General features: G+C 39.2%; 1 protein-coding gene across 4 annotated transcripts; it reads left to right on the top strand.

Annotated features, from left to right (window-relative positions):
- Nucleotides 1-8,182: 8,182 nt before the first annotated feature.
- On the top strand, nt 8,183-44,614 carry LOC133245827 (sterile alpha motif domain-containing protein 9-like). 4 transcript variants are annotated; one of them, XM_061413444.1, is made up of 4 exons: nt 8,183-8,559; nt 13,116-13,248; nt 31,566-31,806; nt 39,635-44,614. In XM_061413444.1, the coding sequence occupies exon 4, from the start codon at nt 39,643-39,645 to the stop codon at nt 44,380-44,382; it is 4,740 nt and encodes a 1,579-aa protein (XP_061269428.1). In that variant the 5' UTR covers nt 8,183-8,559; nt 13,116-13,248; nt 31,566-31,806; nt 39,635-39,642; the 3' UTR covers nt 44,383-44,614. The 4 variants fall into 4 exon arrangements, with proteins under 4 accessions (XP_061269428.1, XP_061269429.1, XP_061269427.1 ...); XM_061413445.1 differs by lacking the exons at nt 8,183-8,559; nt 13,116-13,248 and adding an exon at nt 24,765-25,252 and having other exon boundaries at nt 31,654-31,806; XM_061413443.1 differs by lacking the exons at nt 8,183-8,559; nt 13,116-13,248 and adding an exon at nt 24,765-25,252.
- Nucleotides 44,615-60,948: the final 16,334 nt, after the last annotated feature.

The following is a 60,948-nucleotide window of genomic DNA, read 5'->3' as shown; positions in this document are numbered from 1 at the left end:
TTGCACCATCTCCTACAGAGCTCTTTCTTCCTTTCCAGACCATGAGATCCCTAAAAACTTCATCTGTGTGACAGACCCCTGAATTTGTACCATGTATCTTTGCTGTCTGGTATGTGTTTCTCTTACTAAGGAATCCAGAGTATTTCCTGCACCCTGAGTCCAATTGGCAAGATGTTATCAGCATAGTGGACACGTATAAATAAAGCTGCTGCAAACATTCTTGTACGTGTGTTTTGCTGGACACATGCATTCTCCTTTCTTGGAAGTACCTAGAATGTTCGGGTTGAGTAGACAAAATCCAACAGTTTTCCAAGGTGGATATATACATTTACACTCCCATAATCAGTATATAAGCATTCCAGTTGCTTAATCTTAATTTTTATAATATATATGTAATATATATAGTTTAATTTATCAGTTTTTTCTTTATCATTAGCCCTTTTCATATCCTGCTTAAGAAATTTTTGCCTACTTTCATATTCTCCTGTGTTTTGTCTTCAAACTTTTCTTTTGTTTTTGAATGTTTATAGTTTTCATAGATACTGCTGAATTTCTCTCGATTATTCTCATTTACATTTCTATCTTTAGTATTATGAGCTAGCTTATTTCCCCATATCATCCCCAACACCAGGTATTATTAAATTTTTCATGTTGGCAACGTGATATGAGATGATATTTTGTAGTTTTTAATACTTTTTTTATGAGTGAGGTTGAAAATACTGTATTTATTCATCTTTTATTTTCTTGAAAATCCTCTTCATATCCTTTGCTTATTGTTTTTAATTAGGGTATAATTGCTTTACAATGTGTGTTAGTCTCTGCAGGAATGGAATTGGCTTATTTGTAGAGACATGGATAGACTTTAAAAACTAAAAAAATTGAAGTCTTCATTTTTTCCATACTGATTTGTACAGATTCTTTATAAATTACAACGTTAGCTCTTTAACAGTATTATAAGTGTTAAAATTTTCCTGGTTGATTGGTGCTCTTTTGGCTTACTTTATGAAATATTTTACAAAGTGATTACATATTTATGCAACTCAAATGTATTAACTTTTTCTCTGTATGTTTTTTAGGGCCTTTACTATACCTTTCCCCACTTTAATACTTTTAAAACTTGGTCATGTTTTCTGAGAGTGTATTATTGAATTTATTATGTTTAAATCATTGAGCCATCTGCAATATAATTTAATGTAAGATGATTGAAGTTATCTAATTTTACTTGGTCCTGTATCAGGGAGTATGCTCTGTAATGGACACCGTGTGGACAGGGTACCTTAGCATCATTCTCTTAGTCAGGTTAAGCCCCAAAACATTGATTCCAAGAGAGACCACAAGCCTCCCATCTACCTTGAGATAGGTCCCATGGTTACTGTATTCTGAGTTTATATACATTTCTTTCTTTTTTTAAATTTTTTCCAAAGAATTGGCTCATCTTTTAAGTACCATTTTTTTCACTTGTCTCTTCAGGAACTGTTTTCATTCTCTTCACAGACAAAGAGAGAAAAAGAGGTGAAATCTATACATTATAATTGCTGATCTGAACTGTATGTGAAAAGATAGACTTAATGGAAGCCCTCCGAGTACCACACTTTTTTTCAGCCTGTCATGCTCTCTACTGGTCTTACTTATTTCTTTCCTTTTTCAACTTTTGATTGCTGGAGATATTTCGCTGAAGGAAAATCTGATTTTTCTGCCGTATTTCTGCTCTCTAGTTGGGGTGAGGATGAAGACGTTGAGATGATAGGAAGTGGCTTTTTTGCATCCTTTCTCTTGGTTGCCTACTGACACATTTGGTGGGTTACTCCATAGGCTAATGAAATTGTCCAGATTTTTTTTTTAGTCATTCTTCCCTCATTTTGAATTTTAAAAGTAGATACCACATGTTAATTCTTACATAATTGTCTCTTTCTATTCATTATTAACACTTTAAGTTTATGGAATAAGTGTGTACCCTTTTCTTTGTCTATATGTGATTAGAGGTTTGTCTATGTGTGGTTAGAGCCCCTTACCTTATACCTAGTAGAAGGCAAAACTAGAAAGCATTTACAGAATGACATGAGAAAATATGATCTCAAAGTAGGGAAGATGTTCTAAATAAGACACAAAAAGCATAAACCACAGGAAAAAGCTCATGAATTTAACCACATTGAAATTAAGAGCTTCTGTTTAACACCACGAAGTAAGTGAGAATCGAAACTAAGAGCTCGAATTAAATTTGCAATACACACAGGAAATAAAGGATTAGGACTTAAAACATCCAAAAACAAGCGACAAAAATTATGACCAAACTGATTTTAAAACATGCAAATTAAATAAAAAGGAATTTCACAGCTGAGGAAGCATAAATAGTACTAAACATATGAAAAGATTTTCAATCTACTACTAATGAGGCAAATGGAAATTAAAATTGCAGCAAGATGCAGTTTCACATCCACTTGAATGATAAAAGAAAGTCTCATAATAGCAAGCGTTATCACGGATGTAGAGTTTAAGGGAAACCCCTTAATCTGTTGCTTATAGTAATGTGGGGCTTCCCTAATGGCTCAGTGGTAAAGAATCTGACTCCAAGGTAGGAGCCAGAGTTGGATCCCTGGGTCAGGAAGATCCCTAGAAAGGAGCCTGGTGGGCTATAGTCCATGGAGGTCACAAAAGAGTCGAACATGACTTCGTGATTAAAACAACAACAATAGGAATGTAAACTGCTACAACTTCGGGAAACATTTAAGTATTATTTAAGAATGTTGATCATGTACATCAACCAAGATTCCCCTGCAGGCAACATTTTCTAGAATAGCCCTTGTTCATGTGCATCAGAAGACACACACAAGAATGTCCAAAACTACATTATGCCACTCTAATATTCATCAACAGAAGCATGGATAAGTCAGATATAGCAAAGTAACTCAGTAGGATATTAAATAGCAATGAAAAATAACTCCAGCTACATCAATGTGGATGAATGCCGAGTGCATGTATATGTAACAATCCAGTTCCAGTAGACAAAACCAAGCAGTGTTTCCTGTGAATATTTTTATGGGTGGTAGAATCTCTGGCGAAAATCCAGGAATCCTAAACTTATTTGCGTACGGCTGAGAAAGATGCCATTTAAAGAGGGAAATTTTAATTTGAAGTCCGTGAGAATGAAGGAGAGAATGAACGTCACTTTACTTCTTTCTCTTATTATGGTTAGGAGTGATATTATACAGGTGGTAATTGTATGATTCCTTTTTTATTTTCAGTAATTACTAACCTGTAATCCACCAACCAAAAACTTACAGATTGATAGGAAGTACAAGGACAAAAGTTTTTAATGAGCAGTTTGAGTAAGAAATTGAATCACCCTCCAATACTTGAGTGTGAATTTCAACAAACAAGGAAATTCTAGCCACAGTACAAGGAAACCTAATCACAACACAACCATCCAAATCGGGATGGCTAACTTGGGGTGGACACTGATGTTGATTACTTGGATGTTGATTACCTTTATTTAATCCTCACACTTCATTCAAGTTTCACCAATTATCTCAATAATGTGTTTTATAACAAAAAGACCCAGCATAAGTTGCATTTATTTCCTCCAATCTGAAACATTTCCTTAACCTCTACATATTTATGACCTTGACAATTTTCAAGATGAGAGGCCAGCTATTTTGTAGAACATCCATCAGTTTACATTTGCATGATGTTTCAGGGTTAGTAGATTTAAGTTATGCATCTTGGCAGGAATATCACAGGAGTGGTGCTGTGTACTCGCCGTCCTACTAGGGTCCATCATTCTCATTTGTCCCATATTGATGTCATTCACCTTGAGGACTCGAAGATACCACTGAACAAAACGGCCTGCAGGCTTCTCCACTGAAAAGTTAGTCTTTCTCATTGTCATTAGTATTTGGTGGGAAGGTAAATTGAAACTGTCAGTACACTATTTCTCATCAAATTTTCCACTTATTCATTTACTTATTTATATCTATTTGAACTCATGGTTCTCTATATCATTCAGTGAATTATCTGATTATTCAGTGGATAATCTGTTACTACACTGTTTATTTTGATCCTTCAGTTGTCCTAGATTTGAGTATCAGGAACCTATTCAAGTTGACTAAACTTTTAGTACTTTCTGTATCTTTCTTTGATCTCTTCCTTGCTTTCTGAACCAAAAAAAAAAAAAAAGATTCAAGCTTATCTTATACCTTCCCTGTCCCATCTCTGGAATCTGCTATCTTTCCAAGGGGCCCTGGTTTTTAGAGAGAAAAATGGCAATTAGAAGGCACCATTTGAGTGCTAGTTGTGCTTATTGCTATGGAGGTGTCTCTCCTCACTCTCAGTCAGAGAGATGATAATATATTCACAGCTATATTTATTTCCATATCTAAATATACTTTTAAAACATGAATTCACACAGATATCTCCAACTGTAGTTCCATACTGCAAATTATTCTCTTCTCATGTCTGTAACCCACTTCTCCAATAGTGAAAAATATGGCTTTCACTTCCTTATATATTTTCTTATTTGAATAATCCCTCTGTGTAATCAATCTTCTATCTCAATGCTGCTATCTCCTGCCCAGAAGAAGTGCCCTCCTCTCTCAACTCAGCTCTGGCTCTTAACCAAAATGAACTTTAATGATTTCTAATCTTCCCAGGTGGCTCAGTAGTAAAGAATCCTCCTGCCAATGCAGGAGATGTGAGTTCAATCCCTGGGTCAGGAAGATCCCCTGGAGAAGGATATGGCAACCCACTCCAGTATTCTTACCTGGGAAATCCCATGGACATAGCAGCCTGGTGGGCTACAGTCCACGGGGTCACAAAGAGTCAGATACAACTTAGCAACTGAGCATGCAAGCTTTACTAAACTTGGGACAGGTATCTTCTAGATTATAGGTCCCTGACTAAAGGCCTCCCTTCCCTTAAAGCATTTACTTTAGAAAATTTGTAGTTGCAAATTATTTCTCTGCCCCTTTAAAATGTATGCAAATATTCTCCCAGCCTGGTTCCAGTTTTATAACCCAGGGTTGTCCTTCTCAAGCACCAAGGAACGAGGTATTTGAAATGTAAACATCAAAGGAGATAGCACCCCTGTTTCCCAGTATCTGTGAGAAGGTGGAAACCTGACTTGGATGCATGTCAACCAGCTATCCCAGGGGCCTAATCACAGAGAAAAACATTTGCAAACTAAGCCACACAGTGCGCTTCAGGCACCCCATTGACCAACCTACCACACAGTGGTCCAGCTTTTTTCACTAGTTCATTCCAGGGTTTAAAAACCTTCCCATGTTTTACTTCAGAAGAGCTGAATTCAGTCTCTTTCTCTCCCCTCTGTTACCATAGTGGTGGTTCAGTTGGTATGTCTTGTCTGACTCTTGTGACCCCATGGACTGTAGCCCACCAGGCTCCTCTGTCCATGGGATTTCCCAAGCAAGAACACTGGAATGGGTTGCCACTTCCTTCTCCAAGGGATTTTCCTGATCAGAAATCAAATCCTGGTCTCCTGCATTGCAGGCTAATTCTTTACTGACTAAGCTATGAGTTCTCGAATAAAGCCTTCCTTGCCTGTTTTAACTTTCCTCAGTGCAATTTTTGACACTCTTCATTTTAGCATCTTCTCCCAGAAGAACACTCTCTTTTCTGCTTGGGCTCTAATAGCCCACACCAGATCAATCCTCCATTTAGACACTCTGCTCACTGTGCTAGCTGCCCCTGCCCCCTGAAAGTCCACACCTCCACACCTCCCTCAGGCTCGGATTCCCAGCACCGAGTCACTCCTACAGATGGATACTCCCTTCACACTATGCAGGTTCTGACTCGCCCCACCTCGACCGCACCCCCATCCTGCCAGGTCAGCCGCCTTCCTAGGCCCTGACTTCCCACTCTCCCACCATAGACATCTACTTTTCTCTGCACGTATAATGATTTAAGGACTGAACTGTTTGAAAATGGAAAAGAAATAAAAAGAAGGTCAGGGAAAGAAAGGGGAAGATGAAGACTTCATTTTATTCCAGACATTCTTGCCCTGTCTATATATTAGAACTGCTTAGGCAGCTTTTAAAAATGTACTTGTCCCTAGAGATATATGGTTGCCCAAAAGCAGTCCTGGGCATTTTCTGCTTTTACTGAAAACTCCAGATGATATTATTGTGGAGTCTGGGTTCAGAACTGCACCATTAGGTACAAAGAAGGGGTAGATGGGGCACAGGTGGGTTTAGGGATCTGGAGAATGAAGTGTATGAGAAAGCCCACCTGAAGCCTTCAATTTTGTCCATTAGGTAGAAAGAGATGTCACCAGGTGAGAATGAGGGGGTCAGAATTTTCAGGAGATGGGAAGTGGAGAATCTAGGAAACTATACTTATTCAGAGAGGGAGACAAAGTATAATAAAGAACAAAAGACTGTGGACATAATGCTGAACTTAACAAAAACTGTAGCAAGAGTCCTACTGGGGTGGATTGTTCATCTTTAGAATATTGTGGAACACAGGAACGTGTGCATTCTGAAAGTCCACACTCACTTGGGTTTTAGTATAGCCCGCCAGTTTGGGAAAACACCTGGGAGTATCAGTAGACATTATAGCTCAAACAACTATAAAAATGATCTTCACCTAATGAAAAAATGTTCATGATATCCTTAGAGAATTTTGCTTAACAAGCTTACCAAGGTTGTGGGGGTGTATGTGTTATTGAGATTTTATTGTTTATTAATTATATCATTCCATACAATTTTAAGTAAACAGACTTTGAGAAAATACACTGGGAGATTTAAACAGATGATGGTAATATTGATGAAAACATTCAAATGTGTTACAGAAGATAGCAAGAGGCACCACTTCCACTATCATTCCCCAAATTTGTAGATTTCATGTAAGAATAAATATAGTTCGTGGCATTCTTTATAAGTCTATGAACACCGTGTGTGTGTGTTAGTCGCTGTGTCCAACTCTTTGTGACCTTAGGGACTGTGGCCTGCCAGGCTCCTCTGTCCATGGGATTCTCCAGGCAATAATACTAGAGTGGATTGCCATGCCCGTCTCCAGAGGATCTTCCCAACCCAGGGACTGACCCCGTTCCCCCATACTGCAGGCAGATTCTTTACCATCTGAGCCAGCTGGGAAGCCCTTGAACCATGATATACCTGAACAATCTCAAAACTTCAAAGCAAAACAAAGCACTTCTACCAGCAGATGTAGCAGTTTCAGTTTCTTTAAAAAGCAACAGCAGAAGCTAATGCAACATTGCAAAACAATTTTCCTCCAATTTTAAAATGCAAACAAATGAACAAAAACTATATACACAACCCCCAAAGTTGTCATATTCCAGTGGTTCTGAATTTTTATATTCATATCAGAATAATTCAGGAAATAAAATGTGATTCACTGTTCACTCCCTATTTGAAATTATATGTTTCCATACATGATTATCTGGTAAAATTTCTCAAATATTAAATTTATATTTTTAAAATATATGGATAGAAAAAAGTATAATGGAAAACAAAGATTACATTCGGATATGTTTGAATATGGTTCCTCCCCTTCTTTCTATATTCTGTATTTCTTAAGTTTGAAAATGAACTTCAATTATATTCATAATTTTAAAAACTAATGTTCTAGTTTTTAAAAAATAATGAAATTCATGATGACCCAATGTACATAAGTATTAGTTTACTGGGACTGCCATAACAAATTTCTACAGATAAGATGAGTTAAAAATCAGAAATGTATTTGCTCATAGAGGCTTAAAGTCCAAGATCAGGGATTTGTCAGAGTTGGTTTCTTTTAAGGCCTCTATCTCTGACTTGTAGATGGCTGTCTTCTCCCTATGTCTTCACAGGGTCATGTCGTGTGTGCGTGTGTGTGTGTTTGTATGAGCATGTAACACCAATCTCTTCTTATAAGGACACCAGTCATATCTGGATTAGGATCCACCCTATGACCTCATTTTAGCTTAATTAACTCTTTAAAGACCTTCTCTGCAAATACAGTCACATTCTGAGATAAGGAGGGTTAGGGCTTCAACCTATGAATCTGGGGAAACAATTCAGCCTGTAACAGACACTTGGATTACTCTGAGCTTTCAGTGTTTTCCCAGTATTTTTTTTTTTCTGTAGGTTTTTTTTTTTTTTTTTTTCCAACCTCGATTTCTTAACTCTGGGTGACTTGAAACTCTGTCTGGTGAACAGTTTCTCAGCAATGGTTCAGCTTTGTTGATTTTCTGTAATGTCAAGGGCAGCCGTCCATGGGGTCGCACAGAGTTGGACACAACTGAAGTGACTTAGCAGCAGCAGCAGCAGCAACATATATTTATATACATTTAATATTTTAGAAACCTAAAGAAATATGTTCAGAAGCAAAACTGAAACTGTTTGCATTTCTACTTCCTCGCTCTGCTTCTGCACAGGGTCAGGGCTTCAGGAGACAAGTAAACTTCACAACTTAAAGCCTTATTTTTTAAAAAGGATTCTTACAACCACGTATCTCCTACCCATTAGAAGAAGAATAAGAAAGCAAAAATTTTAAATCAACCATTTAAAGTTTCTGATGTAAGAAGAAGTTTTCAGAAAAATGCTGGTAAGTTTCCCAATCATTACACTTTTATTTTTTTATGCTTATGAGGAAACTGCTATTTTTATAAACTCCAGCTGTAGTTTTTAATTAAAAAAACATGTGTTTGTACCTAAGCCATTACTTGTAAAACTATTGAAAGTAGAAATATGCGTGTTTTAATTCTACATTGGTATATTTAACTAAGACTATCTTTGTAAATGTTCTTCTAAAAAGAAATGGATCATTAAGTGTACTTAAGGTGGTGAGCGGGTTTCTGGTCATGTAGGGCAGTGGGGAAAAATGATACAGAAACAATGCAAAGACCTTTGGAAAGTTTAACATAAAAGACTGTAAAGGAATCTGTGGTCATGTGCAATTCTGCCTTCCAGAACTTAAGATGTTATTAGAAGTCCAACAGAATATTTAATCAAAGATAACATCCCCCAGAGGCTATTTTTTAGGTTAAGTGCTTCCTTCACATCCATCTCATACAGCAATTTGGTTTAAAAATTAAAATGAAAACTTAAACTTATGCTTAGGAAAATAAAACTAAGCTTGGCTTGTGTGTGGTTTCAGTTTGTCAGACCATCAAAAGACAGTGTGAGTAGCCTTCCTGGGCAGCAGCCAGGATTCTGAATGGTCTTTCCCCCAATCAGCTCTCAGTCATGTGAAGCAGAACAACTCCTCAGGGCATGATATCTGGGATGCTACTGAGGACCTTAGTCTTCCCTGGTGGCTCAGTGGTAAAGAATCCACCTGCGATGCAGGAGACTTGGGTTCAATCCCTGGGTCAGAAAGATCCCCTGGAGAAGGGAATGGCACCCACTCCAGTATTCTTGCCTGGAGAATTCCATGTTCAGAGGAGCCTGGCGGGCTACAGTCGATGGGGTCCCAAAGATAGGACACGACTGAGCAACTAACAACAACAGAGAATCCCTTGAGATGAAGGTGGGTGAGCCCCAGTTCTCATCCTGAAGAGCTCTGCTGATTTGGTACCTCTTAATCCTCAAGAGAGGTAACTGGAGGAGTCACTTGAGAATGGCATCCTGTAGCTCCTTTGTCAATGATTACTATTAATAAGATTTGTGTTCATGATTATTTCAAAACAGGAAGATGAGGGCCCCTAGGAAACCAAGAGTGTGTCAAGGCATTCTCAAAATTTGTTCACACCAGTCATTTTGACCTTTATATATTTCCAACTATATATATATACATGCATACATATGGTCTTAAAATTGATGAACTATAAACTACTTTAAAAGCATTACTGAATGTAATAGGTTAGAATCATTATTTTTCCCCACTCCTGTCATGTGGGAGAGAGGAGTTGAGAAACTTTTGAAATTATAATCAGTCCACGGATATTTTTAAAGAGTTTAGCATATTTGATTGAGACCAGGTATTGTTGATGTTTACATTTAACAGAAGAAAAGACTCCATACTTGAGCATTAAATGTCAGTGACCTTATGTGAGAAAAGTATTTCTGTTTCCCTGGTATCTATAGGCTGAATCTGAACAAAAAGATGAAACAGAAAACTGTCGCCTGTTAAATGGCACAAAGTTCCCTTTGCAGCATCCCCGATGTTAGACACCACACCCAGGGAGCCACTGGCGGCTTAGAAGCCAAAGAGAGAACTGTCAAAATAAGGGACGGATTACACAAGGAAATCAAGGAAATTCTTTCTTTTTTTTAATTTATTTTTAATCGGAGGATAATTGCTTTACAATGTTGTGTTGGTTTCTGCCATATAACAACATGAATCAGCCATAAGTGTACACATGTCTCCTCCATCTTGAGCTCCCACCCACCCCACCCATCCAGCCCATCCAGGTTGCCACAGAGCACTGGGCTGAGCTCCAGAGGGAAATTCTTGATGTGCTACTTCATTTCCAGAATGTTGGGCCTTATTGGAATATTGTAGTCACTGGCTAAATCAAAAGAGAAAATTTGGAGTCTGTCCTCTGAGTCCTTAGGATATGCAGAGAGAGGGGAGATGGTTTAAATTACTGAAAGCAGACCTGGGCTAAGAGAAGGTATTGCATCAGACCCTAACAGAGTACGTCTGTGGAAAGAGCCAGGTGCCTCCCCTGGAGATCAGCTTCCCCGAGCAGAGGCAGCAGGGGAAAACAGCAGACGTGCTGAGGTGCCAACCCTGAGGGCCGAGGAGAAAAAGGGACCCATGCGGGGGGAAGTCTGATTTGGGAAATGGCCTCATTTGGGGACTGGGAGTGACACAGCAGAAAAGTTTTATGGGGTATTATGGAACTGGGGTACCTAGAAGGACTGGGGGAGAAAACACACTAACTTTCTTTTCCTTTTGATAAAACTTTTTTTTTTCTTCTTTTGTGACCAGATGATTGAAGCTAGAGTTAGGTCTGGCCTAACAGGCAGCAGAGTAAAGAAAGTTCCCCAGATTTCAGTCTGGGATTCAAGCCAAGTAAAATAAGTGCCCAAGTATAATGAGCAAAAATTCCTTGACCAGACATTGCTAACTCAATGATTTTCAAAAATTCATTATTTTTAACTACTCTTAGAAAATATGTTATTCGTTCAACAAATTTTTGTTAAGAAGCTACCACATGCCAGGCACTGGAAAATAGTGAACAAAACGCACAAAAATTCTTGACACAGAATAATGGAGAGAACAGAAAACAAAAAAGGTAAATAAGTAAAAATACATGGAATGGAATACTGGATTGTGATAAGTCCGATCTAGCTTGTTTTAAAAGCCAGATGAGGGAAAGGAGACATCGGGAGATGGGATCGTATTCAGTAGGCTACCAGAGCAGTGTCTCTGTAAGAAGGTGATGTTTGATAATGACCTGAAGGAAGTGAAGGAGTGAGCCCTACTGGTGTCCAAGGATATTCCAGGGAGCGGAAACAAGTGAAGTGCTGGAAGCAGGAGCAGATGCCACCTGTGAGGAGCAACAGAGAGCTGTACCAGATTTAGAGACAGAAAAACAAAGCTAAGATGTTATATCAGAGGGGGGAGCCTGGTGGGAGGCTGTCTATGGGGTCGCACAGAGTCGGACACCACTGAAGTGAGTAGCAGTAGCAGTAGCAGCAGCAGCAATAGGGTGCCTGGTCATCTGAGGCCTGGGCTTCCCATGCAGCATAGTGGTAAAGAATCTACCTGCCAATGCAGGAAACCCAAGAGACATGGGTTCAATCCCTGAGTCAAGAAGATCCCTTACTCCAATATTCTAGCCTGGGAAATAGCATGGACAGAGGAGGCTGGTGGTCTATAGTCCGTGAGGCCACAAAGACTCAGACACGACTGAGCAACTAACACACACACATAAAGTTCATAATAAGGAGCTCGGCGTTCACTGCAAGTCAAATGGGAAGCCACTGGAGGAACTGAACAGAATATTAGTATGTTATTTACATTTGGAAAGGGTCACTCTAGCCGAGATTTTTAGATGTCCCCAAAGGGATCAATTACAGCAAGAGTGAAACTCGTGAGAGAGCCACTGCTTAATTTAGGAGAGAGATGATGGGACCTGGACCAGGAATGGAATGGGTAGCTGGTAATCAGATGCCTGTTTTGAAGATGCGACCTATAGCATTTGCTCCACACTGAATGTAGAATGTGGGAGAAGAGAAAGAGAAAGTATGCCTGCAACATATTTTGAATGTTTATTTAATTAAAAGTATTTACATATAGAAAGAGATGCCATGCAGAACTGCCATACAACCCAGCAATCCCACTGCTGGGCATACACACCGAGGAAACCAGAATTGAAAGAGACACGTGTACCCCAAAGTTCATCGCAGCACTGTTTACAATAGCCAGGACATGGAAGCAACCTAGATGTCCATCAGCAGATGAATGGATAAGAAAGCTGTGGTACATATACACAATGGAGTATTACTCAGCCATTAAAAAGAATACATTTGAATCAGTTCTAATGAGGTGGATGAAACTGGAGCCTATTATACAGAGTGAAGTAAGCCAGAAAGAAAAACACCAATACAGTATACTAGCACATATATATGGAATTTAAAAGGATGGTAACAATAACCCTGTATACAAGACAGCAAAAGAGACACAGATGTAAAGAACAGACTTTTGGACTCTGTGGGAGAAGGCGAGGGTGGGATGATTTGAGAGAATAGCATTGAAACATGTATATTACCATATGTGAAATAGATCATCAGTCCAGGTTTGATGCCTGAGACAGGGTTCTCAGGGCTGGTGCACTGGGATGACCCCAAGAGATGGGATGGGGAGGGAGGTGGGAGAGGGGTTCAGGATGGGGACACATGTATACCCATGGCTGATTCATGTCAATGTATGGCAAAAACCACCACAATATTGTAAAGTAATTAGCCTTCTTAAAATAAATTAATTAATTTTTTTAAAAAAGCATGTGCTTTTAAATTTTCTACACTTGAAAAATTTTCTAGTAAAAAGTTAAGGGGAAAATCTGTCCCACAAACAGTTTCTAGTAACAGTCCAATCAATTGCATTTTAATTTTGCTGTGATTTTTTAATGTAATAGATTCTCAACAAATATATCCCAGGTAAAGTTGGGCAATGACCAGATCTTTTATGACACCTCTGCTTCCTCATAGATGCCTTCTAGGATGTAACTCCTGTAAATTCACAAGAAAATGCAGCTCATCTAATAGTGGGAGATCAAAGAACCTCTTCAAGACCTATTTCAAGTTGCTGATATGAAAAGGAGGAGTTTTCAGATAAGCCCTGGTAAGTTTCTAAGAATTAGAGATAACTGTTTCATCAACTTTCTTTAAAAGCTATCTTTAAAAACTAATTCTAAAAACTAAAGCATAACTTTGGAAATGAATATACTTTGAAGTGTACATAAGCCATTTCTAACAAAATGATTCAAAAACTATTGAGAAATCTCATTGTTTTCATATACACATCACCAGATGCCACTGTTTTTTTAAAAAAAAAGAAACCTTCCAGCAAGCAAGGTGCAGAATGTTTCTGATGGTGGAAGGCTCTGGAGATGAGGCTGGAAGACCTAAGTAAAATTTAGATCAAAGATCCAAACTGTTTAGAAAATTGTGACTCATGCAGCTATGCAAAATTCTGTCTGATATAACTCAAGATGGTATCAAAAGTTTCTGTTGTTGCTGTTGTTTAGTCGCTAAGTCATGTCCAACTCTTTTGCGACCCCATGGACCGTAACTCCCCAGGCTCCTCTGTCCATGGGATTTCCCAGGCCAAGAATGCTGGAGTGGGTTGCCATTTCCTTCTCCAGAGGATCTTCACAACCCAGGGATCAACCCGAATCTCCTGGATTTTTTACCATTGAGCCAGGGAAGCCCTATCAAAAGTTTACATCTGGTTAAAGATGAAAACCTCCAAAGTTTAATCAACATTTTACTCAAGGCTTTCCTTTACAATTAGCTTATATAAAGACTATGAGAAGAATTACATAATTTTAATGTAGTTAAACACAGTCCTAGGAAATGAAACTAGCTAGCTTTGTAGTTTCAGTCTGAAAGAACATCAAAGCAAAGCATATGCCTGCTGGGCTCAGCCAAGCCTGGGAGCATCCTTTCCTGGAGGCATGAGTACCTTCAGGCTGCTGAGGCCCAGTGTCCTAAAGGTGGGGGTGGGCACTGGTTCTCACCACTGAAGCTGCTAGTTTAATCCTTCCTGCTCACCACTCCCCAAGAGAAAAAATAAAAGACTTTAGGCAATGGATCCTGAGAGTAAGTACTCATAAAGAGAACTCTGGGTTCAAAACTTTCCCAGAACAGAATAAAGAAGGTAAACTGTAATTTCTCTCCGCAGCTCCAGGAGCAGCTCCCCCTTGACCCACTTTAGACAGGGGTGTTTCAAGTGCATTTCTTTTGAAGAAGCAAAGCAAAAGCAAGCAACAAACAAGACAACACTGGTTCTGGTCCGATTGCCCTATACGCACAATGAACGGTGAAACAGATTAGCTGAGAGAAGACATAATTCAATTATGAAATAGTTTTCCTGATCACAACTCCCCCCACCCCCTTTACTTACACTGTGTGGTCTTGCCAAACATAAAGCTCTCTCATGTTTAAAAAATATGCCAACACTCCAGAACGTAAATATGATCGGGTAATGTTCATGAAAAGACTTTGTAAGCCTCAGAACAGTGAACTAGACTAAAGTTCTGTATAAACATTAACAAACCATCGCTGAAAAAAAGGTTGAAGACAGTGATGGGCCAAGGAGTTATATCAAAGCACTGTAAGACCTTTTTGCTCAAATTATTGTCACCTTGAGTTAAGTACAATATATCACTCCAGACCAAATATGGATCAGTGATATAAGTTGCTCATATAATTGACAGAGTGCAAAATTCATGTGAAAGCATTACCAAATATACAGTAGCTTCAAATCAGTATGTATCTTCTCAGCTCCCATCATAAGAGTGGGCAGTTGAGAAATTTGTTGATGTTATAAAGGGTCTTCATTTTTGAATAATGGGGGAAGCTTTGAGATAACTCAAAGAATTAAAAAAAAAAAAAAAAAACTGGCTTGGGAAGAACAGATGTCAGTCACTCTATCCCATCTCCCTGGATAGAATTCCTGGGAGAATTCAAACAATGAAGGAGAAAGCAAGAAAGAGCCTGTCTCCCTGTTAGGTGATGAAAAAAAAAAAAGATCACTCCCACCATCCCCACATTACACACACATATACACATGCCAGTGTGCGCATACACGGTTCTCCGGGCAAGTAATAGCCTGTAAGCAGGAAATCCTTCATGGGCTGTTTCTTGTAGTGTTCTGGGCCAGAGGCAAATGCTATAATCATTGGCTCAAACAGGAGAGAAAACCTAGAACTTTTCTTTACAGTCTTTGGGGGCACCCAGAGGAGCTTACTGTGAGACACTGGCTAAGAGAAGATAGTGCCTCAGGCCTGGGCAGGGCAGGTCTGCGGAGAATGATAGGAGCATCTCCAGAGTAAGGTCTGTCTGGCTGGAACAGCCAGAGCAGTTAAAAGAGCAGAGGACAATGCAGAGACCCCCTGAGTTGAGCTCACCGAGGATCTAAAGTAGAAAACTCTGGAAACAGGGTGAAGCAGGACAGCCAATGGAAAAGGCTTGTCCTTAGAAGACAGGCTTAGCATGCAAGCCCAGCAGTGCCAGTCCTCCACTGAGCGAGTGACCCAGGTGAGTTAGAACTCTGTCTTCTCATTTGTTAAGTGAGAATAAACTTTGTTTGCAAGCATCTGGTAAGGATTAAATTGAATAGTATAAGTTACTGATACATATCTGGCACTTAGTAGGCTCTTATTAGAATGAGATCATTCACATACTATAAAATTCTTTTTAAGTTATACAGGTCAGTGGTTTTTGGTATATCCATAGAGTTGTGCACAGTTTTAGAACATTCTCATCACACCCTTAAAAATCCTGTACCCGTTAGCAGTCAGTCACCATTTCCCCTATCCTCTAGCCCTTGGCAACCACCAATCTATTCTCTGTCTCTACGGATTTGCCCATTTTGGACATTTCATATAACTGGAATCACACAATGTATGTTCATTTGTAAATGGCTCCTTTCGTTTTGCATAATGTTTTCGAGGTTCATCCATGTTACATTATCATGATTTCATTTCTTTATTGTCACATAAATTCCATTGTATGAATATACCACATTTTGTTTATTCAGTCATGAAGGCAATTTATTTTTGTTAAGCACTAAATGGATATTGCTTTGTTGATCTAAGATGGGTGTGTTTTACCAAGTTTGCCAAGACCTTCTTGAATTTAAGTTACTATCTTTATCACTCCATTTCAGTCTTTGTTTAAAGTCCTTTATTCACTAATAGTCTATTTCAATCTCCTTCTCCTAAACATATAACCTTAGTTTTCTCAAACCCTATTGTTTACCCCTTTTCCAATACTCACCTTCACATTTAGATATGTTATAGGTACATCAGTTTATATGATTTCAAGTAGAAACAATATTTTTCCAATAGTTGGAAAACTAATTATCACACTGGAAACAAGGAAGGGAACAACTGGATAGATAGTTGTTTTTTTTTTTAGTTCATTACTCATACCTAAGTTAAATATAAATTGAAAAAAAAATTATACCCCAGAATGTTTCTTCAAACCATTTGAATGTTTTATTTTTTCATTTTTATTTGAAAAAATAAATATCATTCCTGAATACCAAATATGCATGAGCTATCTAAGAGCCAGAATATCTTTAAACATGGTTGGCTTCTACTAATCACTGTGAAACCACATCACAATACCTCTGAAGGATAGGTAAATACAGACTATTTGGATCAGCAAATTCTTTAGCAAACAATCATTCTATTTCCCAGCATTAACAATACTCTCAATATTTCCTCAAAACACTTGACTAAATAAACACAGACTGGATTAGACAAAAACTTAACAGTCAGTTTGATATCACTCTGAAGGAATAACTGGTATATTAGTGTGGAAATAACTATGATAAGAAATGCACACCCAATGTGGGATTTTAAATCATGTGAATAGTATTTTAAGTTACCAAAAAGAGACATGGAACAAAGGGGAAGAAAAAATTTTTTTGGCTGCACCGTGCAGCTTTGGAGATCTTAGCTCCCTGACCAGGGATAGAACCCAGACCCCACCAGTGAAAGTGCAGAGTTCTAACCACCGGACCGCCAGGGAGGTATTTTTTAAGAGACATCAGAGGTCTCTGCTTAAAGCTGAGTGAAGTGAAGTCTCTCAGTCGTGTCCGACTCTTTGCGACCCCATGGACTGTAGCCTACCAGGCTCCTCAGTCCATGGAATTTTCCAGGCAAGAGTACTGGAGTGGGTTGCCATTTCCTTCTCCAGGGGATCTTCCCAACCCAGGGATTGAACCCGAGTCTCCTGCATCACAGGCAGATGCTTTACCATCTGAGCCACCAGGGAAGCCTCTTGAGTAAATAAAGTGTACCTGTGCGCTCTGAGTTTAACCAATCTTTTCTTTTTTTTTTTTTTATTTTAAACAATATGTGGAACAGTCTCTATTCCAACAACTAGGTATGTTGTCCAAACATACCTAGTCTCTGTGGGAAAACGGGGCATTTCCAGTGGACAGTTGGCAATGATTATCTATTGCTCATAGGATATAAGCCAGTTCCTAAATGCGGTCGACTCTTCAAGGAGCCTCATGTGTCCAAAAGACTGAACACATGCATTGGATATAAATAGCCATGGGAAGATTAATTTTGTTCTTACAGTCTTAGAAAGATGGAAAGCGGCATTCAAATGAGTCATGGCACACAAGCACACAATTTATAAGTCCATCCACAAAGAAGAAATTAGTAAGAAATAAAGAGTTAATAGGAAATATCCACATGGTCTCCTATTATTTAAAAGATATTCATGGTGTGCAAAGGAGCAAGAGCTGCCTGGTAGGACATAATATCCATAATGTCATTTTATTTTGTTCTTTCAACTACTTGTATTAACTTTCCATCTGTCCACTCAATATATATAAAGCAGATTGACTTTGCTGGCTCATCTTATAAGTTCTGAAATGATGCTTCTTGTAGCTATTGTAAAAATATAAACATTGAGTGTCACATTTGACCCTTCCTAAGACAGTGAGATGGAGAAGGCGATGGCACCCCACTCCAGTACTCTTGCCTGGAAAACCCCATGGACCTAGGAGCCTGGTAGGCTGCAGTCCATGGGGTCGCAAAGAGTCAGACACAATTGAGCGACTTCACTTTCACACATTGGAGAAGGAAATGGCAACCCACTCCAGTGTTCTTGCCTGGAGAATCCCAGGGATGGCGAGGCTGGTGGGCTGCCATCTATGGGGTCACACAGAGTCGGACACGACTGAAGCGACTTAGCAATAGCAGCAGCAGCAGCAGCAAGACAGTGAGAACATATTAGGCAGTTATATATAGTTGGGTACATATAGTTTGGGTACCAGTTAAACTAAAACACTTTTTACTCACAGATGTGGTAGGGTAAAATTGTGATATTTGGCAGTCTCAGACTCTTGATACAGATATGCTGAGTATCATTATTTCTTTATTCCTAAACTTACCGGGTGAGATTACACCAGTTCCTGATTTCACTTTGACTGAGAGAGGGATCTGATGTGAAGACTCACCATGCCTTGAAGAGTATTGCTTCTGGTACGAGTTTGGATGAAGGCTTGACAGTTTCTTAAAAAGTTAAACACGCAGCTATTGATATTTGATCGAGCAATTCCTTGCCAGGGCTGTTTACCTAAGAGAAGTGAACATACATGTCTGCATAAGACTTGTGCAGAAATAGTCATAGCAGCTTTCTGCGTGACTGCCAAAAATGGAAATAGCTCAAATGTCTATTAAAAGAAAATTGGATAAACAAAATGTGGCATTTTAATAAAACAGAATACTATTCAACAATAAAAAGAAAGAAGCTATGGAGGCAGGCAACATTCAGACCAATCTCAATGACATTATACTGAATAAAGAAGCCAGTCACAGAGGAGTATATTCTATATGATTCTAGTATTTCAATTCTCAGATAAGGTTAAGCTAATCTCTGTGTGTGTGTGTGTGTGTGTGTGTGTGTGAGTGTGCCAAGTCACTTCAGTAGTGTCTGACTCTGTGACCTGTGGACTGTAGCCTGCCAGGCTCCTCTGCCCATGGGACTCTCCAGGCAAGAGAACTAGAGTGGGTTGCCATGCCCTCCTCCAGGGGATCTTCCCGACCCAGGGATCAAACCCATGTCTCTTATATCTTCTGCATTGGCAAGAGGGTTCTTTACCACTAGCGCCACCTAAGACTGGTTTCCTCTGGAGGGGGTTAGTAGTGACTGAGAAGGGACAGGGGGTGACAGAAATGTTCTGTGTCTAGATTGGGGTGGTTTGTTAAAAATTTACATTTAATATATGTGCACTCCAGTTTTATCTCAGGGCAAATGGCAACCCACTCCAGTATTCTTGCCTGGAGAATCCCATGGACGGAGGAGCCTGGTGGGCTACAGTCCACGGGGTCGCAAAGAGTCGGACACGACTGAGCAACTTCACTCACCAAGTATAGCTGAAATAAGAGTAACTGAATGTAAAAAAAGAGAGAGAAAATAGCAGAAAGTCAATCGCTCTGAAGCTGAGTGACGGATACCGTTTTCATTATGCTGTCCTGTTGACTCTGTATTTAAAATTTTCCAAAGAAATTGTGCTGTGAAACTCTAGTTCATGATGTGAGGAAACAGAAGCTATAGTTTGATGAGTGGGAGAACAAAATATTATGACATGCTTCTGTTGGCAAATATTTTGCTGAGAGATTATAAAAGAGTGAGCTTGTATACCCAAAATGTTAATAACTGTGAACAAGGGATAGAAGTCAGGTAGATCTTTTTTTTCCTAGATGTTTCTGATTTTTTAATTGGACACATATTAGTCTTTTAATTAGAAAAATATACTATAAATATTACTGTCTTAAAAATACTAGGACTTCCCTGGTGGTCCAGTGGTTAAGAATCTACCTGCCAATGCAGGGAACACGGGTTTGATCCCTGGTCCAGGGAGACTCCACATGCCGTGGGGTAACTAAGCCCGTGCGCCGCAACTACTGAGCCCACACTCTAGAGCCGGCGAGACACAGCTGCTAGGCCCTCGTGCCCTAGAGACCATGCTCCACAACAAGAGAAGCCACGCAGTGAGAAACCTGCGCACCACGACTAAGAAAGCCCACGCGCCGCAGCAAAGACTCAGCACGGCCAAGAACAAATGAATACATGTTTTTAAAAGTTGTTCAGTTCAGTTCAGTCACTCAGTCGTGTCCGACTCTTTGTGACCCCATGAATCGCAGCACGCCAGGCCTCCCTGTCCATCATCAACTCCCGGAGTTCACCCAAACTCACGTCCATTGAGTTGGTGATGCCATCCAGCCATCTCATCCTCTGTCGTCCCCTTCTCCTCCTGCCCCCAATCCCTCCCAGCATCAGAGTCTTTGCCAATGACTCAACTCTTCGCATGAGGTGGCCAAAGTACTGGAGTTTCAGCTTTAGCATCATTCCTTCCAAAGAACACCCTGGGCTGATCTCCTTCAGGATGGACTGGTTGGATCTCCTTGCAGTCCAAGGGACTCAAGGGTCTTCTCCAACACCACAGTTCAAAAGCATCAATTCTTCGGCGCTTTGCTTTCTTCACAGTCCAACTCTCACATCCATACATGACCACTGAAAAAACCAGAGCCTTGACTAGATGGACCTTTGTTGGCAAAGTAATGTCTCTGCTTTTGAATATGCTATCTAGGTTGGTCATAACTTTCCTTCCAAGGAGTAAGCGTCTTTTAATTTCATGGCTACAGTCACCATCTGCAGTGATTTTGGAGCCCCCCAAAATAAAGTCAGGCACTGTTTCCACTGTTTCCCCATCTATGTCCCATGAAGTGATGGGACCAGATGCCATGATCTTAGTTTTCTGAGTGTTGAGCTTTAAGCCAACTTTTTCACTCTCCTCTTTCACTTTCATCAAGAGGCTTTTTAGTTCCTCTTCACTTTCTTCCATAAGGATGGTGTCATCTGCATATCTGAGGTTATTGATATTTCTCCCAGCAATCTTGATTCCAGCTTGTGCTTCTTCCAGCCCAGCGTTTCTCATGATGTACTCTGCATAGAAGTTAAATCAGCAGTGTGACAACATACAGCCTTGACATACTCCTTTTCCTATTTGGAACCAGTCTGTTGTTTCATGTCCAGTTCTAACTGTTGCTTCCTGACCTGCATATAGGTTTCTCAAGAGGCAGGTCAGGTGGTCTGGTATTCCCATCTCTTTCAGAATTTTCCACAGTTTATTGTGATCCACACAATCAAAGGCTTTGGCATAGTCAATAAAGCAGAAGTAGATGTTTTTCTGGAACTCTCTTGCTTAGTCCATGGAATTCTCCAGGCCAGAATACTAGAGTGAGTAACTGTTCCCCTCTCCAGGGGATCTTCCCAACCCAAGGATTGAACCCAGGTCTCCTGCACTGCAGGCTGCTTCTTTACCAACTGAGCCACAAGGGAAGCCCTAAAAGTTTTTAAACAATAACAAAAAACACTCCCCACCCCCAAATGACTCTCAGTCCTAATTACTCTGAATCAGTGACAACAAGGGTAATGTATTCTGGATGCTTGCAAAAATCCTGTCTCATGAGCTAAGAGGCTTCTTGGTATTGTAATACTTCCTTCATCTGAGAGAAAGAGGAACATGATCAAATGTAAAACTTTTGGAGGTTTTGTTCCTAAGAGAAATTTTATATAAAAACAAGAGCATGGAATTAAAGCATGAGCTATTCTATAGAGCATTTCTAGATCATGATCAATTTTTCTGTGCTTGCTCAATTATAATAATTTTATTAGTGCATAAGCACCCCAAATGAGTTAAAAGAGAAACCCTGATCAGATAGTATCCAGGGAGCTTAACTTTGAACACTCTTAAAGGGATCCTCAGTCTTTGAATTATTGAAATAAAATTTTAAAGATAACAAAATCTCACTCCAACAGAGTTTAAAAGAAGGCCTGGAAGGGAGAAGGAACTTCCCCCAATCTATAGCAAAGAATTCCTCTCAAATATAGATCATGACCACCAGTGAGACAGGTCACATCCCAGAATTATTCAGAGGCTGACTCCCAGCAGGAAAGGGCTGATGGTTGAAGAACCAGACTGAGATCTTAAAGCTCAGAAGAAGAGGAGGAGCTGGAAAACATCAGAATTCACTGGCAGAGTCTACCCCCTCAGGTGGACAGACATAACTGGTTCCGTTTTCTACAGGACTGTTTGAGGAAACAGTTGGCCCAAGAACTTCATATGCAATAGCAGGACTGAACCAACAGGGTGGGTGAAGTAAGGAGGAATCCAGGCAAACAGTACATGCACATCTAGTCATGCATTCTCAACTTACCTCCAAGGAGTAAAAACTGCTTCTTAGAAGCAAAAAAAAAAAGAAATAAATTTTAAAAAAATCAGGCCTTTCTTTAAAATAGACCACATTTTTAGAGCAGTTTTTGGTTCATAGCAAAATTGAGAAGATACAGAGATTTCCCAACTACCCTCTGCCCTCACATATATATTAATACAACCTCCCCCACTATCAACATCCCTCACCGGGGTAGCCCATTTGTTACAATTGATGAACTTACATTAACACATCATCACCCACACTCCGTAGTTCAGCTTATGGTTCAGTCTTGCTGTTGTATCTTCCATGGGTTTTGGCAAATACGTATGTAATGGCATATATCAACCATTATAGTGTCATATAGAATAATTTAGTTGTCATAAAAATCCCCTATGCTCCACCAATTTATTCCTCACTCCTCCCAAACTCCTGGCAAACACTGATCTTTTTGCTGTCTCCAAAGTTTTGCCTTTTCCAGAATATAATATAGTTGGAATCATATAGTATGTAGCCTGTTCAGATTAACTACTTTCACTAAGTAATATGCATTTAAGTTTCCTTCATATCTTTTTATTGCTTGACAGCTCACTTCTTTTCAGCACTGAATGAAGATTCCATTGTCTGGTTGTACCAGTTTATTTATCCATTCACCATACTAAAGGATATCTTGGTTGCTTCCAAGCTTTGGCATTTATACACAAAGCTGCTATAAGCTTTTGTGTACAGGTGTTTTTGTAGACACAAGTTTTCAACTCCTCTGGGCAAATACCAAGGAATGTGATTGCTGGATCATATGGTAAAGGAAGGTTTAGTTTTGTAAGAGACCATTAAGCTGTCTTCCAAAATGGCTGCACCATTTTGCATTCCCACTAGCAATAAACGAGAGTTCCTATTGCTCTAACATCCTCACTAGCCTTTGGTGGTGGTAGCGGATTTCAGCCATTCTAATAGGTGTGTATTTCATTGTTTGAATTTGCAGTTCCCTGATGACCTTTGATGCCCTTGTTTATGTATAGGGCACAGATATACATACATTCATGCAGTATATCTGTAATAGTACAATTTCAAGGGTGAGGACAACTATTTTGAAATCCTCCTCCTTAAGGGGGAAACAGTCTAATAAAGAATTGGAGAAGCACTGTCTGGGTAGTCAGAGAGGCAGCATGAGGAGAGAGACACAGGATAGATGAGAAGGATTGCTGAAGAACTGAAACCTGGCCTCACAGGGAATCTGAGCAATGAGACAAGCCAGGGGAATAAAACTGAGTATGGAGAGCAGAGCATCAGTTAATTTTTGCAACCTCTTTGTGTTAGGCAAGGTTCTCTAGAGAAGCAAAACCAGTAGCACATATTGGAGAGAAAGGAGGAGGGAGGCAAGAGGGGAGAGAGAGATTATGTAACAGTTTGTGCCTCAGTTTCTTCGGCTGTAAAATGGAAATAATAATAGCATCTACCTCAGAGGATTGCGGTGAAGAGGAAATAAGTGGTAGAAAGCACAACAGTGTCCGTACATACATTATGCCCAATAAATGCTTAAAAAACATATGAAGCCAGTCTGTGGAAGCCAAGAGCTAATTGAGTTCACATAATACATGTTAACACTTGCTATTAATTTTTTTTTTTTTTTTTTGCTTTTTAGAATTTTTATTTGTCTTTGGTTACACTGGGTCTTCATTGCTGTGCACCTGTTCTCTAGTCACCATGAGCCGGGGCTACTCTCTCTAGTTGAGGCTCTCCGGCTTCTCATTGTGGTGGCCTCTCTTGTTGCGGAGCGCAGGCTCTGGGGCACGCGGGCTTCAGCGGTTGCAGAATGTGGGCTCAGTAGTTGTAGCTCACGGGCTTAGTTGCTCTGCAGTGTGGGGAATCTTCCCAGACCAGGGGTCAAAACTGTGTCTCCTGCATTGACAGGTGGATTCTTTACCACTGAGCCTCCAAGAAAGCCGTGCCACTTGCTTTTAATTTTTTAAAGGCTAACTATCTTTGCCACTCTCAGGCAGTTCTGTGCCTGTCACTGAGTCAGACGTTAGAAAAGATGAATCCCAGCAGGGGGCCCTGCCTTACCCTGGTCCGCTCTGCAGAACTAACCTGGAGGGCTTTGGCATTCATGTGAACATGAACGTGCTGAGTCGCTTATTCACGTCCAGCTCTTTGGGACCCCATGGACTGTAACTGACCAGGCTCTTCTGTCCATGAGCTTCTCCAGGCAAGAATATTGGAGTGGGCTGCCATTTCCTCCTCCAAGGGATCTTCTCCGCTTAGGGATCTAACCACATCTCTTGTCTCCTGCTTTGTAGGTGGGTTCTTTACCACTAGTACCACCTGGGAAGTCCCTAGGAGCTCCAAAAAGGCCATGGAAGCCACTCCTTTACATTCTCTTTGGGAAAACAGAGACAGGTGGATAGTGCACCCAAGAAAATCAGTGAAATGCCAGCTTAAAGTCCTACTCAAGCTCTGGGCTCTTGGCAGCCCTCAAAAGTCTCAAGCAAAGAGTAGATTTTAACCTTTGAATTCTAACCACACACACCAGAAAGGTGGATGAGTAATGGTTTACTGAAGGACTCCTTTCAGAGAGAGAAAAAAGTCACAGTAACTGCAGATCTCAAGAAACGAAACTGAAATCAAATCTGCAGACTTCCTTCTCCCCACCTTCCAGTTTCGGCACACCCATACTGAGAAATACTGCCATTTCTGAGCCAATTAGAGCTCAGACTGAAGTGGAAGCAGAGGAGAAAAGTGCAAAAAAACCTGACTAGAAAAAAAAAGTATTTTTCTGTAACCTAGCAGTAAGAAGAAAACACAGACATTTGAATGCCTCCTACACCGAAATACATGTTTTTCCTGTCATTTACGTAGAAGAACTTTGCAAGAAAAACCTGGGTGAGTACAATATCTATTGGGCTTATTAACAGTATTATTACTATCTATAGCATCATTTTATTGAGTAGGAAGGAATCTACTTCTCAATTAGAAAATTGAAATATATTCCAAAAAATAATATTTTAAGCCTAAATTTTTTTTAGCCTAGACTGTTCACTGTTGTGACACTGTGTGCTTTATATTAATTGAAAAGGAGTCACAACATTCCATAAAAGATGCAGTTGAAAACTAAAGGCACTTTTCCTTTAGAGGTATTTTTATTGATTAACTCCCCCATGGCATTAGCAGCATCTTCAAAAAGAACCTATAATGAAATTTTAAAAATGTACTTTCTACAAATCTACTCTAAGGAGTTGCCAGAAAATAAAACTCCCTGATAAATCTTCAGATATTAGTGTCAGATGATATGTATTATAAACAGACAGAGACAGAAATAGTGCTCGAGTTGTAGACAGACTACAGGAAGACAAACTACTTGAAATTATAACAGCCTTCCTCTTTCCTGATAGAAATCTTGGGTTCATGTCTGATTTTCTTCAAAATAAGGAACAAGGTAGTACCAGAGGGTGAGGGAAATACAGTTCTGATTAAAACCCTACTCTTCAATTTCCTTTTCCTTTAGAAAAACGAACCAGCCCTAAAGTTAACCCTACAGCTGATAAATATATATGTGTTTGATCAATCAACTAACAATCAATTAACAAGTTCCTTTTTTAAATACTAGTTGCTAAAAAGCTCAGAACCAAATTTTAGGGACAGTTTTAGTAAAGTATATAGAATTGAAAAATTATTTTTGCAAATTTCATCTGCATATGCAACGGGAAAATCATGTATTTCGGTGTAGGAAACATTCAAATGTCTGTGTTTTCTTCTTCCTACTTACTATATTAGAGAAAAATACTTCCGGGTCTTTTATGGTTCCATACAAATTTTAGAACTATTTGTTCTAGCTCTGTGAAAAATGCCTTTGCTATTTTGATAGGGATTGCATTGAGTCTGTCGATTGCCTTGGGTCGTATGGCCATTTTAACAACATAAATTCTTCCAGCACATGGACACGCTCTATCTCTCCATCCGTTTTGTTGGATCAGTGTCACTTGGTTCCCAGAGTACAGGTCTTTTACCTCCTTAGATTTATTCCTACCCATTTATTATTTTTGATGCAAGTATAAATGCGATTGTTTTCTTTATTTCTCTTCTGATAGTCTGTTGTTAATATATAGAAACACAACAGATTTCCGTATATTAATTTTACATCCTGCAATTTTACTGAATTCATTTATTAGTTCTAATAGTTTTTCTGGTGGCATTTTAGCTTCTTCTATACACAGTATTGGAGAAGGCAATGGCACCCCACTCCAGCAGTCTTGCCTGGAAAATCCCATGGACGGAGGAGCCTGGTGGGCTGCAGTCCATGGGGTGGCTAAGAGTCGGACACGACTGAGCGACTTCACTTTCACTTCTCACTTTCCTGCATTGGAGAAGTAAATGGCAACCCACTCCAGTGTTCTTGCCTGGAGAATCCTGGGGACGGCAGAGCCTGGTGGGCTGCCGTCTATGGGGTCGCACAGAGTCGGACACGACTGAGGTGACTTAGCAGCCGCAGCATACATAGTGTTATGTTATCTTCTATACATAGTGTTATGTTATCTTCTATACATAGTGTTATGTTATCTTCTATACATAGTGTTATGTGGGTAGAATTCAAAGGACAGTCTTACTTCTTCATATCCAGTTTGGATGACTTTTGTTTCTTTTTCTTGTTTAATTGCCGTCACTAGTATTTCCAATGCTATGTTAAATAAAAGTAGCAAGAGTAGGCATCCTTGTCTTATTCCTCATCTTAGAGGGAATGCTTTCAGCTTTTCACTACTAGTTTGATGTTGACTGTAGGTTTGTTATATATGGTTCTTATTATGTTGATATATGTTCCCTGGGTCGGGAAGATCCCCTGGAGGAGGGCATGGCAACCCACTCCAGTACTTTTGCCTAGAGATTTCCATGGACAGAGCAGCCTGGTGGGCTACAGTCCATGGGGTCGCAGACAGTCGGACATGACTGAGCGACTAAGCACGGCACACGTTCCATCCACGCCCACTATATTGAGAGTTTTTTTAATCATAAATGGATTGTCAAAAACTTTTATTGAATCTTTTGAGTTGATCAGATCATTTTTATTATTCAACTTGTTAATATGATCTTTCACATTGATTGATTTACAGATTTTGAACCATTCCTGCATTGCTGGGATAAATCCCACTTGATCATATTTATGATCCTTTCCCATCTAGTGTATTGTTTAAGGCCAGTGTTTCTTTATTGATATTCTGTCTGGATAATCTGTCCACTGATATAAGTGGAATGCCAAAGTCCCATAATACTGTTGTATGAGTTTCAATTTCTTGCTTTATGTTTGTTAATATTTGCTGCATGTATTTAGGTGTTCGTTCCTATGTTGGGCTTCCCTAGTGACTCAGGCGTAAAGAATCCACCTACAATGTAGGAGACCCAGGTTCGATCCTTGGGTCAGGAAGATGCCCTGGAAAAGGGAATGGCTACCCACTCCAGTATTCTTGCCTGGAGAATTCCACGGACAGAGGACCCTGGCAGGCTACAGTCCATGGAGTCGCAAAGAGTCAGACATGACTGAGCGACTAACACTTTGTTTTCATGTTGGGTGTATCTATATTTTCAATTGTTACCTCTTCTTGTTGTATTGATTTATCTTTATGCACTGTTCTTTATTTCTTGTCATTTGTTATAGTCTTTCTTTTAAAGTATATTTTATCTGATAAAAGTATTGCTACTCCAGCTTTTCTTGTTTCAATTTGTGCAGAATATGGTTTTCCTTCCCCTCACTTTCAGTTTTTCCATCCCCTTCCCCACTCCAGCACCTGGTAACCTCTGTTGTCTGAGTTCAACTTTGAAGGGGAAGTGGTTGTTTTCTTAGATTCCACATATAAGTGAGCTCATACAGTAATTGTCTTTCTCTTTCTGTCTTATTTCGCTTAGCATAATGTCCTTCAGTTTCATCTATATTGTCACAAATAGAAGGATTTCCTTCTTTCTCATAGCTACTGTAAATATGTTTATTTGCTACAGTGCATGTGGGCATGCAACTGTCCCTTCAAAATACTTATTTCATTTCTTTCTGACATATAGTCAGAAGTGAGATTGCTGGATCACAGAGTAATTCTGTTTTTAATTTTTTGAGGAATCTCCATACTGTTTTCCATAATGGCTGTACCAGTTTACATCGCCACTAGCAATGTACAAGTGTTTTCTTCACATCCTCACCAGCTCTCGCTATCAGTTTTGTTTTGAATAATAGCCATCTAATAAGTGTGACGGGGTTACCTCATTGTGATTTTGATTTCCCTGATGATTAGTGATGTTAAACACTTTTTTCCTATATCTGTTGGCCATTTGCGTGTCTTCGTTTGAGAAATGTCTGTTTGGGTTCTTAGTTTATTTTTCAAATTAGATTGTTTGTTTTCTTGCTATTGAGTGGTTTGAGCTCCTTATGTATTTTGGAGGAGAAGGGGGCGACAGAGAATGAGATGGTTGGATGACATCACCGACTCAATGGACATGAGTTTGAGCAAACTCCAGGAGTTGGTGAAGGACAGGGAAGCCTGAAGTGCTGCAGTCCATGGGATCGCAAAGAGCTGGACGTGACTGAGCGACTGAACTGAACCGAAGAGATAGGGTTTGCCAGTATTTTCTCTCATTCCATAGGGGCCTTATCCTTCTGTGCATTGTTCCTTTTGCTGTGCAGAAGTTTTTAGTTTGCAGTCCATTTGTCTGTGTCCGCTTCTATTGTTTGTGTTTTTGGGGTCATATCCAAAGCTTGTTGCTCAGACTGATGTCAAGAAGATTTTCCTCTATTTTCATCTATAGTTTTTTGGTTTCAGGTCTTAGAGTTAAGTCTTTAAGCAATTTGTGTTTTCTACTCAAGATCACTTTTTTCATGGGTCTTTTGTAGTTCCATATGAATTTTAGGCTTTTTTTTTTGTATTTTTGTGAAAAATTTCATTCGAAATTTTATAACTATTGCATTGAATCTCTAATTGATTTGGGTAGTATAAACATTTTAATAATATTCTTCTAATTCGTAACACAGGATACCTTTCCATTTATTTGTGTCTTCTTCAGTTTCTTTCATCAGTGTTTCACAGTGTTCAGTGTATGGATCTTTCACCTCCTTATTTAAATGTATCCCTGAGTAATTTTTGTGCTACTGTAAGTGAGCTCATTTTAATTTTTTTCAGATAGTTTATAGTTAGTGTTAGTGTATAGAAATGTAGCTTTTTAATACTGATTTTGTATCCTGTACCTTTTCCTAATTTGTTTTTTTTTTTGTTGTTCTAAAGGCTTTCTCTTTTTTTTTTGGTGGTAGTTTCTAAGGTTTTACTTACTCCTTGGAAGGAAAGTTATGACCAACCTAGACAGCATATTGAAAAGCAGAGACATTACTTTGCCAACAAAGGTCTGTGTAGTCAAGGCTATGGTTTTTCCAGTGGTCATGTATGGATGTGAGAGTTGGACTGTGAAGAAAGCTGAGCACCAAAGAATTGATGGTTTTGAACTGTGGTGTTGGAGAAGACTCTTGAGAGTCCCTTGGACTGCAAGGAGATCCAACCAGTCAATTCTGAAGGAGATCAGTCCTGAGTGTTCTTTGGAAGGAATGATGCTAAAGCTGAAACTGCAGTACTTTGGCCACCTCATGCGAAGACTTGACTCATTGGAAAAGACTCTGATGCTGGGAGGGATTGGGGGCAGGAGGAGAAGGGGACAACAGAGGATGAGATGGCTGGACGCCATCACTGACTCCATGGATGTGAGTCTGAGTGAACTCCAGGAGTTGGGGATGGACAGGGAGGCCTGGCGTGCTGCGATTCATGGGGTCGCAAAGAGTGGGACATGACTGACTGACTGAACTGAACTGAAGGTTTTATGGGCTTCCCTGGAGGCTTAGATGGTAAAGAATCCGTCTCCAATGCAGGAGACCTGGGTCCAATCACTGGGTTAGGAAGACCCCCTAGAGGAGAGCATGGCAACCCACTCCATTATTCTTGCTTGGAGAATCCCCACAGACAAAGGAGTCTGGCGGCCTATAGTCCATGGGTCTCAAAGAGTCACAGCTGAGCAACTCAGCACACACACAAGGTTTTCTGTGTATAATATCTTTGCAAACAGAAACAATTTTGCTGCTTCCTTTTCCTGTTTGGAGGCCTTTATTTATTTTTCTGCTAATTGCTCTAGCTAGGACTTTTAGTTTTATATAGAAGGAAAGTGCTGGGAGTGGGAATTCTTGTCTTGATCTTAGAGGAAAAGCATTCAGTTTTTCACTACTGAGTATGATGTTAGCCATGCGCTTGTCATATATGGCCTTTGTTGCATTTAGGTAATAACCCCCAACACTTCTATACCAAATTTGTTGAATTTTTATCATATAGTACAAGTAAAGAATTTCATCAAATACTCTTTCTGGATCTATTGAGATGATCATATGGTTTTTATCCTTCATTCTTTTAATGTGGTATGTTGCATTTATTGATTTGCATATCTTGAACCATTCTTCCATCCCAGAGATAAATCCCATTTGATTATGGTATATGATCTTTATAATGCTTATAATGTTCTGTTGAGTTACATTTGTTTGTATTTTGTTGATGATTCTTAACATGTATGTTCATCAGTGATATTGGTCTATAATTTCTTTTTTCTTGTATTGTCCTTAAGTGGCCTTGGTATCATCATTAGGCTGGCCTCATAAAACATACTTATAACTGTTCCCTCCTTTTCTGTTTTCTGGAAGAATTTAAGAAGAATTAACATTAATTCTTCTTTAAATATTTGGCAGAATTCACTGGTGAAGCCATGAGGTGTGAGATTTTTCCTTTTTGGTGAGGTTTCAATTACCAGTCCAAACTGCTTACTCATTATTGGTCTGGGAGGTTTCAGTTACTAATTCAAACTCCTTACTCATTGGTCTGTTCAGATTCTTTATTCATGATTCAGTCTTGATGGTCTGTATGTTTCTAAGAATTTATTTGTTTATTCTACATTGTCCAATTTGGGGCATATAAATGTTCACAGTGGTCTCTTAATATTCTCTGCATTTCTGTGATATCAGTTGTAACATCTCTCTTTCATTTGTAACTTTATATATTTGAGTTTTCTCTACTTGTTTCTGAGTCTAGCTCAAGGTTTGTCAATTTTGTTTATGTTACAAAACAATAGCTCTTAGTAGCAAGAGAAGATTGATGGCTCCGTCACTGATTTGGCTGGTCTTCTTTTCTCTTTGCAGTGTTATTTCCTTCATGCCCTGCTGCTTCGAGATACAAACTATTTTTAAGAAACCTGGTATTGACGCAAAGATCTTCTTTTGAATATAGTGGAGTAGAAGGACCCTAAGCTCACCTCCTGAACACACCCAAATCACCATCTGAAGAACTATCTGCAGAACAACTGTCATTGAAAAACACTGAAACCTACGAGAGAAGATCCTCTACAACTAAAGATATAACAACTAAAGCCTATCCCCCCAGGTGGGTGACACACAGATAAGAGAATAATTATATTACACAGGTTTTCTCATGGGAGTGAGATTCTGAGCCCCACATCAGTCCTTCCAGTCCAGAGGTCTGGCAGTGGGAAAATATGACTTTTTCCATGGTTCTTCTAGTTTCTATTTCACTTATTCCTTCTCTGATTTTATTATTTCATTCCTTCTGTGAACTTTAGGTTGAGTTTGTCCTTGAGGTATAACATTGGGCTGCTTATTTGCGATCTTTCATAATGTAGGCCTTTGTCACTATTAACTATTCTCTTAGAACTGTTTGTGCTGCATCTCATAAGTTTTGGTGTGTTGTGTTTCCACTTTTATTTGTCTTGAGATATTTTTTGATATCCCTTTTGACTTATTCTTTGACCAAATGGTTGGTCAGAAGTATGTTATTTAACTTCCACATATTTATGAATTATACAACTTTCCTTCTATTATTGATTTCTAGTTTCATTTCATTGTGGTCAGAAAAGACACTTGATGTGGACTTCAAGCTTCTTAAATTTGTTAAGACTTCTCATGTGAACTAATGTAAGATCTATCCTGGAAAATGTTCCATGTGTACGTTGAAAGAATGTGTATGCTGTTGCTCTTGGATGGAATGTACTGAATATGTCTGTTAGATCCATCTGACCCATGGTGTTGTTTAGGTATGCTGTTTCCTGATAGATATTTTGTCTGAATGATCTATCCATTGTTAAAACTGGGATATTGAAGTCACCTACTATTATTGTATATGTCTATTCCTCCCATTTAGTTTTACTAATACTTGCTTTATTTTTAGGTACACTGAAGTACCTAAATTTTGGTGCATTATATATTATCATCTTGATGAATTGACTGCTTTATCATTATATAGTAACTTTCTTTGTCTCTTTTGACCATTTTGACTTAAAGTCCATCTTGTCTAATTATAACAACTCCTGCCTTCTTCTCGTTGCTATTTGCCTGGAATATGTCTTTCCATCCCTTCACTTTCACTGCATGTATGTCCTTAAGTCTAAAATGAGTCTCTTGAAAAGACAGCATATCACTGTCAGATCTGATTTTTTTTTTAATCCATTCAGACACACTATATCTTTTGATTGGATAATTTAATTCTTTCATATTTAAAAGTAATTATTGATAGGTAAAGAGGTAAAGAATCTCTCCAGGAGATGCAAGAGACATGAATTTGATCCCAGGGTCAGGAAGATCTCCTGGAGCAGGCAATGGTAACCTACTCCAATATTCTTGCCTGGAATATCTCATGGACAGAGGAGCCTAGAGGTCTACAGCCCTTGGGGTTGCAAAGAGTCAGACACGACTGAGTGACTGTGCACACATGCACACAGGATTTGCTGTTGCCGTTCTGTTTGTTGTTTTCTGGCTGTTTTGTAATTCCTTTGTTTCTTCCTTCCTTCCTCTCTTGCTGTCTTCCTGTGTGATTTGATGACTTTTTGTAGAGGTATGCTTTGACCCCTTTCTTTTTATGTTTTGTATATCTGTGCATGCTTGTGTGCTAAGTTCTTCAGTCATGTCCAACTCTGCAACCCTATGGACTGTAGCCTGCCAGGTTCCCCCGTCCCTGGGATTCTCCAGGCAAGAGTACTGGAGTAGGTTGCCATGCCCTCCTCCAAGGGATCTTCCTGACCCAGGGACCAAACCCAAGTCTCTTAAGTCTCCTGCATTGGCAGACAGGTTCTTTACCACTAATACCACCTGGGAAGCCCTTTGTATATCTACTATGGGTTTTTTACTTGTAGTAATCATGAAGCTTTACATTATTTATCCTATAGATATAACAGTCTATTTTAAGTTTATAACAACTTCACCCACATACAAAAACTCTACCCTTTAACTTCTCCCTCCACATTTTGTGTTATTAATGCCACAGTTTACATCTTTTATTCATATTGTATCCATAAACACATTATTTTACTCACAGTTATTTTTTAGTACTTTTGTCTTTTACTTTTACATCAGAGTTAAAAGTGATTTATCTACCACCATTACAGTACTAGCATGTTCTGGATTTGACTATATTTTCACCATTACAGTAAGTGTCATACTTCCATATTCTTTTCATTTGTCAGCGTATTTTTGTTACAACTCCAAGGCCTCCCTTTAGCATTTCTTGTAAGATAGGTTTAGTGGTGACTAACTCTACAGTTTATTTGTTTTGGTCTGGGAAAGTCCTTATCTCTCCTTCATTTCTGAAGGACAACTTGAAAGTTTCTTAAGTATTCATGGTTAACGCTTGTCTTTTAGCACTTTGAATATGTCATCCCACTCTCTACTGGCCTGTAAGATTTCTGCTGAGAAATCTGTTGATAGTCTTATGTGGGTTCCCGTGTAGGTGGGATTTTTTTTCTCTTGATGCCTTTAAAATTCTTTGTCTTTGATTTTAGTCTTATTATGTGTTTTAGAGAAGATCTTTTTGTATCAGAACTCTTGGGGAAATCTATGAGCTTCAGGAACTTCAATGTCCAAATCTCTACCCCTCCCCCCCACCCCCACAAACAACTGGGAAGTTCACAGACATGACTTTTTTTTTTTTAATTGGAGGCTAATTACTTTACAATATTGTGGTGGTTTTTGCCATACATTGACATGAATCAGCCATGGATGTACATGTGTCCCCCCTTCTCAAACTCCCCCTCATGTCTCTCTCCCCACTCCATCCCTCCGGGTTGTCCCAGTGCTCTGGCTTTCAGTGCCCTGTTTCATGCATTGAAATTGGACTGGCGATCTATTTCACATATGGTAATATACATGTTTCAATGCTATTTTCTCAAATCATCCCACCCTCAGAGTCCCACAGAGTCCAAAAGTCTGTTCTTTACATCTGTGTCTCTTTTGCTGTCTTGCATATAAGATTGTCATTACCATCTTTCTAAATTCCATATATATGTGTTAATATTCTGTATTGGTGTTTTTCTTTCTGTCTTACTTCACTCTGTGTAATAGGCTCCAGTTCCATCCACCTCATTAGAACTGACTCAAATGCGTTCTTTTTTATAGTTGAGTAATACTCCATTGTGTATATGTAGCACAAGTTTCTTATCCATTCATCTGCCAGTGGACATCTAGGTTGCTTCCATGTCCTAGCTTATTGTAAACAGTGCTGCAATGAACATTGGGGTACACATGTCTATTTCAATTCTGGTTTCCTCAGTGTGTATGCCCAGCAGTGGGATTGCTGGGTCGTATCAGCCATGATTTCATTAAATAAACCTTCTGCCTTTTTCTTCCTCTCTTCTCTTTGGATTCCAACAATGAATGGATTGTTACATTTGATGGTATCCGATAATGCACATAGGCTTTTTTTTCACTTTATCATTCTTTTTTTTTTCTTTTTCTTTTTTTTTTTTTTGCTCTTCTGAATGGAAAATTTCAAATGTATTGTCTTCACAAGTTCACTGATTCTTTTGCTTGGATGAGTCCGCTATTGAAGCTTTCTATTGAATTCTTCAATTTAATCATTGTGTTCTGCAATGCTAGGATTTCTGTTTGTTTTTAATGGTCACTGTTTCTTTGTTGAACCTCTCATTTTGTTCATTCATTGTTTTACTAATTTTGTTTGTCTGTGTTTTATTGTAGTTGACAGAATTTTGTATGAAGATTATTTGAAAGTATTTATCAGGTAGTTCATTGAGTTTCATTTCTTTAGGGTCATTTATTGGAGCTTTATTAGTTTCCTTTGATGTTGTCATGCTTCATTGATTATTCCTAATTCTTGTGGCCTTGCATCATTGTCTACACATTTGAAGAAGTAAGCACCTCTTCCAGTCTTCACAGATTGGGCTTAGGCAGGAAAAGGCCTTCTCCAGTCACCTTGTCCAGAGACTGTAGGTGAATTGTCTGGTAGATTCTGAAGATGAGCTTGATGCTGGCGTCCTCAAGTGGGCAGGCCTGGTGCCCGGGTCAGTGGCTGGGCTAGACTAGTGCTTGGGTTTATAAGGGTGGGCTGGCATTTGGGTCCATGGGGTAACCCTGGCCCCTGAAGTCCTGGTGATGGACTGATGCAAGAGAATTTGGCCTATAGCCTGGGGCCGCTGACACTGGCCTGAAGGTTGGGTCCATGAGGTGCAGCCTGACACTGGGGCTGGCCATGTGCCTAGGTCCTCAGGAGCCAGTCTGGAATTGGGGCAGGCCAGGAGCCTGACTCCAAAGGAACCAGTCTGGAGTCTGTGTTCATAGAGCCCAGCCCAGCACCTGGGCAAACAGAGAGCCTAGGTTCATAGGAGCAGGCCCAGTCCTGGAGTAAGGCAGGAACCTGATTCTGCAGGAGACTACCTTGAGCCTGGGGTCTCCGGTAACCTTCTTGTTACTAGGGTGAGGCAGGAGTCTTGGTTCACTGAAGCTCACCTCAAGGCTGGGTTTGCAGAGGCTTAGCTAGTAGGGTACTACCAGCTTCACAAACTGAATTGAGAAGAATTCCCTCTTTTACTGTGTTCTAGAAGAGATTATATAAAATCAGTGTTAATTCTTTAAATGTTTGGTAGAATTCTTCAGTAAATCTATATAGACCTGGAAATTTTTCTTTGTAGGGAGATCTTTAAAATTAAAAATCTAGCTTTCTTTTAAGTTATGGGACCATTCAAATAATCTGTTTCATATTAAATGGACTACAGAAGTTTGTTTTTTGAGGAATTGTTCCATTTCATTTGAGTTGTCAAATTCGTATGTGTGACGGAAACTTGATATAACTTTTTTATTGGTTTCTGTAGATGTTACATTATGTATACATAACTTATGATAGTTCAATAGTGGGTTTTTTTTCCCAGTTTGAGTGAAGCATAGAAATCTTCGTATCCCCTAACCCTGTCATGTATAATGATCTTAAATATTTTCACTAAATACATTTAGAACCATATCAGACAGTGGTTTAAAAATCAAACATAAGTTTTAAAAACCAAAGAGAAGTCTATTATATTTACTAGCTTTTTTGCTTACTATGTTCTTTTCTCCTTCCTAATATACCAAGGTTCCTTCTCGTATTATTTTCTGTTTAGAGAACTTCCTTCACCATTCTCTTAAGGTAGGTTGTGTAGGTTGCATCTTTTCATATTCCCACCACTAGTGCACAAAGTTTCCTTTAATTTCTCCACCTTGTCCTCACTAATTCATGTTATTTTCTGGAGGTTTTTAATAGTAGTCATCATAATAGGGTTGCACAGAGTCGGACACGACTGAAGCAACTTAGCAACAGCAGCAGCAGCATCATAATAGATGTGAAATGATACAGTATTGTGTTTTAGGTTCGTATTTCTCTAATGATGCTAAAGCTGAAACTCCAGTACTTTGGCCAACTCACGTGAAGAGTTGACTCATTGGCAAAGACTCTGATGCTGGGAGGGATTGGGGGCAGGAGGAGAAAGGGACGACAGAGGATGAGATGGTTGGATGGCATCACTGACTCAATGGACATGAGTTTGAGTGAACTCCAGGAGTTGGTAATGGACAGAGAGGCCTGGCATGCTGCGATTCATGGGATTCATTACTGAGTGACTGAACTGAACTGAAATGAAATGAACGATTAGTGATGTTGAACATCTTTTCATGTGCTTGTTGGTCATTTGTATATCATCTTTGGAGAAATGTTTCAGTCTTTTGCTCACTTTTAATTGGGTTATTTGTTTTGTTGTTGTTGAGTTGTAGGAGATTTTTTTTAACGTATTCTAGATTAACCCCTCATCAGCTCTATGCTTTCCAAATATTTTCTCCCACTCCATAAGTCACTTTTTCATTCTATTCATTGTGTCCTTCGATGCATAGTTTTTGAGTTTGATATAGTCCCACAAAAGGGCTTACTTTAAAAATTAGTGCACTTAAAACAATTTCCCACCTCTTCTCTTTCTCTCTTTCCCCAGCTTATTTTAAATTTGAGCTACTCAGTATCTGCAGGCCAAATTACTGAAAGAAATTTCACCTAATTAACCTTTTTTACAAGGCATTACATCTCTGTGGTTTCTGGTTGTCATAATATTGTAAGAATTTCCATCAATTGTGCATATCTTTGCCGGGTTTTGTGTTGATATAGCAAAAGATAAGGTGTATCTTTTATTCACTGAATACAAATACAGGAATTGCTAACCAGAGAATAATATCTTTAACCTTGGGCCATTGGTCTGGCAGCTTTATGTCTGGAAGGGAAAGTAAATACTAACCTGAGTTTGTATCTGCCTCTTGTAGGCAATATGCCTGTGTACTAATTATTTCATGGAAGTGTACCTATATAGTCTATTTTCCACTATCCCCCAGACTTTTCTTCTTTGTTGATTTGATTCTCCCATAGTGATTTTATAGGAATGGCTAACATTTTTGGAGCCATTTTTGGATTGTACTTAAAGCTGACTATTTAAGCTGTACTTAAAGCTCACATTTTTGAGCCCTTTGGGGTTGTACTTAAAGCTAACTACTATTGCCTAATTGTTTTTCCCCTAAGCATTGCTATATTTCTGTAACCCGGATTGCCAATGGTTTTCCAAATAGCAGCTTGCCATTTGTATACTGAATAGTAATGCCACTTAATAGTAATGCCATTTGCTACTGCCCAGGAATCAGCTATTACCAACTATTATGTGAAAATTTACATGAATGTAATAGTAACCTCTAAATTCACTGCCCAGCAAGCTATCCCAGAAGTCATGAAACTGAATGGCTCACAGATCAATCTAAGGTGTTTGAGGCACATCTTTATTAAATCAATTAAATACACAACAAAAAGCAGGGGGGAAGAGATGGGTAACACACTTGGGATACGATATAAGAAGAGTGGAAGGGTCTTATGACCTGAGTTATACAAGTTCATATATCCTCTCTCTCCCTCTCTGCAGTGTCAGCATTCTCCACTGTGTGGTTTTGAGAATGAAAGTTAAGGTCTTTCCAAGGGAAATCAACAAATACAAGATACCTTGTCAGTGACATCCACTTGCACCAATCAGAGAGCTGCAGAGGGGCATGTAGCCTGACTGCAGCTCTAACTCATCAACCAGCCTGATAAGCCACTCAGGATTTTGTTTATGTTTCTTAATTACAGGACACAAAAGATCAGAATGGGTGTCAACAGTAGGTGACCCAATTAAAATTTTAAACATATAAAGTGCTTCATGAATATTTAATACCTATTTGGCCCTTCAGTCTCTTCCTAACTATGTTTAACACTCACATGGGCTGCCGTCTGTGGTCGGACAGAGTCGGACATGCCTAAAGCAACTTAGCAGCAGCAGCAGCTCTATTTACTTTATCTATGTCTATTATAACATGTTTCACAAACTACTTGCTTCTATACCTTGCTTCATAAATGCTTCTCATTTTACATGTCCATCTCTCTTTAGTTTATATAGCCTTTTTTGTTTCTCTTATTTCCTACAGCAGAACTGAATATTTATAAACAATAGAGCTAACACGCATTATAGAAAATAACCATTAAGGAGGATGAAACTTCTCTCTCTCTCTCTTTATATACACACACACACACACACACACACACACATATATATACACATATATATGTGTGTGTATGTATATATGTATCCCCAAGATGCAGTTAATGAATAAAGCAAGGCAAAGAGAATTGTGCATGGTATGTTGCCATTTGAATGGAAAAAAGTGCTCACGCATTTCTATTTGGTAGTATTTCTCTGGAAGGATATAGAAGAAACTGATAATGGTAATTTCCTCTCAATAGGGTCATTAGAGGGCATGTATATCCTTTTGCACCATTTTCAATTTTCTAGGACACACACATATTGTCAATTGAAAAACTGATTATTTTTTAAATTTCTTTATAAAATACTAAATAATTTTTCTTTTTCTATACATAGGTATCAGAATGGCAGCACAACTTAACTTACCAGAAAATACAGATGACTGGACAAAAGAGGATGTAAATCAGTGGTTAGAAAGTCATAAAATTGAACAAAAACACAGAGCAATTTTGACTGCACAAGATGTGAATGGTGCAACCTTGAAGTACTTAACTAAAGATCACCTTGTTGCTATGGGCATAACATTTGGACCAGCTATCCAAATAGAACAGCTCTTCAAAGAGTTGCTGGAGACATCCTCTGGAGATCCTTTCCAGACATGTAAGAGTGGAAAAGGCAGTAAAAGTGTTCCTAAAACACAGGAGAAAGATGGAGGGACTTCAAAACAAAAGAATAAAAAAAAATCAGATAAGGTTAATGACTCTACGGTGAGTACAGTTACTAAAGGTTCTAAGTCACTGAAAAATGAGTTCATGGAAGATGAAATAGATGACACAAAGAAAAAGCAGCCATCCACAGAACCGACATGCATGGCATACCCTTTTGATGAATTCAGTGATCCATATCGTTACAAACTGAATTTTAAACTACAGCCTGAAACAGGACCACTCAATCTCATTGATCCAATACATGAATTCAAAGACTTCACAAACCCAGAAACAGCCATGCAAGCTAAAATGAAATTTAGCAATGAGGTTTTCCGATTTGCTTCTGCTTGTATGAACTCACGTACCAATGGCACCATTCATTTTGGAGTCAAGGACAAACCTCATGGAATAATTGTTGGCGTGGAATTTACCACCATCACCAAGGAAGCCCTCATTGACCACTTCAATCTGATGATCCACCAATATTTTGAAGACCATCAGGTCCAAAAAGCAAAGAACTGCATTCGAGAGCCAAGATTTGTAGAAGTTTTACTGCCAAACAGTACTCTATCTGACAGATTTGTTATTGAAGTGGATGTTGTTCCAAAATATTCTGAATGTGAAGTTGATTATTTCCAGATTAAAATGCAAAATTGCAGCAACACAATATGGAAACAAAGTCCAAACTTCTCAGTCTTTGTGCGAGATGGGGCCAGTTCTAAGAACATCATAAATAATAATGCGGGTTTCAAAGCATTTAAATTAGATTTGAAAAAACTGGCGGAATCTAGGAAAGAGGCAGAAGAGAAATGCAGAGTAAAAACAAATAAAAAAGAGAGCGAGGGGCCAAAGCTTGTTAAATTGTTGACAGGAAATCAGGATTTGTTAGATAATTCATACTACGACTGGTACATTCTTATAATAAACAAATGCCACCCTACACAAATCAAACACTTAGATTTCCTAAAGGAAATTAAATGGTTTGCTGTGTTGGAGTTTGATCCTGAATCTGTGAGCGAGGGTGTGGTCAAAGCATACAAAGAAACCCGAGTAGTAAATTTTCACTTCCCAAGTTTGTATGTGGAGGGGAAAACCACAACTGAGAAGATTACTAGTCTGAATCTTTATCAACAACTCAGCTGGATTTTCTGCAATGGCCGGTTAGATCTTGACAGTGAAGAGTATAAACCCTTAGATCCAAGTTCCTGGCAAAGAGAAAAAGCATCTGAAGTCAGGAAACTGATTTCATTTCTTACCCAAGAAGACATAATGCCAAGAGGGAAGTTTTTGGTGGTATTTCTATTACTCTCCTCCGTTGATGACCCAAGAGACCCCCTCATTGAGACCTTCTGTGCTTTCTACCAAGATCTCAAAGGAATGGAAAATATATTGTGTATTTGTGTAGATTCACGCATATGTCAGGGATGGAAAGATCTACTTGAAGCAAGATTAACAACACAGCAAGATGAATTATCAAACCAATGTGTTTCTTCTTTAAGTCTTGAAGAGATAAATGGAACTATTCTTAAGCTAAAATCTGTGACTCAATCTTCCAAGAGATTTTTACCATCTATTGGTTCATCTACTGTCCTTCTGAAAAAAGAAGAAGACATCATGACTGCTCTGGAAATTCTCTGTGAAAATGAATGTGAAGATACAATCTTAGAGAAGGACAAAAAAAAATTACTTGAATTCAAAGCATTGAAAGAGGAAGATTTTTATCGAGGAGGCAAAGTAACATGGTGGAATTTCTACTTTTCTTCTGAAAACTATTCTTCCCCTTTTGTGAAAAGGGATAAATATGAAAAACTTGAAGAAATGATTCAAAGAGGGGCAGATTCTTCTAAGTCGACATGTGTCAAAATTATTCATCTGTATCATCACCCAGGATGTGGTGGGACTACGTTGGCTATGCATATTCTCTGGGAACTAAGGAAGAAATTCAGATGTGCTGTGCTGAAAAACAAGACAGTGGATTTTTCTGAAATTGGAGAACAAGTGACTAAATTAATAACCTATGGGACAACAAATAATCAGGAATACTTACCTATATTACTGCTTGTTGATGATTTTGAAGAACAGGATAATGTCTACCTTCTGCAAGCTTCTATTCGTACAGCTGTAGCTAACAGGTATATTCGATATGAGAAACCTCTAGTGATCATCCTAAATTGCAGGAGATCACAGAATCCTGAAAAAAGTGCAAAGATCTCAGACAGTATTGCCCTAATACAACAACTGTCTCCCAAGGAACAGAGAGCTTTTGAGCTTAAATTGAAAGAAATTGAAGACCAACATAAAAACTTTCAAGATTTTTATTCCTTCATGATTATGAAAACCAACTTTAATAAAAAGTACATAGAAGACGTGGTCAGGAATATCCTGAAAGAACAAAATATTTCCGCCAAGGAAGCAAAGCTTTTTTCCTTTCTGGCCCTTCTTAACTCATATGTGCCAGATACCACCATTTCACTATCACAGTGTGAAAAGTTCCTAGGAATCACAAGCAAGAAAGCTTTCTGGGGAACAGAAAAATTTGAAGACAAAATGGGCACCTACTCTACAATTCTAATAAAAACAGAGGTGGTAGAATGTGGGAACTACTGTGGAGTACGCATTATTCACCCTTTGATTGCCATTCGTTCACTGGAAGAATTGAAGATAAGCTATGGCTTGGATAAGAGTCAAATTATGCTGGACATGCTAACAGAAAATTTGTTCTATGATACTGGAATAGGAAGAAGCAAATTTTTAGAAGATGTGCAAACACTGCTGCTGACAAGACAGCGCAATGAAAATGAAGGTGAAATAGGAACTTGGTTTTCCCCATTCATTGAAGCATTACATAAAGAAGAAGGGAACGTGGCAGTTAAAAATGTATTACTTGAAGGTATTTGTCGGTTCAACCCAAATGCATTCATTTGCCAAGCCTTGACAAGACATTTCTACATTAAAGAGAAGAACTTTGACAGTGCTCTACACTGGGCAAAGAAAGCAAAAAAGATAGAACCTGACAATTCGTATATCTCAGATACACTGGGTCAAGTCTTCAAAAGTAAAATAAGATGGTGGATAGAAGATAATGAAAGAAACAGGAGCATTTCTGTTGGGGAGCTATCTGATCTTTTGGATTTAGCAGTACAGGCCTCAAATGCATTCAAGGAATCTCAACAGCAAAGTGAGGATAGAGAGTATGAAGTTAAGGAAAGGTTTTATCAGAAGTCAAAAAGGCGGTATGATACTTACAATACAGCTGGCTATCTAGGGGAGATAGAAGTTGGGCTCTACACAATCCAGATTCTCCAGTTCATTCCTTTTTTTGACAATAAAAATGAACTGTCTAAAAGAGATATGATCAATTTTATATCAGGATGTAAAGATATTCCTGGAGAATCAAACAATGAATTTAAATTAGTCCTCAAGAACTTTATTTCTTACCTAACCAATTTGAGATTTTCTTTGAAAAAGTCCTTTGATTTTTTTGATGAATATTTTGTCCTTCTAAAACCTAGGAACAATATTAAGCAAAATGAAGAGGCCAAAACTCGGAGAAAGGTGGCTGGGTATTTTAAGAAGTATGCAGATATATTTGGCCCCTTAGAGGAATTACAGAACAAAGATTTTGGTTCAAAGCTTAGTGTACCACTTCAGGTAGAGCTGTATCGGAGAAGCCTGGAAGTTTTAAAAGCAGACAAGTTTTCTGGACTCTTGGAATATCTTATCAAAGCTCAAGAAGATGCTATACACACCATGGAAGATATAATGAACAAATACACTTTTCTCTTTGAACAATGCACTGTCAAAATCCTGCCAAAGGAAAAGCAAAATTTCATCCTGACCAACATCATTCTCTATTGTATTAAACCGACCTCCAAAATAGTGAAGCCAATTAAAAAACTGAAAGATCAGCTTCGAGAACTCTTACAACAGACAGGAATGTCGTATCGGTATCCAGAACCTTATTTCCTAGCTTCCCTCTTATTCTGGCCGGAAAACCAACAACTAGATCAAGATTCTAGACTAATGGAAAAGTATGCTTCGTCACTGGAAAATTCTTTTCGGGGACAATATAAGCATATGTATCGTACAAAGCAACCAATTGCCTATTTCTTTCTTGGGAAAGGTAACAGTATGAACAGACTTGTTCACAAAGGAAAAATTGATCAATGTTTTGAAAAGACAGCTGATATTAATTTCTTGTGGCAGAGTGGAGATGTATGGAAGGAGAAAAAAGTCCAAGAGCTTTTGCTTCGGTTAAAGGGACGAGCTGGAAATAATTGTTTGCACGTAGAATATGGAATCAATGAAAAAATCACAATACCCATCACACCTGCTTTTCTGGGTCAACTCAGAAGTGGTAGAAGCATAGAAAAAGTGTCTTTTTACCTGGGATTTTCCATTGGAGGCCCACTTGCTTACGACATTGAGATTATTTAAGAGTTTGGCCTTCTCCCTCCAGGAATATGGACAAAATACCACTTAATTTTTTAGACCCAAGATGTATACTTATTTTTTTTTTATTGGCGGATAATTGCTTTGCAGTGTTGTGGTGGTCTCTTCTGTGAATCAATCATAATTATCCCTTCCCTTTTCAGTCTCCCTCTTCCCCGCCCCCACCCATTTTATCCATTTGGTCATCGCAGAGCACCAAACTGGACTCCCTCTATTATACAGCAGTTTCCCCCAGTCTCCTGTTTCACACATGATACTGTATATATGTCATTGCTACTCTCTGTTTGTCCTACCCTCTCCTCCCACCATACTTTAAGTTGGCAAATTTATAGATACAGCCTCTAGTTTTTTGGCCCTGTGCATACAGTACTTATATTTCCTCGTAAGCATGTTGTAAGTCCCACATAGATTGTGATGAAAAAGAGATGTGAAAACTATCAAATATCTTCCGTGGTTTGGACACCACCACTGAGGGCAGAATAAGAAGGAGCCGGATGGAATTGGGCTTCCCAGATGGCTCAGTGGTATAGAATCTGCCTGCCAAGCAAGGGACACAAGAGACACGCATTCAATCCCTGGGTCAGGAAGATCCCCTGGAGAAAGAAACAGCAACCCACCCCAATATTCTTGCCTGGGAAATCCCATGGACAGAGGAACCTGGCGGGCTACATCTCATGGGGTCGCAGAAGAGCAGGACACGACTTAATGACTCAACAACATGGAAGGAATGAGAAGCAGTGAATGCACTCATTCAGATGCACAGAAACCCACCATTCCCTCAATTAACAACCAAGGCACGGATTGAGGAAGATTGTCTACTTTCTTCTCAAATGTGAAAATTTTTCAGAATCAAAAGACAGTGGTTATGGTACCAAGACATTACATTATCTGCAAAACCATTACACAAAAAAGGTGAAAACCTCTCAACAACAACATGTAATCTTACCGGGCAGACTGGGAAGGTACTCTGTACTTGGCACTGAAGGATCTTTCAAAGCAGAGGACCAACCAGTTCTCTGAAGGTTATACCTATAAAAGTATGCAGATCTTACCAAAGTAGATTAGAGAAGCAGGCTTCCTTTTCATGAAGTAGGTGACAATTGAGCAGAAGTGAATTTTGTTTCTATAGCTAAGAAGCTCATAGGCCTCCAAACAAACAAAAATACAGCAAAATTCCAAAGCTAAGGAATAAAAAGGACTCTTGTGAAAAGACTAATGAGTCTCCAATCCAGGGGATCCCATTGTTCTAGCAAGTATACATATAACCAATGCACAACCAATGAGAGGTACTCAAAATGTCATTTTCCCTAATAGAATTATGGCTCTGGGAAATCATCAATGGTTGCTAAAACTGATTTTTTTTAAAAGCTGATAAAGAACTATAATAGATGAGTCAAACTGTCCTAAATTCTGATCAATATTAACATTGCTGAGAGAGAAGCAGACATTACTGTCCTGGAAGCGCTATAGGAGTGCTCACTGTAACCCGGAGACAGTCTCACCAAATAAATGGACCCGAATCAAATCAAACCTCTGGATCTTACTTTCAATTTAAAGGAAATACAGACATTGGATGTTTTTCTAAGTAATTCTGTGTATGGGATACGGAGATGGATTAAAGAGAGTAGATGGGCATTATAGCTGCAACAAGATTGAACCAGAGTTAACAAGTGCTGTATTATGAGGGCCTGAGAGGTCATCAGACTCTGCTCTTCTCTTTGGACTGTGCTTTTGAAGTTTTCTGTTATAAAATATTTGTAAAACAAATAAGAAATGCTGTCTGTTTTTGCCTCAACAATCCCATTCAATTTTTTTTTTCCACTGGAGGAGGTTTTTTCCTTTGCCACTGCATGAAATTTCAGCTTCATAACTTATTGGCTCACTCTTGGCATAAAATAGTCCTCTGTTCAAATACAGTCTCAATTTAGAGATGAGAATGTCAAGTCACAATAATTTCTCTGGGGCCACTTCCCATACTGTTCCAGGTTTTGTTCTGCTCTAAGAGAAATAGTCTCGGTTGGAGTCCTCTTACCTTCCCAGGTGATCCTTTTGAACTCAGACCAGCTTAGGCAGGTACGTGAGAAGTACTTATGGATGTTTGTTCTACCGATGGTATAGAGTGCATCTAATGTCCAGTCTTGAGAACAACATGCCCCATACAGTCAAGGGATGCATCAAGCACTCCACATAGTCCTCCTGAAGCCTCCTCCCCACCTCCCAGGCTCAGGATGAGATTCTCATGGTGCTTGGGAGAATTGTCACCATAAGAACCTCTTCATAAACCCTCTCTTCCTCAATGCCAGCAGTGGACAAACTACAGCTCGTGGGCTGAATCCAGCCTGTCTTTTACTTTTAAATAAAGTTTTATTGGAACACAGCCACATTCACTTGTTTAAATACTGGCTTTGGCTGCTTTTGTGTTGCAACAGAGTTGAATAGTTGCAACAGAGACCATATAGCCCACAAACCTAAAATATTTGCACAGCCATCTGGCTCTTTACAGGAAAATGTTGCCAACCCCTGCTCCATGCTATCAACTCTTTATATCTTTATTGTAGGTCAGTTGTCTAATTGGTTCTTGGACATTTACCTTGAAAATACACATCTTGGTGTATCATCTAACTTTGGTATCTGAGTTCTGTCATTTTAGGGCCAAAGTTAAAATGTAAGAACAATTTTATTTCACAAAATCCATTTTCCACAGGTAAATCTAATTATGCATTATTTGAGGACTCTGTCTGTATGCCTTGTTCATCCTAAGAAGGCCAGAGTCCCAGTCTGGCCCATGCTGCTGCCCCTCCCTTTTTGGGGATCTGTAGGGGAGGGGGACCGGCAGCCCTGCTACTGTATCTCTCCCTTTCAAGAAATTCTAGACCATCTCTGGCGAGCAGATGGCTATGAGGTGGGGCGGGGTTTGAAATAATGTGCTAACACATTTGCTTTTTAGGCTGCTGTTTATTCTGAGCTGCCTTGACTGGACTCTCCCTTGCAGCTGCAATAACTGTGGGTCTTTATCAAGGTGGTCTTGGGGTAGAATCCCTCTTTTATTTTACCATGTGATATAAAACATTTATTTTTGACCTGGCCTGTGGCTTCCAGCAGCAATATGTTTCATTTTCCTAGTATGCAAGTACAGGCTCTGTGTGCTCAATTTTGTGAGAGCTTTGGAATTTAGATGATAGTATAATTCAAGAGGGACTTCCCTGGTGGCTCAGATGGTAAAGTGTTTGCCTACACTGTGGGAGACCCGGGTTCAATCCCTGGGCCAGGAAAATCTCCTGGAGAAGGAAATGACAACCCATTCCAGTATTCTTGCCTGGAAAATCCCATGGACAGAGGAGCCTGGTAGGCTAGAGTCCATGGGGTCGCAAAGAGTCGGACACAACTGAGCAACCTTCATTATTGGCCTTCATTATAACTCAAGAAGATCATGATCACTTTCTTATCTTGCTCAAAATAATAATAATAATTATAATCAGCATCAGCATCCAGGCCACTTCGCCAAGGAACAGCAGAGTAATAAATGTGTGTCTGTTTTTCTTTTTTGCAAATTAAAACAATAGTTGAATTATGCTGGATAAATTTGACAAGTACATTGATCTATCATTCTCTTTACCTATTTAGCTTTATATTTTCCCTAGGTCCATGGAATCTGGTCTTGAAAAACAGAAATGTGGAATGTAAGATTTAAATATTAATTATTTACTATTCCATAAGACAGCACTTTCAGTTGAACAGAATCTCCTGAAAGGTGTTTCCAAATTGCCTATTCTATCTCCCAATTCGGACAGAGTCAACCTAGACTGAGAAGGCATCAGATATATTTTTTTAACTTGAAAATCGCTGATCAGGTCATTGTAATACACGTTTCCCAGGAATCCCCTGGCAGTTCAGTATCTGAGACTCAGTGCTTTCACTGCCTGGGCCTGGTTTCAATCCCTGGTCGGGGAACTCATATCCCACAAGCCATCTGGTACAACTTCCCCACCGAAAAATAAAGAAGTTTCCCAACTCAGCATTCAGAAAGAAATATTAATCAACTCTCTCAAACAAATGGTGGCTGGCACAAATGAACTTTGGAAATTTAATGGCATTCTGCTTCTGGTTATTTGGAATGTAGATTAGCAAAGAAATCTCAGTAACACCAAAGGGAAGATCACTTTTCAAATGGACTAAGTTATTTCTCTTAAAAATTTGTACTTTATTTCCTCACTTGTTTTTATATTTCTTGCTCCTCCAAAGGTCTTTCTGTTGGAAACTTGGAAAATACTAAAAAAAGAGCTCCTGTGCACTGAAATGTCTATAGATTTTCACCTTCTCTTTTCCTACTGTCAGGAAGCCCAGCACCAATTAAAGCATGTGTACTATTATTCTCTGTTCCTTTCTGTACTTTTAAAACTTAAATATGTATGTACACTATCATCATAACATTGTAGACCAGTTTCTAATTCTAGGGCAGGCTTTGTAGCCTGAGAGTCCTATGTCTCCACTGAATACATTTAAAGGAAGTAAAAATTTAAATTGTATTTTCTTTCATTAGTGGAAGGAGAAAATTGTTCAGTTTGAAATCCAGAAATTTACCCTTTAGTTAAATGCTATCATCATCTCATCCTATTTGTTGAAAATATAGGTAAAGCCTGTATTTTAGTGATTTACTTTATGTCACTTGGCTAGATATTTGGTCACCCACATGTTGTATCAAACATCCATCTAGATGTTGTGGTGAAGATATTTTTAAGATAATATTAGCATTTAAATCATAGATTGTGAGTGAAGCAGTTTATCCTCCATAATATGGGTGAGCCTCATCCAATCAGTTGAAGGCCATAAGAGAAAAAGGACTGAAGTCTTCCAAGGAAGAAGTTCTAGAGAGAGTGCCTCCAAACTCCAGCTACAAAACATACACACCACACACATATACACACTACCTGTGAGTGTGGATTTTGTGTGTGTGTATACATCTCTCTCTGTATTGTTGTTGTTGTTTAGTCACTAAGTCCTGTCCTACTCTTTGTGACCCCATGGACTATAGCCCACCAGCTCCTCTGTCCATGGGGTTCTCCAGGCAAGAATACTGGAGTGGATTGTCATGTCCTCCTCCGGGGGATCTTCCCTACCTAGGGATCGAACTCATGTCTCCTGCTTGGCAGGCAGATTCTTCACCACTGAAGCCCGGGGAAACCACCCCCCCACACACACTCACCTCTCTCTCTCTCTCTCTTTATATATATACATACACACACACACACATATATGTACACATCCTATTGGTTCTGTTTCTCTGGAGAACTGTCACCATCCTTAAACCAAAAATTAGCCATCAGGAGTCTCAGATCATCCAGAAACCAGCCTTAGTATCCTTGCTTTGATCAGTCACTGGCTGTGAGAGGTCCATGGAATTTGCCTTGATGCAAATGCAGGAATGAATTTCAGAGTCCAGCAACAAAGGCACTTGGTCAATTAAGCTCCCTACAGTTAGAGATCTTTAAAGTGCATTTTCATGGCTATCACAAACACCAAGCTCAAATAAAACAAAATTAAAGTAGTCCCAAGTCCTAGACAAAAATGGATTACATTTGGTAAACTAAGACAATCTGATTTCTGAATGTCTACACAAAAAGATGTCTCTATAAATATCTCTATAGAAAGCTCCAAGTGAGCTAAGTGTTTAAGAATAATTTAGCATTAATTCAAAATCATGATACAGGAACAAAAAGACATTATAGCTAGTTTATTGGATAAGAAAGAAGTTGAGAACTTCCCTGGTGGGGCAGTAGATAAGAATCCTCCTGTTAGTGCAGGGGACACAATTTCGATCACGGGTGCAGGAAGATCCCACATGCCACGGAGCGACTAACCCATGCACCACAACTGAGCCCATGCTCTAGATCCCACAAGCTGCAATTTGTGGCAACTACTGAAGCTGTATGCCTAGAGCCTGTGTTCCACAGTAAGAGAAGCCACCACGATGAGAAGCCCACACACCACAATGAAGGGAGCTCCCACTTGCTGCAACTAGAGAAAGCCTGTGCAAAGCAACAAAGACCCAGTGCAGCCAAAAAAACAAGTAAATAGAAGAACTTGATCTGCAGGTAGTTCAGATTCACTGGTCCATGGTAATGGCTAGACACAGGGTGAAGGTGAAAGCTGCTCAGTCAGTCCAACTCTTTGGGACCCCGTGGACGACACAATCCATGGAATTCTCCAGACCAGAACACTGGCGTGGGTAGCTGTTCCCTTCTCCAGGAGATCCTCCCGACCCAGGGATCGAACCCAGGTCTCCCACACTGCAGGCAGATTCTTTACCAGCTGAGCCATTAAAGAAGCCCAAGAATACTGGAATGGGTAGCCTGTCCCTTCTACAGCAGATCTTCCCGACCCAGGAATCGAACCAGGATCTCCTGCATTGCAGGCGGATTCTTTACCAACTGAGCTACCAGGGAAGCCAGATATAGGGTAACAGGGATCATATAAAATAAGGAAAAGGAGCCATTTCACAGAAATGGGCCGCTCATTCGTTTAGCGTGTTTCATGCAGTATTATATTCTGCAGTCTGAAGGGAGGCTTTAGGATTTCACTGGCTCCAAACACAAAATCAGCAATAAGAAAATGACAAATGAAAAGGTAGCATGTTCTTTTAGTCTCATTAAATATGACATCAATAGTTCAGGATCTTCAGAATTAATGAGAAAATCTGTTGCAGTTCATGTTCTCCTGAAAACAGACTCAGACACCAATGTGACCAGTCCCCAAGTCTTCAGGGTGTTTATCTCGCATCCCCTAGAACGCTTGTTTCTTACCAAGTGTTCTAGTGTGCTGGCCTGCTCATCTGACTTGATTAGCATGATGTCATTGATATAAGGGATCCCAGTGATGTTCAGCAGGATGTCCAGATATGTATGTTAATATCGTGACAGAGGGACCTAGAATGTATGCAGTCTTCAGGCAAAGCTACTGACTATCCTGCTGTCCATTTCCGATCAGGCTGGACCATAAAGCATTGTCAGAAACAATGCCCTCCTATCATGCGCCTGGGAGCATTCTAATCTTCTCTGGGGAAGATGCCACAAGTGTCAGCAAAATTGCAATTAGGGCTTCTGTTGGTTAAGTCTGTGGTATTTATTGTCTAGAGAAAAGGTCTTATCAACTTCAAACAATAAGCATAAGAGATGCATATTCTTGGACTATAATGCAAGGAAGTCTGAAGTGGATCATGCTGCTGCTGCTGCTGCTAAGTCGCTTCAATTATGTCCGACTCTGTGCGACCCCATAGACGGCAGCCCACCAAGCTCCCCCATCCCTGGGATTCTCCAGGCAAGAATACTGAAGTGGGTTGCCATTTCCTTCTTCAATGCATGCAAGTGAAAAGTGAAAGTGAAGTCGCTCAGTCATGTCCAACTCTTTGCGACCCCATAGAAACACCCCTATATATCTGGAAATTTAAAAACAAACCAGAAAATGTATAAGCTAACAATAAGACAAAAAAGGAAATTTTAAAGCAATTGTTAACTGAATAAAAATTAAAACATTACATTTTAAAACTTGTGAGACAAGGCAAAGGTGTTACATGGAGAGGAATATATAGCCTCAATTACTGATTTCAGATAATGAAACATAATGAAAATTAATCAACTGGCTGTAAACTTATGAAATTAAAAAATAGAATATCTCAAAGAAAATGTTAAGATATATTACAATAAAGATAAAGCAGAAATCAATGATACAGAAAAGAAGAAAACGGAAGAGCTGGATAAACCAAAAACTGGCTCTTAGGAAAACCTAACAAAATATGCAGATTTATGGCATGATTGATCATAAAATAAAGAAGAAACATAATTACAGACAAAGCTAAAAATAGATTTCCGCTTTTATGAAGATGGATTAGACACACTTTTCCCTATTCTTTTCACTAAGTACAAACGACATACAAAAGATGGCTTTTAAAGGTAGACAACGGAAGGTAAACTAACTAGGGACCTAGCTATCAAAAGAAACAACGTGATGCAGGGTGTTATCAGCACGGAATGGGAAACCAGAACTCTCGTCCTCATTCAGCAGTCAGGCCCCCTGAGGGGTCAGTGGAAATCAAGTGGGGAAGCTGTACTTTTATCCCCACCTGGGAGGGACCAGGCAAAGTGCACTCTCATTTTCCCTGATGGAGTGGTATCACAAAAAGTCAATTAAAACAGAAACTTTACTTAAGATTTGGAACCTCATAACAGAATACCCCAAATGTCCAGGTTTCAATAAAATAAAGTCACAGCATCATACCAAGAATTAAAGAAAAGACCTCAAGAGGAATGAAACTATACAATTGATTGATGACAGCACCAAGGTGACAGAGAAATTTGAATTCTCTAACAAAGACTTTAAAACAGTATGGTAAAAATCCTTGACTGAAGAAATGTGAAGGTACTTGAAACCAATGAAAAGAGAGTTTCAGCAAATAAATAAATTTAACAAACAAAAAGAAGATGTAAGAAGAACTACATAGAAATTTTAGAACTAAAAACACAATAATTAAAATAGACAACACAAAGGACTGACTCAACAGAATTCAGGGAACAGAGGAAAGAATTACTAAACTTAGAGTAAAAGAAATCACCAATCTGAAAAAAATGCAGAGATTCAAGAACCATGGGTCCATTAAAAAAAAATCTGTATTTTATTTAATAATAATCGTAGGAGTGGAGAAAGAGGGTGAGATTGAAAAAATCACTGGAAGAAATAATGGCTGCAAACTTTCCAAATTTGGCAAAATATATAAATCTTCAGATTCAAAAAGCCAAGCAAACCTTACCTGAATAAACCCAGAGAAAAACACACCAACATATACTAGAGTCAATGATGAGAGGAGAATTCAGTGAAATTGAATTCAGAACAACAAATATTTTTAAAAATCAACTTTTAAAAAGCTGGTAATTAGAAAAGAAAATTGACAAACCTCTAGTAAGACTGACAAAGGAAAAAAAAAAAAATTACCAATATCAAGAAACAGGGGTATCATTACAGACTCCAAAAACATTAAGAAGAGGGAATACTATGTGTGAGACCTGGGTTCAACCCCTGGGTTGGGAAGATTCCCCTGGAGAGGGGAAAGGTTACCCACTCCAGTATTCTGGCCTGGAGAATTCCATGGACTGTATATAGTCCGTGGGGTCACAAAGAGTCGGACACGACTGAGCAACTTTAACACACACATGAACATCCCTACACACAAAAATTTTACAACTTAGATGAAGTTGACCAATTCTCAGAAAAGCATAAACTGCTATATCTTATCCAGTGTGAAACAGATCATTTGAATAACCTTATAAATGAAAGTAGCTCAGTCATGGCCAGAATACTGGAGTGGGTAGCCGTTCCCTTCTCCAGGGGATCTTCCCAAACCAGGGATCAAACCCAGGTCTCCCACAGTACAGGTGGATTCTTTACCAGCTGAGCCACCAGGGAAGCCCAAATAACCTTATAACCCTTAAGGAAATTGAATATATAATTTTTAAATTCCCAAAAATGAAGTCTCCAGGCTCAGATAGTTTTACTGGAGAACTCTGCCAAAACAAGAAAAGCAGTATTGTCACTTCTATACAATCTCTTCCAGAAAACAGAAGAACCACTCCTAACTGATTTTATAGATTTAGAATTACCCTCATGCAAAAACCAGACAGATTGCCTCACCTAGAAAAAAACAAAAACCAATATCCCTCATGAACATAAACACAAAAGATCCTTAACAAATGTAAGCAAACAGAATTCACATATGAAAGGATTATATACCATGGCGGGTGGAGTTTATACCAAAATACAAGGGTGATTCAATGTTCAAAAATTAATCAACTACCATATTAACAGGCTAAAATAGAAAATTAAACAAGTCAACTTGTAGAGAGAAATCATGTGACAATATTCAACATTCATTTGTGATAAAAATAAAAATCTCATACAAAACTAAGAATAGGGAGGCGGTCCTAAGATGGTGGAGGAACAGGATGGGGAGACCACTTTCTCCCCCAAAAATTCATCAAAAGAACATTTAAACGCTGAGTAAAATCCACAAAACAACTTCTGAATGCCAGCAGAGAACATCAGGCACCCAGAAAAGCAGCCCATTGTCTTCGAAAGGAGGTAGGAAAAATATAAAAGACAAAAAGAGAGACAAAAGACGTAGGGACGGCGCTCCGTCCCAGGAAGGGAGTCTTAAAAAGAGAGACGTTTCCAAACACCAGGAAACACTCTCACTGCCGAGTCTATGCTGAGCCTTCGAAGCACAGAGGGCAACATAATAGGGAGGAAAACTAAGTAAATAATTAAAACCCACAGATTACCCAACAGTAACTCCCCCAGCGGAGAAGCAGCGCAGAAGCCTGCACCCGCCAACTAGCAAGCGGGGACTAGGCAGGGAGGCCTGGGCTGCATCGCTTAGAGTAAGGATCGGGCCTAAATGCCCCCGAGGGTAATCAGAGCGAACTCATTTGGGCTAGCAAACCAGACTGCGGGATAGCTACCACGCGAAAAGCCCTAAGACACCACCAGGCCCGTGCACAGAACAAAGGGCTATGTGAACAGAACTAGCCGGCTGCAAACCATCCCCCTCCGGTGACAGGAAGCCAGAGCCGTAAGGGGGCAATTGCAGCCCCAGAGAGACATTACCTACCAAACTGCAAGCAGGCTTCTTTGCTTACTAAGACTTCTTGGGGTTCTGGACAGTCATCCGCCTGAGAAGGTGTGCCGGTTGTACACCCAGAAAACCAAGTGGCGGGGAGGCGATAAGTCACAGTGACCACACTCGCCAAACACCTCATCACCCGAGCTGCTCGGAGCTGGGAAGGGCACAAAAGGCCGGCTCAACAGAGTCTGCGCCTCTGAGGACTACCCAAGTGCCTGAACCTGAGCGGCTCAGACCTGGGAGGTGCATGCAGCCCAGGGCCGGCCTGGGATGGTTCCCGGCGGAGCAACCTAGAGCCTGAGCTGTGTGGGCAGGAAGGGTGCACGCGCCGTGAGCGGGGTAGGCCCAGTGTGGCTGAGGCACTGTGAGCACACGCCAGTGTTATTTGTTTGCAGCGTCCCTCCCTCCCCACAGCGCAACTGAACAAGTGAGCCTAAAAAAGTGTCCACCACCGCCCCCTTGTGTCAGGGCGGAAATCAGACACTGAAGAGACCAGCAAACAGAAGCTAAAACCGAGGGAACTGCCTTGGAAGTGACAGATGCAATAGATTAAAACCCTGTAGTTAGTACTGACTACATAGGAAGGGGCCTATAGATCTTGGGAAATATAAGCTGGACGAAGAAACTATCCGAAAATGAACTGACCCCATACTGTCCACAGCCACACCAGAGAAAGTCCTAGATATATTTTTTTTTACCATTTTTATGATCATTCTTTTCTTTTTTCTTTTTTTTTAACTTTTAAAAAAATTTTTCAGTCCTCTATTACTCCTTTAATTTTCATTTTTATAACCTACTATTACTTTTCAAAAAAAGACTTTTTTAAAGCAAACTTCATATATATATATATTTTAATAATTTTTGTGACTTTGTTTTTTTTTCTTCTTCTTCTTCTTTTCTTTAATATTGTATTTTTGAAAATCCAACCTCTACTCTAGAATTTTAATCTTTGCTTTTTGGTATTTGTTATCAATTTTGTACCTTTAAGAACACAATCTTCAGTACCTATTTTTACTTGGGAGCAAGATTACTGGCTTGACTGCTCTCTCCCCCTTTGGACTCTCCTTTCTCTCCACTAGGTCGCCTCTGTCTCCTCCCTCCCCTTCTCTTCTCTACCCAACTCTCTGAATCTCTGTATTCCAGACAGTGGAGGACACTTAGGGAACTGATTACTGGCTGGATCTGTCTCTCTCCTTTTGATTTCCCCCTTTTATCCTCCTGGCCACCTCTGCCTCCTTCCTCCTTCTTCTCTTCTCTGTATAACTCCATGAACATCTCTGATCGGTCCAGACTGTGGAGCGCACATAAGGAAGTGATTACTGGCTAGCTTGCTCTCTCCTCTTTTGATTCCACCTCATCCCATTCGGGTCACCTCTAACTCCCTCCTCCCTCTTCTCTTCTTCATATAACTTTGTGAACCTCTCTGGGTGTCCCTCACTGTGGAGAAACTTTTCATCTTTAACCTAGATGTTTTATCAGTGGTGCTGTATAGGAGAAGTCTTGAGACTACTGTAAAAATAAGACTGAAAACCAGAAGCAGGAGGCTTAAGTCCAAATCCTGAGAACATCATAGTACACCTGACTCCAGGGAACATTAAGCGATAGGAGCTCATCAAATGCCTCCATACCCACACTGAAACCAAGCACCACCCAAGGGCCAACAAGTTCCAGAGCAAGACATACCATGCAAATTCTCCAGCAACACAGGAACACAGCCCTGAGCTTCAATATACAGGCTGCCCAAAGTTACTCCAAATCCATTGACATCTCATAACTTGTTACTAGACACTTCATTGCACTCCAGAGAGAAGAAATCCAGCTCCACCCACCAGAACGCAGACACAAGCTTCCCTAACCAAGAAACCTTGACAAGTCACCGATATAACCCCACCCACAGCGAGGAAACTCCATAATAAAGAGAACTCCACAAAGTGCCAGAATACAGAAAGGCCACCCCAAACTCAGCAATATAAATAAGATGAAGAGACAGAGGAATACCCAGAAGGTAAAGGAACAGGATAAATGCCCACCAAACCAAACAAAAGAGGAAGAGATAAGGAATCTACCTGATAAAGAATTCCGAATAATGATAGTGAAAATGATCCAAAATCTTGAAATAAAAATGGAATCACAGATAAATAGCCTGGAGGCAAGGATTGAGAAAATGCAAGAAAGGTTTAACAAGGACCTAGAATAAATAAAAAAGAGTCAATATATAATGAATAATGCAATAAATGAGATCAAAAACACTCTGGAGGCAACAAATAGTAGAATAACGGAGGCAGAAGATAGGATTAGTGAAATAGAAGATAGAATGGTAGAAATAAATGAATCAGAGTAGAAAAAAGAAAAACGAATTAAAAGAAATGAGGACAATCTCAGAGACCTCCAGGACAATATTAAACGCCACAACATTCGAGCCATAGGAGTCCCAGAAGAAGAAAACAAAAAGAAAGACCATGAGAAAATACTTGTGGAGATAATAGTTGAAAAGTTCCCTAAAATGGGGAAGGAAATTATCACCTAAGTCCAAGAAACCCAGAGAGTCCCAAACAGGATAAACCCAAGGCGAAACACCCCAAGACACATATTAATCAAATTAACAAAGATCAAACACAAGGAACAAATATTAAAAGCAGCAAGGGAAAGACAACAAATAACACACAAGGGGATTCCCATAAGGATAACAGCTGATCTTTCAATAGAAACTTCAGGCCAGGAGGGAATGGCAAGACCTACTTAAAATGATGAAAGAAAATAACCTACAGCCCAGATTACTGTACCCAGCAAGGATCTCATTCAAGTATGAAGGAGAAACCAAAAGCTTTACAGACAAGCAAAAGCTGAGAGAATTCAGCACCACCAAACCAGCTCTCCAACAAATGCTAAAGGATATTCTCTACAGGAGACACAAAAATGGTGTATAAACTCGAACCCAAAACAATAAAGTAAATGGCAATGGGATCATACTTATCAATAATTACCTTAAATGTAAATGGGTTGAATGTCCCAACCAAAAGACAAAGACTGGCTGAATGGATACAAAAACAAGACCCCTACATATGTTGTCTACAAGAGACCCACCTCAAAACAGGGGACACATACAGACTGAAAGTGAAGGGCTTGGAAAAGATATTCCATGCAAATAGAGATCAAAAGAAAGCAGGAGTGGCAATACTCATATCAGATAAAATAGACTTTAAAACAATGGCTGAAAAAAGAGACAAAGAAGGACACTACATACTGATCAAAGGATCAATCCAAGAAGATATAACAATTATATATATATATATGCACCCAACATAGGAGCACTGCAATATGTAAGACAAATGCTAACAAGTATGAAAGAGGAAATTAACAATAACACAATAATAGTGGGAGACTTTAATACCCCACTCACACCTATGGATCGATCAATTAAACAGAAAATTAACAAAGAAACACAAACTTTAAATGATACAATAGACCAGTTAGACCTAATTGATATCTATAGGACACTTCATCCCAAAACAATGAATTTCACCTTTTTCTCAAGCGCACATGGAACCTTCTCCAGGATAGATCACATCCTGGGCCATAAATCTAGCCTTGGTAAATTCAAAAAAATTGAAATCATTCCAAGCATCTTTTCTGACCACAATGCAGTAAGATTAGATCTCAAATACAGGAGAAAAAATACTAAAAATTGCAACATATGGAGGCTGAACAACACGCTGCTGAATAACCAACAAATCACAGAAGAAATCAAAAAATAAATCAAAATATGCATAGAAATGAATGAAAATGAAAACACAACAACCCAAAACCTATGGGACACTGTAAAAGCAGTGCTAAGGGGAAAGTTCATAGCAATATAGGTATACCTTAAGAAACAAGAAAAAAGTCAAATAAATAACCTAACTCTACACCTAAAGCAACTAGAAAAGGAAGAAATGAAGAACCCCAGGGTTAGTAGAAGGAAAGAACTCTTAAAAATTAGGGCAGAAATAAATGCAAAAGAAACAAAGGAGACCATAGCGAAAATCAACAAAGCCAAAAGCTGGTTCTTTGACAGGATAAATAAAATTCACAAACCATTAGCCAGACTCATCAAGAAACAAAGGGAAAAAAATCAAATCAATAAAATTAGAAATGAAAATGGAGAGATCACAACAGACAACACACAAATACAAAGGATCATAAGAAACTACTATCAGCAATTATACGCCAATAAAATGGACAACGTGGAAGAAACGGACAAATTCTTAGAAAAGTACAACTTTCCAAAACTGAACCAGGAAGAAATAGAAAATCTTAACAGACCCATCACAAGCACAGAAATTGAAACTGTAATCAGAAATTTTCCAGCAAATAAAAGCCCAGGTCCAGACGGCTTCACAGCTGAATTCTACCAAAAATTTAGAGAAGAGCTAACACCTATCCGACTCAAACCCTTCCAGAAAATTGCAGAGGAAGGTAAACTTCCAAACTTATTCTACAAGGCCACCATCACCCTAATACCAAAACCTGACAAAGATGCCACAAAAAAAGAAAACTACAGGCCAATATCACTGATGAACATAGATGCAAAAATCCTAAACAAAATTCTAGCAATCAGAATCCAACAACACATTAAGAAGATCATACACCATGACCAAGTGGGCTTTATCCCAGGCATGCAAGGATTCTTCAATATCCACAAATCAATCAATGTAATACACCACATTAACAAATTGAAAAATAAAAGCCGTATGATTATCTCAATAGATGCATAGAAAGCCTTTGATAAAATTCAACATCCATTTATGGTAAAAACTCTCCAGAAAGCAGGAATAGAAGGAACATACCTCAACATAATAAAAACTATATATGACAAACCCACAGCAAACATTATCCTCAATGGTGAGAAATTGAAAGCATTTCCCCTAAAGTCAGGAACAAGACAAGGCTGCTCACTCTCACCACTACTATTCAACATAGTTTTGGAAGTTTTGGCCACAGCAATCAGAGCAGAAAAAGAAATAAAAGGAATCCAAATTGGAAAAGAAATAAAACCCTCACTGTTTGCAGATGACATGATCCTCTACATAGAAAACCCTAAAGACTCCACCAGAAAATTACTAGACCTAATCAATGAATATAGGAAAGTTGCAGGATATAAAATCAACACACAGAAATCTCTTGCATTCCTATACACTAATAATGAGAAAATAGAAAGAGAAATTAAGGAAACAATTCCATTGCAACGAAAAGAATAAAATACTTAGGAATATATCTACCTAAAGAAACTAAAGACCTATATATAGAAAACTATAAAACACTGATGAAAGAAATCAAAGAGGACACTAATAGATGGAGAAATATACCATGTTCATGGATCGGAAGAATCAATATAGTGAAAATGAGTATACTACCCAAAGCAATCTATAGATTCAATGCAATCCCTATCAAGCTACCAATGGTATTTTTCACAGAGCTAGAACAAATAATTTCACAATTTGTATGGAAATACAGAAAGCCTCGAATAGCCCAAGCAATCTTGAGAAAGAAGAATGGAACTGGAGGAATCAACCTGCCTGACTTCAGGCTCTACTACAAAGCCACAGTCATCAAGACAGTATGGTACTGGCACAAAGACAGACATATAGATCAATGGAACAAAATAGAAAGCCCAGAGATAAACCCACGCACCTATGGACACCTTATCTTTAACAAAGGAGGCAAGAATATACAATGGAGAAAAGACAATCTCTTTAACAAGTGGTGCTGGGAAAACTGGTCAACCACTTGTAAAAGAATGAAACTAGAACACTTTCTAACACCATACACAAAAATAAACTCAAAATGGATTAAAGATCTAAATTAAGACCAGAAACTACAAAACTCTTAGAAGAGAACATAGGCAA

The sequence above is a fragment of the Bos javanicus genome, chromosome 4, assembly GCF_032452875.1.
Source record: "Bos javanicus breed banteng chromosome 4, ARS-OSU_banteng_1.0, whole genome shotgun sequence".
In the NCBI taxonomy this organism is placed as follows: Eukaryota; Metazoa; Chordata; class Mammalia; order Artiodactyla; family Bovidae; genus Bos; species Bos javanicus.
Note: the sequence above shows the minus strand (reverse complement) of the source record. Positions and strands in the feature narration are given on the sequence as shown.

What these genes read in the sequence shown, in the direction of transcription:
- LOC133245827 (XM_061413442.1), top strand. Translation starts at nt 34,427, where the DNA reads ATGGATGTACATGTGTCCCCCCTTCTCAAACTCCCCCTCATGTCTCTC. An exon ending in GGCGATCTATTTCACATATG is followed by an intron (nt 34,569 to 39,634) that starts GTAATATACATG and finishes TTCTATACATAG; the next exon opens with GTATCAGAATGGCAGCACAA.